This window comes from Triticum urartu, chromosome 1A (genome assembly GCF_056163025.1).
Source record: "Triticum urartu cultivar PI428250 chromosome 1A, HENAU_Tu73, whole genome shotgun sequence".
In the NCBI taxonomy this organism is placed as follows: Eukaryota; Viridiplantae; Streptophyta; class Magnoliopsida; order Poales; family Poaceae; genus Triticum; species Triticum urartu.
Window position 1 is genome coordinate 66,944,185 of NC_141873.1, and position 71,901 is coordinate 67,016,085.

At 44.7% G+C, this 71,901-nt stretch overlaps 4 protein-coding genes and 1 pseudogene across 12 annotated transcripts; all 5 read right to left on the reverse strand.

Moving 5' to 3' along the window:
- Positions 1–34,585: 34,585 nt before the first annotated feature.
- On the reverse strand, positions 34,586–42,917 carry LOC125546924 (beta-carotene isomerase D27, chloroplastic-like). 6 transcript variants are annotated; one of them, XM_048711024.2, is made up of 13 exons: positions 42,614–42,917; positions 42,442–42,534; positions 42,018–42,122; positions 41,808–41,907; positions 41,563–41,654; positions 41,400–41,480; positions 40,988–41,056; positions 40,719–40,853; positions 37,528–37,674; positions 37,388–37,429; positions 37,169–37,294; positions 34,875–37,084; positions 34,586–34,798 (listed from the first exon to the last, which is right to left on the reverse strand). In XM_048711024.2, the coding sequence occupies exons 1-13, from the start codon at positions 42,758–42,760 to the stop codon at positions 34,717–34,719; spliced, it is 3,429 nt and encodes a 1,142-aa protein (XP_048566981.2). In that variant the 5' UTR covers positions 42,761–42,917; the 3' UTR covers positions 34,586–34,716. The 6 variants fall into 6 exon arrangements, with proteins under 6 accessions (XP_048566981.2, XP_087403443.1, XP_048566974.2 ...); XM_087547317.1 differs by having other exon boundaries at positions 34,588–34,798; positions 37,388–37,453; positions 42,614–42,916; XM_048711017.2 differs by having other exon boundaries at positions 34,731–37,084; positions 37,388–37,453; positions 42,614–42,916.
- On the reverse strand, positions 38,422–40,853 carry LOC147990056 (UPF0481 protein At3g47200-like; annotated as a pseudogene). The gene is made up of 2 exons (XR_015619081.1): positions 40,719–40,853; positions 38,422–40,167 (listed from the first exon to the last, which is right to left on the reverse strand). The product of XR_015619081.1 is annotated as a UPF0481 protein At3g47200-like (transcript).
- Positions 42,918–44,837: 1,920 nt separating the features above from the next.
- On the reverse strand, positions 44,838–48,316 carry LOC125546974 (uncharacterized). Of its 3 annotated transcripts, XM_048711047.2 has the most exons (4): positions 47,706–48,316; positions 46,647–47,630; positions 45,420–45,696; positions 44,838–45,327 (listed from the first exon to the last, which is right to left on the reverse strand). In XM_048711047.2, the coding sequence occupies exons 1-3, from the start codon at positions 48,248–48,250 to the stop codon at positions 45,453–45,455; spliced, it is 1,773 nt and encodes a 590-aa protein (XP_048567004.2). In that variant the 5' UTR covers positions 48,251–48,316; the 3' UTR covers positions 44,838–45,327; positions 45,420–45,452. The 3 variants fall into 3 exon arrangements, with proteins under 3 accessions (XP_048567004.2, XP_087403465.1, XP_087403470.1); XM_087547339.1 differs by having other exon boundaries at positions 46,647–48,316; XM_087547344.1 differs by lacking the exon at positions 44,838–45,327 and having other exon boundaries at positions 45,513–45,696; positions 46,579–48,316.
- Positions 48,317–49,463: 1,147 nt separating this feature from the next.
- LOC125546963 (uncharacterized) lies at positions 49,464–52,972 on the reverse strand. Its single transcript, XM_087547333.1, has 3 exons — positions 51,545–52,972; positions 50,633–51,185; positions 49,464–50,550 (listed from the first exon to the last, which is right to left on the reverse strand). The coding sequence occupies exon 1, from the start codon at positions 52,970–52,972 to the stop codon at positions 51,653–51,655; it is 1,320 nt and encodes a 439-aa protein (XP_087403459.1). The 3' UTR covers positions 49,464–50,550; positions 50,633–51,185; positions 51,545–51,652.
- A 12-nt stretch (positions 52,973–52,984) lies between these two features.
- LOC147990057 (protein Rf1, mitochondrial-like) lies at positions 52,985–53,959 on the reverse strand. The gene has a single exon (XM_087547348.1). It carries the CDS (start codon positions 53,957–53,959, stop codon positions 52,985–52,987), a length of 975 nt encoding a protein of 324 aa, XP_087403474.1.
- Positions 53,960–71,901: the final 17,942 nt, after the last annotated feature.

The following is a 71,901-nucleotide window of genomic DNA, read 5'->3' on the forward strand; positions in this document are numbered from 1 at the left end:
AGGAACGAGTCTCGTGTCTCTTGGTTGAAGAAGGGTAGAAAGGCATGACAACGCAATAGAGAATGACCAGGTCGATCGGTTTGTTGTCCTCGCATAGGAAAAAGGTGGCTAAAGAGAACAAAAATGGGACTGTAATCCACATATGCTGCCTAGATATTTGTTGCTCTGGGAAACCATACCTCCCTCACCACTCTGCGTCCGTGGAGGTACATCGTACTGGTGCCTCCCATGCTCTTATTGCCACTTTTTTTGTTGTTAGTATAACGCCAGCAGTCAAGTCAAGCAATGCTACTGCTAAAGTGATGCCACATTTAACTAATGCCGCTCTTAGTCTAATGCCACCCATAAATTTAAGCAATGCCATTTAATGTCACTGGATTATTTCAGGGTTAGCTGTTGATTGTGGATGTATTAAAGATTTTTCAGCTTAAGGCATTCTAATGTTGTTGCACAGCCGGTATACCAACGATGAAACTTGTTACTCCCGTCAGATTTTTGCACTGTTAATGCTTATAGATTACATACCTCACTTTCATGAAATAAGTTAATTTTTTTTGTACAGTGTCACCAAAATGCCAAGGCGTTGATGTCATTTTATTTTGGTTAAACTGCACAGACAATTAAGAAGACAAGAGGAAAGGTCAAGAGTGGGCACCTCCTTCGGATGTTCTCTTGAGGAGGTCTGTATGTTTGTCTCTAATGCCTGTCGACTACATACCTGACATCATGATGTAATGTTAAGTCATTTCCTTTTGTACAGTGTCACTGAATTGTCAAGGCGGTGATGGCATTTTATTTTAGTAGAACTGCACAAAATTTGCTTAAAAGAAGAGGAAAGGTCAGGAATGGCTCACTTTTCCAGAAAAAACTATGTATGCCTTCCTCACATCAGCCGCTGTTGCTTTATTTATTCCTTCAAACAGGTGGTTAGAAACAGTCTTGCTACCTTTTCCCATTAAGAAATTGGAATGCTTATATTTGTGAGTCTATGCTTCAACTAGTGCCACTTTTAGAGTAATCACACTTTCAATATCTATGCAAACAGGGATGCTCGATTTTAGTGGAATTGCACAAAAAGTCCAACTGGTTCAACATTAGGAGCATGTTTTTTCCCAACCTTTATATCCAATTGGTGGCACTATGAGCTGTTCATTACGAAGGTACATGGTTTGCTACTATCTTGCTACTCTTTTTGTACTGTCATTAGATAGTAATACTAGTGGTTTGCATGTGAATTTATTGGCAGGGTGGACCTACATTGGAGGTGCAGGACATGATTCAATGATTGGATGCTCAATTTCGGTTGTATCGATTTCACCTCTTCCATCACTGCGAACATGGATATCCTTGGTCTGATGAAAAATAGGCACTATATTTCTGTTCTGAACCAGGAAATCAATTCAGTATGAAATTGTCCAGGGCAAAACATAACTGTATCAGATTGTCCAGTGCAGAACATGACAGATGCTAAGCGGAAGAGGCATGTTTAAACCGAAAATACAAGGTGTGGTATATGTTTACTAGCTGCTTGATATTTGTGCAGACAGAGATGTCTGCCTGTTGCTATTTGGCAAACCAACAAAGTGCCCGCAATTTTGGTTGAACTGCACAAGAGAATAGTATAGTCACTGCATGCAGTGCCATTTGAAAATAGACACAGAAAGATTGGATAGTCACTTCATGGACTGCAGAAAAGTAGTACTGTACTATTTATTGGCCAACACTAGTGCTTCATTGCTTTGGTCTGATTATACAATGGGCATCATTTTGCCTAAGTTAAAGTTTGTATTCCGAAAATAGTCTCGCCGTGTGATCGAGAGAAGACCAAATCATATTGCAGTGGACGTTCCTCCATCATGTCTGGTTCATTCTCATGGTTCCAGCTGTTGGTGAAAGCACTTACGTTTGCAAGAGGAATTGTAGACTTCACAAACAAATTTGTATTTTAGTCTGTATTGAATGTTGGCCAAGAGAAGCATCCATGTTAGTAGGAAGAACATATGTTTTTTCTAGATCTTTGCTTTTGGAGCTACATATTTGTATATGATCTGTGAGTCATTGAGATGCATTAACATGTTGATCTTATGTATGGGAATCGTACTAGTTAGTTTTAGTTGGGACGCAAGATCCGAAGTGGCTGATCTTTGTTTTTGGAGCTACATATTTGTATATGATCTGTGAATCATTGAGATGCATTAACAGTTACTTATTTCTGTTCGCTCAGTGTTTACAAGTTACTGATCAATCACTAGCTAGCCTAGAAATGCGCTCCTGGCAGTTTTATTTGCGACGCAAGATGCGAAGTGGCAGTTTTTTGAATAAAAATGCCTACCTATGAAGAAACTGACAAGCTACACTATCGACCCTACACGGATAAAAATGCCTACCTCTGAAGAAACTGACAAGCTACACTATCGATCCTACATGGATAAATAGCGGATCACGCACGTACTACCTCCTTTCCGGTTTGCAGGGCTCAAGTCAAGAAACGACCTACTCGATCCTACACGAATAAATAGCGGATCACGCACGTACTAGTACCTCCTTTCCGGTTTGCAGGGCTTAATTCAAACCTCTCACCAACCAAGGTACTCCCTTCGTCCGGGTTTATTAGTCCCGTGAGCAAAACAGCAAGACCAAGGCATGGCAATAATTAACGACATGCAGAAGTTTAAGCCTAATAAATTCCAGCGATTTAAGTGGCTGCATACGTGCCCTCGGCATGCAGAAGTTTAAGCCTAATTAATTCCAGCGATTTAAGTGGCTGCATGCTGCTTTGCGTACTACCTGCGAGCGATTCTGAGTGCCTGCATGCAGCCGGCCGTAATTAAGGCAGCTAACTGATGCGAATAAAGATATGCTTTAAATCCGTGGAATCATTATTGACAAGGAGGGAGATGATTCGAGTGCACTCGTTTGACCGCCATGCCGGCGTGCGACCCAGACGGGACGAGACGACACAGTCATAATTTCAGTTTCTCTAGTTTTCCACGGCAAGCTGGCGCGCTAAGCCATTATGCATTGAATTCCGATGACCGTCGCGCTACCTTCCGCCTATAAGTACTGTTTCCCGGCCTTCTCAGGTGCCACCGTGACCCAAATCGCCATGTCCTCATAAGCCCCCACCGGCCTGACGTCGCTCGCCACGTCCGCCATGCCCCCGCCCGTCCGCGGTAGGCGACGCCGGAGGCGGTCACCGCCGGAACTAGTGTTCGGGTTTTCACCGGAAGGCATACGGAGGGAGGAGGCATTCTATCTGTCTTTAGATGGCAATGCGGAGATCGAGGAGTTGTTGGAGCGCGACCGCATGGCGGAGGAGCAGGAGTTGTTGGAGCGCGACCGCCTGGCGGAGGAGCAGCGTCTCGCCGATTTGCGCCGCCAGCGGGACATGGAGCAGCAGCGCACCGACGCTCTGAGTCACGAGCAGAGCGCCCGCAATTGGGCCGACTACATGGAGGCCGGCGCCCGGCAAATAGCCCTGGAGGCTGTCGGGCACGCACGCGTTCGCGACGCCGATTTTTACTACCAGCTCGTCAAGTGGGTTTCCCGCTTGGAAGCCGAAGCTTCGGTGGACCACACCGGCATGGAAAGGGCCAACGCGCGCAAGCAACGCACCCTATCGCACCTCTGGCAAGTCCGAGGCGAGGCGGAGGACGCCGGTGCCGGCGTTTAGCATGGACAGCAGATGGCGGCCGGCATCGTCTAGTTAGCTAAGAGTAAGTTAGTAATTGTACGCTACTAGAGTGTTAGTGGGAGTAGATAGTTCACTTGGCTATGATGGTTGTCAACGTGGAAGTTCAGTACTCTATATGTGGATCAGACCTGTTACTTTGCTCTGAATGTTGAACTTTCTGTTTGAACGTATGGAATGGGCTGTTATTTTTCTAAATGGGTTGTATTTGTCCTCCACGGTTTAGAGGCTGACTTGTGGGCCTAGCAAGTTGACGCGTACACGACCAGGAGATGATTGTACGTGGAGAGGATGACAGCAGGGACCCGCCAAGGTCATGGCAGCGCAAGCAAGTGCCTCCTTATTTCAAGCCAATAAAAAATGGCTCCTCCTAGTGGATTTCTGACATCTGGGTCCCATGCCATTGTCAACGTAGTCAATAAATGAGAGAATTGCACAACGAGCGGCTGACACCAGGGACCCAGTGGCTCGCCCAGTTATTTTTGTTTTGGGTTAATTTGATAAATGCCACTCCAAATCTGGTGTATCCAAGAAATGCCACTGCAATTTTCAAACTTTGAAAAATGCCATTTCATGCCATTTCTAGTGGCATTTTTCGAAGTCTGGAGTGGCGTTTTTCAAAGTTCGCAAACTGCAGTGGCATTTTTCAAAGTTTGCAAAAATTGCAGTGGCATTTTTCAAAGTTTGGAAATTGCAGTGGAATTTTTATGAATCACCATAATTGGAGTGGCATTTATCTAATTTGTTTTTGAGATGGAGCAGGGTGTCAACTGGGCTGTGCGGGACACTCTGGCCTATCTAGACAGCCTTTTCTTTTATGTTTACCACAGACCAGCCCAGTAGTTTTTTTTCTTTATGAAAATGGCTAGCCCAGTTTTTTTTGTGATTTGTCAAGTAAGTCGCTTTATCACGCCCGTTGGGCTGCAAATCTTTCAAGACGAGGAGAGTGGCCTATCAGTAATGAGAAATGGGATGTACATTTTTAAAACACATCAAACCGGCAATTATTTTCAAATATCTTTTTTTCATTTCGAGATTTTAAGTTGCATCGATTTTTATGTGTGGACAATTCATTGGATTTTATATTGATATACATTTATTTTTAAAATCAGTCTGAATGTGACTCGAAATTTCGGGATTAAAAACAGTTCAGACCGCACCGACATATGCAAAATTTTGTATAATTTTTTAACCGTGGCCACAATATGGGCTGTAATGCTAACATAAAGAATATGGGCTCCAAAAAACCCGTAAGAATTAGCAAATGGGCTGTAAATTATTTGAAATAATGGCAGATGGGTTGTATGCTGTTTTCCACAGATTTGAGGCTTTCCACAGATGGCCTGTATATTGTTGGATGTCCATCCAACGGCCGTCGTGCTTCTTCAATCTCTGCTCTTCATGCTCCAGCCGCTCAAACAAGCGCCGACGGGACTGCCTGCTCCCTCCTCCCCACGGCCGGCTGTGCTGCCGCGCAGGCCTCACTGCCTCACCGTACTCCCATTGCTGGCCTAGCCATCCCTCTACTCACCCACACCTGATGTTATTCTCCGGCGACGACAGATGAACCAGTAAACCCTCGTACAGTCATACTCCCCTCCGCGTGGGAAACAAAAACAACGGCCAAGTCTTCCCTGCCTCCGTGTCGTTCCCTTCATAGGCCTCGCCGTCGTCCACCGCCCTGGTGCTCTCGGCGTGGCGTGGTCAACGACCGACATGCATCTGAAGTGGACTGTACGTGGAGAGGCTGACAGCTGGGTCCACGGCCGCACACAAGGAAATGCCTCCTTATTACGCGCAAAATAATGATTTCCTCCACCTGACATCTGGGACCCACCGAAACGGCCTCTGTATTTCACGAAAAAAACGTTACCGCCGCTGACAGCTCAGACCCACCAGCTATATCTTCGCACGCAAGGAAGTGCCTCCTTATTACACACACAAAAATGAATACTCCCCCTGCTAGCTGGGACCCAGTATAGTGGGCCTACTAAGTTGACGGGGACGAAGGGCTTTGTCAACTTAGTCAATATGCACGATTCTAGCTCAACTGACCGTACGATGTCCATCCAACGGCCGTAGTGCTTCTTCAACCTCTGGTCTTCTTGCTCCAGCCGCCCAAACCAGCGCCGGTCGTGCCGCCTGCTCCTGCCTCCCATGGCCGGCTGTGCTGCCGCGGAGGCCTCACCGCCCCCATACTACTCCCACCGCTGGCCAGGCCATCCCTCCACTCCACTCACCCACACCCCCTGTTATTCTACGGCGACGGCAGCGCAGCCGAACCAGTGAACCCTCGTACTCCTCTCCGCGTGGGCATCCACTGCCGCGTCTTCCCCGGCTCCGCGTTGTCCCCTTCCTAGGCCTCGCCATCGTCCACCGCCGTGGTGCTGTCGGCGCGCCGTGGTCAATGTGGTCAACAATCGAATTCCATCGGAAGAATACTGTACATGGAGAGGCTGACAGCTGGGTCCACGGCAGCCGCAAGGAAGTGCCTCCTTATTACAGGGAAAATAATTATTCCTCCACCTGACAGTAGGGACCCACCGGACGGGCCACCAGTATTTTGCGAAAAAAATCGTTTCCCCCTGACTGCTGGGACCCACCGGATGGGCCACCGTATTTCGTGAAAAAAACGTTCCCCCCGCTGTCAGCTCGGACCCACCGGAAGTGCCTCCTTATTACGCACAAAAAAAATGAATACTCCCCGGCTAGCTGGGACCCACCTTGGTGGGAGGCTGACTTGTGGGCCTACTAAGTTGACGGGGATGAATGGCTTTGTCAACTTAGTCAATATGAACGATTCTGGCTCCAGTGACCGTACGATGTCCATCCAACAGCCGTAGTGCTTCTTCAACCTCTGGTCTTCTTGCTCCAGCCGCCCAAAGCAGCGCCGGTCGTGCCGCATGCTCCTGCCTCCCGTGGCCGGCTGTGCTGCCGTGGAGGCCTCACCGCCCCCTACTATTCCCACCGCTGGCCAGGCCCTGCGGCAACGGCAGCCTCACACCGCAGTCGAACCAGTGAACCCTCGTACTCCACTCCGCGCGCGCAGGCTTCCATTGCCGCGGGTTCCCCGGCTCCCGGTCGTCCCCTTCCTAGGCCTCGCCGTCATCCACCGCCCTGGTGCTCTCGGCGCGGCGTGGTCAAGGAACGACTTCCATCAGATGTGGACTGTACGTGGAGAGGCTAACAGCTGGGTCCACGGCCGCAGCAAGGAAGTGCCTCCTTATTACGTGCAAAATAATTATTCCTCCACTTGACAGCGAGGACCCACCGGACGGGCCACCGTATTTCGCCCCCTGACTGCTGAGACCCACCAGCTACATCTTCGCAGACAAGGAAGTGCCTGACAGTCGGGACCCACCTGGTCGAAGCGTATGTAGCGTTGTCATTCTGGTCGCGAACGTGTACGTACATATATACTGGTGGATGTAGAGGCGCGCACGTGTTGTAGTAGAGGCGGCCAGGGTGCAAGAAAGAAAATACGGCCACGTATGTGTACATACGGGCGGGGTCTCGAACACCTACTCGCGCATACATACAGCGATGGCTCGTGTACATGGCTGGGTCGGAACGGAGAAACAGCGTCGTCGTCGTGTTCATGGGTCGGAACGGAATGCGTGGTCGTGTTCATCGGGAGGGCTTGAACGGAAGTGGCGATGGAAACGAGGCCTGGCGTACCGCACAACAGAGGAAACTGACCTCCTATGGTCGAAACGGGGGTCCTGTTGATCAGGAGGGGTGTGGCGTATCGCAAAACGGAGGAAACGGACCTCCTACGATCGAAACGGCGGTCCTGTTGATCGGGAGGGGTGTGGCGTACCGCAAAACGGAGGAAACGGACCCCCTACGGTCGAAACGGGGGTCCTGTTGATCGGGAGGGGTGTGGCGTACCGCAAAACGGAGGAAACGGACATGTGTTGGAGCGCTACGGTCGAAACGGGGGTCCTGTTCATCGGGAGGGGTGTGGCGTACCGCAAAACGGGACTCCACGGGATACTGTTCATCTCCACCGTCGACCCCCTCCAGCCTCCACGAGCTACTGTTCATCCACCGTCGACCTCCTCCAGCCTCCACGGGCTCCTGTTCATCCAGCCTCCACCGCGTGCTACTCCACCGGCTACTGTTCAACCACCCCTCCACCGTCTACTGTTCATCCAGCCCTCCACACCACGGGGTCCTGTTCAACCACCCTCCACGGGCACCCTCCAGCGTCTACTGTTCATCCTGCCCTCCACACCACGGGGTCATGTTCATCCACCCCTCCACGGGCACCCGTCCACCGTCTACTGTTCATCCAGCCCTCCACCACACCACGGGGTCCTGTTCATCCAGAGGCAATGCCACCGCTCACTTTTCATCCAACCCCCCCCCCCCCCGCAACGCTCACTGTTCATCCCATCGATCGGCTTAAGTTAGCAGCAGTAGCCAAGGAATCGCTCAATCGGGTTCAGTTAACAGCCATCGATCGATCGCTCGGGTTCAGTAACGCATAGCCTGCAGTGCAATCGCTCGGGTTCAGTTAGAGCCCAACGCCTCACTCGGGTTCAGTTAGAGCCAACGCCTCGCACACACGCGTGTACGTGTACGAGAGAAACGCGCATCGCTCGGCCCCCGACCTCCCATCGTAACCGGGAACTTCACGAAATTTTCCTTCCGCTCGCTTCTACCACGGTTTTTTCCATCATGGACGGCCCAAAGAATGTCATGCAGCTGCGTCTCCGGCCTGCCCAGGACGAAAAGCCCATTTTCTGTCATGATTTTTTGTCATAGAAGTAGGAGCCCACCACATCTATGATGATACCGGGTTTTGTCACAGTTATCGTCATAGAAGTGTCATATGTATCACAGAAAAAAATTTCGTTCGGCCCAAAATGTCACGGATGTGTCTTTTTTTTGTAGTGATAGGGGTTGGCACACGTTTTCGTCGTGATTCTTTGGTAGAAACTTTGGGGCACTCTTTGAGGTCCTTTGTGTTGGTTGAATGGATGAATCTGAGATAGTGTGATGCATATCGTATAATCATACCCACGGATACTTGAGGTGACATTGGAGTATCTAGGTGACATTAGGGTTTTGGTTGATTTGTATCTTAAGGTGTTATTATAGTACGAACTCTAGGGCTGTTTGTGACACTTATAGGAATAGCCCAACAAATTGATTGGAAAGAATAACTTTGAGGTGGTTTCGTACCCTACCATAATCTCTTCGTTTGTTCTCCACTATTAGTAACTTTGGAGTGACTCTTTGTTGCATGTTGAGGGATAGTTATGTGATCCAATTATGTTAGTATTGTTGAGGGAACTTACACTAGCGAAAGTATGAACCCTATGCCTTATTTCCCATCATTGCAATACCGTTTACGCTCACTTTTATCACTTGCTACCTTGCTCTTTTTATTATTTTAGATCACAAAAACTATTATCTACTATCCATATTGCACTTGTATCACCATCTCTTCGCCAAACTAGTGCACCTATACAATTTACCATTGTATTGGGTGTGTTGGGGACACAAGAGACTCTTTGTTATTTGGTTGCAGGGTTGCTTGAGAGAGACCATCTTCATCCTACGCCTCCTACGGATTGATAAACCTTAGGTCATCCACTTGAGGGAAATTTGCTACTGTCCTACAAACCTGTGCACTTGCAGGCCCAACAACGTCTACAAGAAGAAGGTTGTGTAGTAGACATCAAGCTCTTTTCTGGCGCCGTTGCCGGGGAGGTTAGCGCTTGAAGGTATATTTTTAGATCTTGCAATCGAGTATTTTAGTTTCTTGGTTTATCATTAGTTTAGTTTATAAAAGAAAACTATAAAAAATATGGAATTGAGTTTGTCTCATACGCTTCACCTTTTTAATATCTTTCGTGAGTATGATGGAAAGGATAATTGTGCTCAAGTGCTAGAAGAAGAAATCTATAAAATGTTTGGCACTAAATATTTGAATGATGAGCATGATTGCAATGTTGTTAGTACAAATTCTTTGAATATCCATAATACTAATGATGATTGCACTAGTTATGATGAAAATGCCTCCTATAAACATGTCAATTTTTGTGGAGTAGATTGGGTTTGCAAGTACACACCAAATAGGGAAGATAGATATTGCAAGAGGCATAAGTGTTTAGAAACTAAATTGTTGCAAGAAGAGCTAGATGAATGTGCTGAAAGATTCAATATTTTCCATGCTTCTTGTGAACTTTGCAACGAACATGGTCATTTAAAGCTCCAATGCTATTTGTTTCATGATCAAGTCGTGTCCAAATATTGTGATAATTTGATTACCCTTGAGCATCATAAAGAGCTTAGCCTTCTTTTGGGTTATGAAGAAATGAAACGTATAACTGAGGATATTCCAAAATTTGCCCTTGATAAAGTTCTTCGTTTTGATCTAGAGAATATTTATATGTATTGTGCGGTGAATTGCATTGATAATCCTTATATTGCCAACTACATAAAGAAAAGAAAACAATTAGAAGATGAAGAGAATACTAATGAAAGGGAAGAGACTTCCCAATATCCTCCTATTATTTCTTATGATGAATCAGGCAACGAGGAGGAGCCTCCTATTCAACCAATCTCATTAATAAGGAGCTCCAAAAAGAGGATTGAACCCACACATGATGTGGTGAAGAAGAAGAAAAGAAAAAGGAAGAGAGGTAAAAAGATATCTCTCCCAAATAAAGTTGCTCCTATTATTGTTGTGCCTCATGAAAATGAAGATGATACACTTTATGATGATCTCGTTATGCCTATTGCTTGTTGTGATGATTATGATTGGGAAGATAATGATACTTCTTATGATCTTGAAAATCTTTTTGGTACTTGCTTGGAAGAATATGATAATAATGTTTGCTATACTATTGGTGCTATCCATACTATTAATGATGAGAGTGATTATGCTTATGATACGAAAAGGCCTAAGCTTGGGGAAGCTATGTTTGATGAGGATGACATATTTGAGAATATATTTGCTGCAATTAATGTTTGTCCCAAGCTTGGGGATGCTATGCTTAATGAAGATTATATTTTTAGTCTACCAAATTTTGATATGCAAACTCATAATGATAATAACATGCCTCCTACTTATGATAATTATTGTGATGATACATGTGCTATAAAAAGTAGCAAGGATTATATTTATAAAACTTGTCATGATTATGGTTACCCCTTTTCTGAACATTACTCTTTTAATATGGAAACAATTTATAATATTCGAGTCTCTTATGATACTCCCACTATCCCGAATGAGAAGAATTTTGCTTATGTGGAGAGTAGTAAATTTTCTATGCTTGCAGATCATGGAAAGAATGCTTTAGGTGCTGGTTATATTGTTGAATTCATTCATGATGCTACTGAAAATTATTATGAGGGAGGAACATATGCTTGTAGGAATTGCAATTATATCAAGTTTCCTCTCTATGTGCTTAAAATCTTGAAATTATGCTTGTTTTGCTCTCCTATGCTAGTTGATTATTGTTCCCACAAGTTGTTTGCTCACAAAATCCCTATGCATAGGAAGTATGTTAGACTTAAATGTGCTAGTCATATTCTTCATGATGCTCTCTTTATGTTACAATTCTTATCTTTTATGTGGGCATCATTGAAATCATCATGCCTAGCTAGGGGCGTTAAACGATAGCGCTTGTTGGGAGGCAACCCAATTTTATTTTTGTTCCTTACTTTTTGCTCCTGTTTAGTAATAAATAATTCATCTAGCCTCTGTTTATATGTGGTTTTATGCTTTTAATTAGTGTTTGTGCCAAGTAGAACCTTTGGGAAGACTTTGGGAAAGTCTTGTTGATCATGCTGTAAAAAACAGAAACTTTAGCGCTCACGAGAATTGCTGCCATTTTTATTTGGAGAGTGATATTTAGTTAATTCTTTTTTTAGATGATTAATAGATAAATTCCTCAGGTCCAGCAATTTATTTGAGAATTTTATGAGTTCCAGAAGTATACGTTTGATCCAGATTACTACAGACTGTTCTGTTTTTGACAGATTCTGTTTTTCATGTGTTGTTTACTTATTTTGATGAATCTATGGCTAGTAAAATAGTTTATAAACCATAGAGAAGTTGGAATACAGTAGGTTTAACACCAATATAAATAAATAATGAGTTAATTAAAGTACCTTGAAGTGGTGTTTTGTTTTCTTATACTAACGGAGCTTACGAGTTTTCTACTTTAAGTTTTGTGTTGTGAAGTTTTCAAGTTTTGGGTAAGGATTCGATGGACTATGGAACAAGGAGTGGCAAGAGCCTAAGCTTGGGGGTGCCCATGGCACCCCAAGGTAATATTCAAGGACAACCAAGAGCCTAAGCTTGTGGATGCCCCGGAAGGCATCCCCTCTTTCGTCTTCGTTCATCGGTAACTTTACTTGGAGCTATATTTTTATTCACCACATGATATGTGTTTTGCTTGGAGTGTCAATTTATTTTGTTAGGATTTGCTTGCTGTTTGAATAAAATATCAAGATCTGAAATTCTTAAATGTTAGAGAGTCTTCACATAGTTGCATAATTATTCGACTACTCATTGATCTTCACTTATATCTTTCGGAGTAGTTTGTCATTTGCTCTCGTGCTTCACTTATATCTTTTAGAGCATGGTGGTAGTTTTATTTTGAAGAAATAGATGAACTCTCATGCTTCACTTATTTTGAGAGTCTTAAATAGCATGGTAATTTGCTTAAAATCCTAATATGCTAGGTATACAAGATTAATAATAAAATTCTCTTATGAGTGTGTTGAATACTATGAGAAGTTTGATACTTGATGATTGTTTTGAGATGTGAGGATGGTAATATTAGAGTCATGCTAGTCGAGTAGTTGTGAATTTGAGAGATACTTGTGTTGAAGTTTGTGATTCCCGTAGCATGCACGTATGGTGAACCGTTATGTGATGAAGTCGGAGCATGATTTATTTATTGATTGTCTTCCTTATGAGTGGCGGTCGGGGACGAGCGATGGTCTTTTCGTACCAATCTATCCCCCTAGGAGCATGCGTGTAGTACTTTGTTTCGATAACTAATAGATTTTTGCAATAAGTATGTGAGTTCTTTATGACTAATGTTGAGTCCATGGATTATACGCACTCTCACCCTTCCACCTTTGCTAGCCTCTTTAGTACCGCACAACTTTCGCCGGTACCATAAACCCACCATATACCTTCCTCAAAACAGCCACCATACCTACCTATTATGGCATTTCCATAGCCATTCCGAGACATATTGCCATGCAACTTTCCACCGTTCCGGTTATTATGACACACTCCATCATTGTCATATTGCTTAGCATGATCATGTAGTTGACATTGTATTTGTGGCAAAGCCACCGTTCATAATTCTTTCATACTTGTCACTCTTGATTCATTGCACATCCCGGTACACCGCCGGAGGCATTCATATAGAGTCATATCTTGTTCTAAGTATCGAGTTGTAATTCTTGAGTTGTAAGTAAATAAAAGTGTGATGATCATCATTATTAGAGCATTGTCCCAGTGAGGAAAGGATGATGGAGACTATAATTCCTCCACAAGTCGGGATGAGACTCCGGACGAAAATAAATAAAAGAGGCCAAAGAAGCCCAAATAAAAAAAAGAGAAAAGAGGCCATAAAAAAGAGAAGGCCCAAATAAAAAATATAAAAATAAAAAAATGAGAGAAAAAGAGAGAAGGGACAATGCTACTATCCTTTTACCACACTTGTGCTTCAAAGTAGCACCATGATCTTCATGATAGAGAGTCTACTATGTTGTCACTTTCATATACTAGTGGGGATCTTTCATTATAGAACTTGGCTTGTATATTCCAATGATGGGCTTCCTCAAAATGCCCTAGGTCTTCGTGAGCAAGCGAGTTGGATGCACACCCACTAGTTTCTTTTGTTGAGCTTTCATATACTTATAGCTCTAGTGCATCTGTTGCATGGCAATCCCTACTCACTCACATTGATATCTATTGATGGGCATCTCCATAGCCCGTTGATACGCCTAGTCGATGTGAGACTATCTTCTCCCTTTTGTCTTCTCCACAACCACCATTCTATTCCACCTATAGTGCTATGTCCATGGCTCACGCTCATGTATTGCGTGAAGATTGAAAAAGTTTGAGAACATTAAAAGTATGAAGCAATTGCTTGGCTTGTCATCGGGGTTGTGCATGATTTAAATATTTTGTGTGGTGAAGATAGAGCATAGCCAGACTATATGATTTTGTAGGGATAACTTTCTTTGGCCATGTTATTTTGAGAAGACATGATTGCTTAGTTAGTATGCTTGAAGTATTATTATTTATATGTCAAAATGAACTTTTGTATTGAATTTTTCGGATCTAAATATTCATATCACAAGTAGGAAGAATTACATTGAAATTATGCCAACTAGCATTCCACATCAAAAATTATATTTTTTATCATTTACCTACTCGAGGACGAGCCGGAATTAAGCTTGGGGATGCTTGATACGTCTCCAACGTATCTATAATTTTTGATTGCTCCATGCTATATTATCTACTGTTTTAGGCAATATTGGGCTTTATTATCCACTTTTATATTAGTTTCATGACTAACCTATTAACCGGAGGCCCAGCCCAGATTTGTTGTTTTATGCCTATTTCAGTATTTTGAAGAAAAGGAATATCAGACGGAGTCGAAACGGAATGAAATCAACTGGAGAAGTTATTTTTGGAAGGAAACACACCTGATGAACTTGGACCCCATGTCAGGGGAGACACGAGGTGCTCACGAGGGTGGGGGGCGCACCCCCCTGTCTCGTGGGACCCCCATGGCTCCTCCGACGTCCTCCCTGCACCCATATATACCCACGTGACCTAAAACTTCCAGAACGCAAGATAGATCGGGAGTTCCGCCGCCAGAAGCCTCCGTAGCCACCAAAAACCAATCTAGACCCGTTCCGGCACCCTGCCGGAGGGGGCAATCCCTCTCCGGTGGCCATCTTCATCCTCCCGGTGCTCTCCATGACAAGGAGGGAGTAGTTCTCCCTCGGGGCTGAGGGTATGTACCAGTAGCTATGTGTTTGATCTCTCTCTCTCTCTCTCGTGTTCTTGAGATGATACGATCTTGATGTATCACGAGCTTTGCTACTATATTTGGATCCTACGATGTTTCTTCACCCCTCTTCTCTCTTGTAATGAATCAAGTTTCCCCTTTGAAGTAATCTTATCGGATTGAGTCTTTAAAGATTTGAGAACACTTGATGTATGTCTTGCCGTGGATATCTGTGGTGACAATGGGATACCGCGTGCCACTTGATTTTTGTTAAGGTGACCAACTTGTGGGTTCATGAACCTATGCATAGGGGTTAGCACACGTTTTTGTCATGATTCTCCGGTAGAAACTTTGGGACACTCTTTGAGGTCCTTTGTGTTGGTTGAATGGATGAATCTGAGATAGTGTGATGCATATCGTATAATCATACCCACGGATACTTGAGGTGACATTGGAGTATCTAGGTGACATTAGGGTTTTGGTTGATTTGTATTTTAAGGTGTTATTCTAGTACGAACTCTAGGGCTGTTTGTGACACTTATAGGAATAGCCCAACGGATTGATTGGAAAGAATAACTTTGAGGTGGTTTCGTACCCTACCATAATCTCTTCGTTTGTTCTCCGCTATTAGTGACTTTGGAGTGACTCTTTGTTGCATGTTGAGGGATAGTTATGTGATCCAATTATGTTAGTATTGTTGAGGGAACTTACACTAGCGAAAGTATGAACCCTATGCCTTATTTCCCATCATTGCAATACCGTTTACGCTCACTTTTATCACTTTCTACCTTGCTCTTTTTATTATTTTAGATCACAAAAACTATTATCTACTATCCATATTGCACTTGTATCACCATCTCTTCGCCGAACTAGTGCACCTATACAATTTACCATTGTATTGGGTGTGTTGGGGACACAAGAGACTCTTTGTTATTTGGTTGCAAGGTTGCTTGAGAGAGACCATCTTCATCCTACGCCTCCTACGGATTGATAAACCTTAGGTCATCCACTTGAGGGAAATTTGCTACTGTCCTACAAAAATGTGCACTTGCAGGCCCAACAACGTCTACAAGAAGAAGGTTGTGTAGTAGACATCAGTGACCCACATGTGCCAATCATGACTATAAAAGAAATTTTGGAAAAAGAATATTTTACAATGCCCCCCTAAGGTATAGACCGATGTTTTGACCAGTCAGTCTAGAGGGCATTATAAATTAATTAAAAATTCAAAAAAATATAAAACCTTGGAAACCCACCTTTGTTTGTGCAAGAGATCATGTGTGCCAAAGTTGAGGTCATTTGGAGGTGGTCGAAAAAATGACCGCATTCCGGAGGGGGCATTTGGTCTAACTTAAGCCAGTTTTTGAACAAATGTGATTTTTCCCACCACCTCCAAATCACCCAAACTTTCTTGAACATGGTGACCCACATGTGCCAATCATGACTATGAAAGAAATTTTGGAAAAAGAATATTTTACAATGCCCCCTGAGGTATAGACCGATGTTTTGACCAGTCAGTCTAGAGGGTATTATAAATTAATTAAAAATTCAAAAAAATATAAAACCTTGGAAACCCACCTTTGTTTGTGCAAGAGATCATGTGTGCCAAAGTTGAGGTCATTTGGAGGTGGTCAAAAAAATGACCGTATTTCGGACGGGGCATTTGGTCTAACTTAAGCCAGTTTTTGAACAAATGTGATTTTTCCCACCACCTCCAAATCACCCAAACTTTCTTGAACATGGTGACCCACATGTGCCAATCATGCCTATGAAAGAAAATTTGGAAAAAGAATATTTTACAATGCCCCCATGAGGTATAGACCGATGTTTTGACCAGTCGGTCTAGAGGGCATTATAAATAAAAATTCAAAAAATATAAAACCTTGGAAACCCACCTTTGTTTGTGCAAAAACTCACGTGTGCCAAAGTTGAGGTCATTTGGAGGTGGTCGAAAAAACCCTAGAACACTGATGCGGCGTGACGCAACGTGCGTTTTGTGTCCGAATTCGTGCACACCTTGCCGGGGGGGCCACATTGGCCATGCTCACATGCTCCCAAAAGTTGGGGCCATCTCATGCATGCCCCCACATGCACCATGTACAAGCCGGACCATTCGGGTCTGCCGGAGGGCAAGTTTGAAAGAGGTTTTCCTTGTCGGACCCACCAAATGATCCCAAACTTTTTGCACACCGTACCATGAACATGGCATGCTTGTGGGAGGAGAATTCATACACCACGGCCTCATTTTTGTTGAAATCCAATTAATATCCATGTGTATTACATGTAAGTGAGCATGTGTAAAATTTATTAGATGACTTGAAGCTCAAAACATTAACTTCTCATATATGCAAAAAAATGTGTATGGAATGAAAGTGAGCATGTGTATAATTTAGTGTGTGATTTGAAGATCAATACACATGGCAATATGCCAAGAAAAGTGCCCACCTACCAGAGTAGGAGAATTCATACTCCACGGCCTGCATACGACTAGGAACCCTGCCGTGCATGGGCCAGGACGCAGGCCCGTGGTGCAGAATATCTCTGCTGCTAGTAGGCCCCACGGGGCAGAGGGGAGGAGAGTTAGGCAATGTACTGCCTGCAATTGATAGGAGCTTGGGAGGGGGGTCGCAGCCGGGTATATAAACCAGTGCCGCGCTCTCTCGCTTGGCGAGGTGGGACTAAACTCCCACCACCCAACGGTTGTGCGCTGCGATGTGTCCTGTGCGGCTCCGCCTTGGGCCGAATTCGGGCGGGCTGGCCCAGGGCAGCCTTACCCACGCGCTGATATGTTTGATATTTTCATTGTTTCTTTTCTTGTTTATATTTCTAATATTTAAAATCAAATATCTTTTTTTCTATATTATTTCTAACAGTATTTACTAAAATATAAAAAATATGCCAAATTCTGTTGTGTTTTATTTCATTTGTTCGTTCTCTTTTGTATATTGATAATATTTACGAAATATAAACTAAAATGGTGTGTTTTATTTCGATTCTTCATTCTAATATTTCTTATCTTTATTATTATTGAAATATTTTTAGTTTGTAAGATAAAATGTTCTATTTTATTTCACTTCTTCATTCTAATATTTGTTCTCTTCTTTATATTTGAAATATTTTGAAAATGTAAGATAATATGTTATCTTACATTTCACTTCTTCATTCTAATAGATCTTATCTTTTTTATATTTGAATTATTTTTTAAATGTAAGATAATATGTTGTCTTTTATTGCACTTATTCATTCAAATTTTTCTTCTGTTTTCTATATTCTCCTCTTTTCTTTGTTCTGACGGTTATAAATTTAAATAATGTATGATATAATGTTGTCTCATATTTCACTTTTCATGGTTGTCTTTCCTAATTATAAATTTTCTTTTTTGTTTCATACTTGAAATATTATTAAATCAAATCTAGTTGGGACAGTCGCATGTATGCCTCCACTTGCACCATGTACTACAAGCAGGTTCTTTTATGCACACCCTACGATGACCATAGCAAGCATGCCTGGCAACTACCGTTCATTTCTGACACTCTATGCATTTTGTAGGCGTTTTGCGGTGATAAAACCCTAGAACAGTGCCCCGACGTGACCAAGGCACACCGTACCATGACCAAGGCATGCATGTGGGAGGAGAATTCATACACCACGGCCTTATTTTTGTTGAAATCCAATTAATATCCATGTGTATTACATGTAAGTGAGCATGTGTAAAATTTATTAGATGACTTGAAGGTCAAAACATTAACTTGTCATATATGCAAAAAATGTGTATGAAATGCAAGTGAGCATGTGTATAATTTAGTGTGTGATTTGAAGATCAATACACATGGCAATATGCCCAGAAAAAGTGCCCACCTACCAGACAGGAGAATTCATACTTCACGGCCTGCATACGACTAGGAACCCTGCCGTGCATGGGCCAGGACGCAGGCTCGTGGTGCAGAATATCTCTGCTGCTAGTAGGCCCCATGGGGCAGAGGGGAGGAGAGTTAGACAATGTACTGCCTGCAATTGATAGGAGCTTGGGAGGGGAGTCGCAGCCAGGTATATAAACATGTGTCGCGCTCTCTCGCTTGGCGAGGTGGGACTAAACTCCCACCATCCAACGGCTGTGCGCTGCGATGTGCCATGCGCGGCTCCGCCTTGGGCCCAATTCGGGTGGGCTGGCCCAGTGCAGCCTTACCCGCACGCTGCTCTGTTTGATATTTTCTTTGTTTTTCACTTCTTAACTCTAAACTTTATTTTCTTGTTTATATTTATAATATTTAAAATCAAATCTATTTTTTTGTATTATTTCTAACAGTGTTTACTAAAATTTAAAAAACATGCCAAATTATGTTGTGTTTTATTTCATTTGTTCGTTCTCTTTTGTATATTGATAATATTTACGAAATATAAACTAAAATGATGTGTTTTATTTCAATTATTCATTCTAATTTTCTTATCTTTATTATTATTGAAATATTTTTAGTTTGTAAGATAAAATATTCTGTTTTATTTCACTTCTTCATTCTAATATTTGTTCTCTTCTTTATATTTGCAATATTTTGAAAATATAAGATAATATGTTATCTTTTATTTCACTTCTTCATTCTAATAGATCTAATCTTTTTTATATTTGAATTAGTTTTTAATTGTAAGATAATATGTTGTATTTTATTGCACTTATTCATTCAAATAATTCTTCTGTTTTCTATATTCTCCTCTTTTCTTTGTTCTGACAGTTATAAATTTATATAATGTATGATATAATGTTGTCTTTTATTTCACTTTTCATGGTTCTCTTTCCTAATTATAAATTTTCTTTTCTGTTTCATATTTAAAATATTATTAAATCAAATCTAGTTGGGACAATCGCATGCATGCCTCCACATGCACCATGTACTAGAAGCAGGTTTATCTTCTCGGTCTCACCAATTGAGACCAAACTGTATGCACACCTTAGTTGGGACAATCACATGCATGCCTCCACGTGCATTTTGTGTCCGAATTCGTGCACACCTTTCCTGGGCGACCACATTGGCCAAGCCCACATGGTCCCAAAAGTTGGGGTCATCTCATGCATGCTTCCACATGCACCATGTACAAGCAGGACCATTCGGGTCCGCTGGAGGGCAGGTCTGAAAGTGGTTTTCCTTGACGGTCCCACCAAATGATCCCAAACTTTATGCATACCCTAGGATTACCATGGCATGCATGCATGACAAGTATCGTTCATTTCGGACACTTGATGCATTTTCTAGGGTTTCTCCGATGACATAACCCTACAACACTGCCCCCACGTGACGCAATGTGTGTTTTGTGTCCGAATTTGTGCACACCTTGCCTGGGGGACCACATTGGCCAAGCCCACATGGTCCCAAAAGTTGGGGTCATCTCATGCATGCTTCCACATGCACCATGTACAAGCAGGACCATTCGGGTCTGCCAGAGGGCAGATATGAAAGTGGTTTTCCTTGACGGTCCCACCGAATGATCCCAAACTTTACGCATACCCTAGGATTACCATGGCATGCATGCATGACAAGTATCGTTCATTTCCGACACTCGATGCATTTTCTAGGGTTTCTCCGGCGACAGAACCCTACAACACCGCCCCCATAGACGCAACGTGCGTTTTGTGTCCGAATTCGTGCACACCTTGCCTGGGGACCACATTGGCCAAGCCCACATGGTCCCAAAAGAAAATTGTAGAAATGATAGAGATACTATAAATATTGTTGAACATATACAAGTATATAATAACTAATAGGTGTCACAAAGAGGTTTTTTTAGGGATGAACCAATGATATTTATTTTGAGGGAAGAAACAATGCAGGTAGGTGGGCCGGCCTAGACTGCAAATAAATGTCGGATCCATATTGTGGGGCCCACAATGCTGCGCTTTCCATGTACATCGATCACACGCACATCGATCACGGGAGCAGTTGCCGTTCTGTTACACAATTCTAGGATCGCGCTAATCCATATGTTCCTAATCCCTACGATTAAGGACCACGTTCAGCCTCGCTTCAACGGAGGAAAATATAGATCAAGAGATTGGCCATAGGGAAGTCACGACGACCTAGGCGTCGACCTCATATATAATCTTCTCCTCCCTACATAGGTTCGTATTGCCCACCGCTAATGTTTGCATATGTACCAGGTGAAGGAAATATGCCCTAGAGGCAATAATAAAGTTATTATTTATTTCCTTCTATCATGATAAATGTTTATTATTCATGCTAGAATTGTATTAACCGGAAACATAATACATGTGTGAATACATAGACAAACAGAGTGTCACTAGTATGCCTCTACTTGACTGGCATGTTGGTCAAAGATGGTTATGTTTCCTAGCAATAGACATGAGTTGTCATTTGATTAATGGGATCACATCATTAGGAGAATGATGTGATTGACATGACCCATTCCATTAGCTTAGCACCCGATCGTTTAGTATGTTGCTATTGCTTTCTTCATGACTTATACATGTTCCTATGACTATGAGATTATGCAACTCCCGTTTGCCGGAGGAACACTTTGTGTTCTACCAAACGTCACAACGTAATTGGGTGATTATAAAGGAGCTCTACAGGTGTCTCCAAAGGTAAATGTTGGGTTGGCGTATTTCGAGATTAGGATTTGTCACTCCGATTGTCGGAGAGGTATCTCTGGGCCCTCTCGGTAATGCACATCACACAAGCCTTGCAAGCATTGCAACTAATGAGTTAGTTGCGAGATGATGTATTACGTAACGAGTAAAGAGACTTGCCGGTAACGAGATTGAACTAGGTATTGAGATACCGACAATCGAATCTCGGGCAAGTAACATACCGATGACAAAGGGAACAACGTATGTTGTTATGCGGTCTGACCGATAAAGATCTTCGTAGAATATGTGGGAGCCAATATGAGCATCCAGGTTCCGCTATTGGTTATTGACCGGAGACATGTCTCGGTCATGTCTACATTGTTCTCGAACCCGTAGGGTCCGCACGCTTAAGGTTTCGATGACAGTTATATGAGTTTATGAGTTTTTGATGTACCGAAGTTAGTTCGGAGTCCCGGATGTGATCACGGACATGACGAGGAGTCTCAAAATAGTCGAGACATAAAGATTGATATATTGGACGGCTATATTCGGACACCGTAAGTGCTCCGGGTGATTTCGGAGAAAACCGGAGAGCCGGAGGGTTACCGGAACCCCCCCGGGAGAAGTAATGGGCCATATGGGCCTTAGTGGAGAGAGAGAGAGGGGCAGCCAGGGTGGGCCGCGCGCCTCCCCCCTGGTCCGAATTGGACTAGGAGAGGGGGGCGGCGCCCCCCTTTCCTTCTCCCTCCCCACTTCCTTTCCCCCCTCCTAGTAGGAGTCCTACTCGTACTAGGAGGAGGACTCCTCCTTGGCGCGCCTATAGGGCCGGCCGGCCTCCTCCCATTGCTCCTTTATATACAGGGGCAGGGGGCACCCCTAGACACACAAGTTGATCCACGTAATCGTTTTTTTGCCGTGTGCGGTGCCCCCTTCCACCATAATCCTCGATAATATTGTAGCGGTGCTTAGGCGAAGCCCTGCGACGGTAGAACATCAAGATCGTCACCACGCCGTCGTGCTGACGGAACTCTTCCCCGACACTTTGCTGGATCGGAGTCCGGGGATCGTCATCGAGCTGAACGTGTGCTAAAACTCGGAGGTGCCGTAGTTTCGGTGCTTGATCGGTCGGGCCGTGAAGACGTACGACTACATCAACCATGTTGTGCTAACGCTTCCGCTGTCAGTCTACAAGGGTACGTAGTCACACTCGCCCCTCTCGTTGCTATGCATCACCATGATCTTGCGTGTGCGTAGGAATTTTTTTGAAATTACTACGTTCCCCAACAGTGGTATCAGAGCCTAGGTCTTATGTGTTGATGTTATATGCACGAGTAGAACACAAGTGAGTTGTGGGCGATATAAGTCATACTACTTACCTACATGTCATACTTTGGTTCGGCGGTATTGTTGGACGAAGCGGCCCGGACCGACATTACGCGTACGCTTACGCGAGACCGGTTCTCCCGACGTGCTTTGCACAAAGGTGGCTAGCGGGTGTCAGTTTCTCCAACTTTAGTTGAACCGAGTGTGGCTACGCCCGGTCCTTGCGAAGGTTAAAATAGCACCAACTTGACAAACTATCGTTGTGGTTTTGATGCGTAGGTAAGATTGGTTCTTGCTTAAGCCCGTAGCAGCCATGTAAAACTTGCAACAACAAAGTAGAGGACGTCTAACTTGTTTTTGCAGGGCATGTTGTGATGTGATATGGTCAAGACATGATGCTAAATTTTATTGTATGAGATGATCATGTTTTGTAACCAAGTTATCAGCAACTGGCAGGAGCCATATGGTTGTCGCTTTATTGTATGCAATGCAATTGCGTTGTAATGCTTTACTTTATCACTAAGCGGTAGCGATAGTTGTGGAAGCATAAGATTGGCGAGACGACAACGATGCTACAATGGTGATCAAGGTGTCGCGCCGGTGATGATGGTGATCATGATGGTGCTTCGAAGATGGAGATCACAAGCACAAGATGGTGATGGCCATATCATATCACTTATATTGATTGCATGTGATGTTTATCTTTTATGCATCTTATCTTGCTTTGTTTGACGATAGCATTTTAAGATGATCTCTCACTAATTATCAAGAAGTGTTCTCCCTGAGTATGCACCGTTGCGAAAGTTCTTCGTGCTGAGACACCACGTGATGATCGGGTGTGATAGGCTCTACGTTCAAATACAACGGGTGCAAAACAGTTGCACACGCGGAATACTCAGGTTATACTTGACGAGCCAAGCATATACAGATATGGCCTCGGAACACGGAGACCGAAAGGTCGAGCATGAATCATATAGTAGATATGATCAACATAGTGATGTTCACCAATGAAACTGCTCCATCTCACGTGATGATCGGAAATGGTTTAGTTGATTTGGATCACGTGATCACTTAGAGGATTAGAGAGATGTCTGTCTAAGTGGGAGTTCTTAAGTAATATGATTAATTAAACATAAATTTATCATGAACTTAGTCCTGGTAGTATTTTGTAAATCATGTTGTAGATCAATAGCTCGCGTTGTTGCTTCCCTGTGTTTATTTTGATATGTTCCTAGAGAAAATTGTGTTGAAAGATGTTAGTAGCAAAGATGCGGATTGGATCCGTGATCTGAGGTTTATCCTCATTGCTGCACAGAAGAATTATGTCCTTGATGCACCGCTAGGTGACAGACCTATTGCAGGAACAGATGCAGACGTTATGAACGTTTGGCTAGCTCAATATGATGACTACTTGATAGTTTAGTGCACCATGCTTAATGGCTTAGAATCAGGACTTCAAAGACGTTTTGAACGTCATGGACCATATGAGATGTTCCAGGAGTTGAAATTAATATTTCAAGCAAATACCCGAGTTGAGAGATATGAAGTCTCCAACAAGTTCTATAGCTAAAAGATGGAGGAGAATCACTCAACTAGTGAGCATGTGCTCAGATTGTCTGAGTACTACAATCGCTTGAATCAAGTGGGAGTTAATCTTCCAGATAAAATAGTGATTCACAGAATTCTCTAGTCACCATCACCAAGTTAGTAGAACTTCGTGATGAACTATGATATGCAAGGGATAACGGAAACGATTCCCAAGCTCTTCGTAATGCTGAAATTGACGAAGGTAGAAATCGAGAAAAACATCAAGTGTTGATGGTAGACAAGACCACTAGTTTCAAGAAAAGGGCAAAGGGAAGAAGGGGAACTTCAAGAAGAACAGCAAGCAAGTTGCTGCTCAAGTGAAGAAGCCCAAGTCTGGTCCTAAGCCTGAGACTAAGTGCTTCTACTTCAAAGGGACTGGTCACTGGAAGCGGAACTACCCCAAGTGATTGGCAGATAAGAAGGATGGCAAAGTGAACATAAGTATATTTGATATACATGTTATTGATGTGTACTTTACTAGTGTTCGTAGCAACCCCTCGGTATTTGATACTGGTTCAGTTGCTAACAGTAGTAACTCGAAACGGGAGTTGCAGAATGAACAGAAACTAGTTAAGGGTAAAGTGACGATGTGTGTTGGAAGTGGTTCCAAGATTAATATGATCATCATCGCAGACTCCCTATACTTTCGGGATTAGTGTTGAACCTAATTAAGTGTTATTTGGTGTTTGCATTGAGCATGAATATGATTTGATCACGTTTATTGCAATACGGTTATTCATTTAAGTAGGAGAATAAATTGTTGTTCTGTTTACATGAATAAAACCTTATATGGTTACACACCCAATGAAAATGGTTCGTTGGATCTCGATCGTAGTGATACACATATTCATTGAAACCAAAAGATGCAAAGTTAATAATGATAGTGCAACTTATTTGTGGCACTGCCATTTAGGTCATATTGGTGTAAAGCGCATGAAGAAAATCCATACTGATGGGTTTTTGGAATCACTTGATTATGAATCAGCTGATGCTTGCGAACCATGCCTCATGGGCAAGATGACTAAGACTCCGTTCTCCGAAACAATGGAGCGAGCAACAGATTTGTTGGAAATCATACATACTGATGTATGTGGTCCGATGAATATTGAGGCTCATGGCAGGTATCATTATTTTCTGATCTTCACAGATGATTTGAGCAGATATGAGTATATCTACTTGATGAAACACAAGTCTGAAACATTTGAAAAGTTCAAAGAATTTCAGAGTGAAGTGGAGAATCATCGTAACAAAAATAAAAGTTTCTACGATATGATCGCAGAAGTAAAATATTTGAGTTACGAGTTTGGTCTTCAATTAAAACAATGTGGAATAGTTTCACAAACTCATGCCACCTGGAACACCACAGCATAATGGTGTGTCCGAACGTCATAACCGTACTTTATTGGATATAGTGCGATCTATGATGTTTCTTACCGATTTACCACTATCGTTTTGGGGTTATGCATTAGAGACAGCTGCATTCACGTTAAATAGGGCACTATCTAAATCCGTTGAGACGACACTATATGAACTGTGGTTTAACAAGAAACCAAAGTTGTCGTTTCTTAAAGTTTGGGGTTGTCATGCTTATGTGAAAAAGTTTCATCCTGATAAGCTCAAACCCAAATCGGAGAAATGTGTCTTCATAGGATACCCAAAGGAGACAGTTGGGTACACCTTCTATCACAGATCCGAAGGCAAGATATTCATTGCTGGGAATGGATCCTTTCTAGAGAAGGAGTTTCTCTCGAAAGAAGTGAGTGGGAGGAAAGTAGAACTTGATAAGGTAATTGTACCTTCTCCCTTATTGGAAAGTAGTTCATCACAGAAATCTGTTCCTATGACTACTACACCAATTAGTGAGGAAGCTAATGATGATGATCATGTAACTTCAGATCAAGTTACTACCAAACCTCGTAGGTAAACCAGAGTGAGATACGCACCAGAGTGGTACGGTAATCCTGTTCTGGAAGTCATGTTACTTGACCATGACGAGCCTACGAACTATGAGGAAGCGATGATGAGCCCAGATTCCGCAAAATGGCTTGAGGCCATGAAATCTGAGATAGGATCCATGTATGAGAACAAAGTATGGACTTTGATTGACTTGCCTGATGTTCGGCAAGTCATTGATTAAATGGATCTTCAAGAGGAAGACGGACGCTGATAGTAGTGTTACTATCTACAAAGCTAGAATTGTCGCAAAAGGTTTTCGACAAGTTCAAGGTGTTGACTACGATAAGAGTTTCTCACTCGTATCTATGCTTAAGTTTGTCCGAATCATGTTAGCAATTGCCGCATTTTATGAAATCTGGCAAATGGATAAACAAAACTGCATTCCTTAATGGATTTATTAAAGAAGAGTTGTATATGATGCAACCAGAAGGTTTTGTCAATCCTAAAGGTGTTAACAAAATGTGCAAGCTCCAGCGATCCATCTATGGACTGGTGCAAGCATCTCAGAGTTGGAATATACGCTTTGATGAGTTGATCAAAGCATATAGTTTTATACAGACTTGCGGTGAAGCCTGTATTTACAAGAAAGTGCGTGGGAGCACTACAACATTTCTGATAAGTATATGTGAATGACATATTGTTGATCGGAAATAATGTAGAATTATTCTGCAAAGCATAAAGGAGTGTTTGAAAGGAGTTTTTTCAAAGAAAGACCTCGGTGAAGCTGCTTACATATTGAGCATCAAGATCTATAGAGATAGATCAAGACGCTTCATAAGTTTTTTCAATGAGTACATACCTTGACAAGATTTTGAATTAGTTCAAAATGGAACAGTCAAAGAAAGAATTCTTACCTGTGTTACAAGGTGTGAAATTGAGTAAGACTCAAAGCCCGACCACGGCAGAAAATAGAAAGAGAATGAAAGTCATTCCCTATGTCTTGGCCATAGGTTCTATAAAGTATGCCATGTTGTGTACCAGACCTATTGTATACCCTACACTATTTTTGGCAAGGGAGTACAATAGTGATCTAGGAGTAGATCACTGGACAGCGGTCAAAATTATCCTTAGTGGAATAAGGACATCTTTCTCGATTATGGAGGTGACAAAAGGTTCGTCGTAAAAGGGTTACGTCGATACAAGTTTTGGCACTGATCCGGATGACTCTAAGTCTTCATCTGGATACATATTGAAAGTGGAAGCAATTAGCTAAAGTAGCTCCATGCAGAGCATTGTAGACATAGAAATTTGCAAAACACATACGGATCTGAATGTGGTAGACCCGTTGACTAAACTTCTCTCATAAGAAAAACATGATCACACCTTAGTACTCTTTGGGTGTTAATCACATAGCGATGTGAACTAGATTATTGACTCTAGTAAACCCTTTGAGTGTTGGTCACATAACGATGTGAACTATGGGTGTTAATCACATGATGATGTAAACTATTGGTGTTAAATCACATGGCAATGTGAACTAGATTATTGACTCTAGTGCAAGTGGGAGACTGAAGGAAATATGCCCTAGAGGCAATAATAAAGTTATTATTTATTTCCTTATATCATGATAAATGTTTATTATTCATGCTAGAATTGTATTAACTGGAAACATAATACATGTGTGAATACATAGACAAACAGAGTGTCACTAGTATGCCTCTACTTGACTAGCATGTTGGTCAAAGATGGTTATGTTTCCTAGCCATAGACATGAGTTGTCATTTGATTAACGGGATCACATCATTAGGAGAATGATGTGATTGACATGACCCATTCCATTAGCTTAGCACCCGATCGTTTAGTATGTTGCTATTGCTTTCTTCATGACTTATACATGTTCCTATGACTATGAGATTATGCAACTCCCGTTTGCCGGAGGAACACTTTGTGTGCTACCAAACGTCACAACGTAATTGGGTGATTATAAAGGAGCTCTACAGGTGTCTCCAAAGGTAAATGTTGGGTTGGCGTATTTTGAGATTAGGATTTGTCACTCCGATTGTCAGAGAGGTATCTCTGGGCCCTCTCGGTAATGCACATCACACAAGCCTTGCAAGCATTGCAACTAATGAGTTAGTTGCGAGATGATGTATTATGTAACGAGTAAAGAGACTTGCCGGTAACAAGATTGAACTAGGTATTGAGATACCGACGATCGAATCTCGGGCAAGTAACATACCGATGACAAAGGGAACAACGTATGTTGTTATGCGGTCTGACCGATAAAGATCTTCGTAGAATATGTGGGAGCCAATATGAGCATCCAGGTTCCGCTATTGGTTATTGACCGGAGACATGTCTCGGTCATGTCTACATTGTTCTCGAACCCATAGGGTCCGCATGCTTAAGGTTTCGATGACAGTTATATGAGTTTATGAGTTTTTGATGTACCGAAGTTAGTTCGGAGTCCCGGATGTGATCACGGACATGACGAGGAGTCTCAAAATAGTCGAGACATAAAGATTGATATATTGGACGGCTATATTCGGACACCGGAAGTGTTCCGGGTGATTTCGGAGAAAACCGGAGAGCCGGAGGGTTACCGGAACCCCCCCCCCCGGGAGAAGTAATGGGCCATATGGGTCTTAGTGGAGAGAGAGAGGGGCAGCCAGGGTGGGCCGCGCGCCTCCTCCCCCTGGTCCGAATTGGACTAGGAGAGGGGGGCGGCGCCCCCCTTTCCTTCTCCCTCCCCACTGTTGGGGAACGTAGCATAAATTCAAAATTTTCCTACGTGTCACCAAGATCAATCTATGGAGTCATCTAGCAACGAGAGAGGATTGGATCTACATACCCTTGTAGATCGCGCGCGGAAGCGTTCAAGAGAACGGGGTTGATGGAGTCGTACTCGTCGTGATTCAAATCACCGATGATCCTAGTGCCGAACGGACGGCACCTCCGCGTTCAACACACGTACGGAACGGAGACGTCTCCCACGCCTTGATCCAGCAAGGAGGAGGGAGAGGTTGATGGAGATCCAGCAGCACGACGGCGTGGTGGAAGTAGCGGGATTCCAACAGGGCTTCGCTAAGCGCTGCAGGAGGAGGGAGATGTGTCACGGGAGGGAGAGGGAGGCGCCAGGCCTTAGGTATGGTTGCTCCTCCTTTTCCCCACTATATATAGGGCCAAGGGAGAGGGGGGAGGCGCAGCCCTTGCCCCTTCCTCCAAGGAAGGGTGCGGCCAAGGGTGGGGAGGAGTCCATCCTCCCCAAGGCACCTCGGAGGTGCCTTCCCCTTTTAGGACTCTCCCCTTTTTCTCTTCTCTTGGCGCATGGGCCTCTTGGGGCTGGTGCCCTTGGCCCATATAGGCCAAGGCACACCCCCTACAGCCCATGTGGCCCCCCGGGGCAGGTGGCCCCACCCGGTGGACCCCCGGGACCCTTCCGGTGGTCCCGGTACAATACCGATGACCCCGAAACTTGTCCCGATGGCCGAAATAGCACTTCCTATATATAATTCTTTACCTCCGGACCATTCCGGAACTCCTCGTGACGTCCGGGATCTCATCCGGGACTCCGAACAACTTTCGGGTTACCGCATACTAATATCTCTATAACCCTAGCGTCACCGAACCTTAAGTGTGTAGACCCTACGGGTTCGAGAGACATGCAGACATGACCGAGACGTTCTCCGGTCAATAACCAACAGCGGGATCTGGATACCCATGTTGGCTCCCACATGTTCCACGATGATCTCATCGGATGAACCACGATGTCAAGGACTTAATCAATCCCGTATACAATTCCCTTTGTCTATCGGTACGATACTTGCCCGAGATTCGATCGTCGATATCCCGATACCTTGTTCAATCTCGTTACCGGCAAGTCTCTTTACTCGTTCGTAACACATCATCCCGTGATCAACTCCTTGATCACATTGTGCACATTATGATGATGTCCTACCGAGTGGGCCCAGAGATACCTCTCCGTTTACACGGAGTGACAAATCCCAGTCTCGATTCGTGCCAACCCAACAGACACTTTCGGAGATACCTGTAGTGCACCTTTATAGTCACCCAGTTACGTTGTGACGTTTGGTACACCCAAAGCATTCCTACGGTATCCGGGAGTTGCACAATCTCATGGTCTAAGGAAATGATACTTGACATTAGAAAAGCTTTAGCATACGAACTACACGATCTAGTGCTATGCTTAGGATTGGGTCTTGTCCATCACATCATTCTCCTAATGATGTGATCCCGTTATCAATGACATCCAATGTCCATGGTCAGGAAACCGTAACCATCTATTGATCAACGAGCTAGTCAACTAGAGGCTTACTAGGGACATGGTGTTGTCTATGTATCCACACATGTATCTGAGTTTCCTATCAATACAATTATAGCATGGATAATAAACGATTATCATGAACAAGGAAATATAATAATAACTAATTTATTATTGCCTCTAGGGCATATTTCCAACACCCACTTCCTTTCCCCCCTCCTAGTAGGAGTCCTACTCCTACTAGGAGGAGGACTCCTCCTTGGCGCGCCTATAGGGCCAGCCGGCCTCCTCCCCTTGCTCCTTTATATACGGGGGCAGGGGGCACCCCTAGACACACAAGTTGATCCACGTGATCGTTTTCTTAGCCGTGTGCGGTGCCCCCTTCCATCATAATCCTCGATAATATTGTAGCAGTGCTTAGGCGAAGCCCTGCGACGGTAGAACATCAAGATCGTCACCACGCCGTCGTGCTAACGGAACTCTTCCCCGACACTTTGCTGGATCGGAGTCCGGGGATCGTCATCGAGCTGAACGTGTGCTAAAACTCGGAGGTGCCGTAGTTTCGGTGCTTGATTGGTCGGGCCGTGAAGACGTACGACTATATCAACCGTGTTGTGCTAACGCTTCCGCTGTCGGTCTACAAGGGTACGTAGATCACACTCTCCCCTCTCGTTGCTATGCATCACCATGATCTTGCGTGTGCGTAGGAAATTTTTTGAAATTACTATGTTCCCCAACACCAGGAACTCTTGTGGCCTTTTTGTCACGGAATGTCTAGAACATTGGGACGGGGACCGAATCACCCGCGATTTTACACAGGTATGATGTTATTTACGTTTGTAGACTAGCTACTATGGTGGTGTAGCAACTTCGGTTCATGTAACCTTTATGTCATTTTTTGCAGGCCACCGTTGACGCAAGGAGAAGATGTTTCGTCGCAGAGTTGCTTATGTCACCTTCGAACTCGATGGAGTGTGTGAAGAACAAAATTCACGAAATCGCAAGGAAAAGGCGCGCCTGAAGAATTCATGCGGCATGCAAGATTGAAGTTTTAGTGGTTTGGATTTAGTCCGGTCGAAGGTTTCGACGGCATGATTATCTTAGGGGTTCTATCATTTTTATGTAATAAACATGGCATCTCGAATATTGTGACACATGCATGTGTATGTGTCTGTCAGACAATTCGCTCGTACAAGACAATTCGGTCATAAAATTTGCTCGGAGAAGACAATTTGATCGTACCAATAAAGTTTTGGCTTTACTTATCAATTGTTCTTGCTTAATATTTTTCTCGTTTCCAATTTTTTATAATTGTATTTTTCACGGCTTCACTTATCAAGTGTTCTTGCTTAATATTTTTCTCGTTCTCCATTTTTTTATAATAGTCTATTTTTCTCTTCAACTACTCTCGTAAGTTTCATATTAAAATTTTCACAATCTTAACTTTTTTTAAAACTCTACCAAGCTTAGCCTTCTGCCTTAGCTATTTGCATGTCATCATCTTGCATAATCTCCTAGTAATTCCCCCTCATCACATGATTATGAAAATTACTCATGGTAGATAAGTAAATATATCGAGCCAAAATGTAATATTACACTGATCAAAACTAGTCATGTCAGCTCGTTGGCTCTATCGTGTGTTATCAGGCATCATGTTTTTCTATTTTGTTTTACAAACCCGTCGTTTTTTATTATATGTATAATTAACTTTTTCTGTACTCACCATAATGCCACGCACGACCCATCTAACCACGTGAGGGGCCCCACAGGCGGGCTATCTTCCCGGCAGCGCTACACCAGCCCATTTTGCCAGGTTCACATCGATCTTTCCCCTTTTCTCGTTTCCCTTTCCAAATCCCTAGCCCTCCCTCTCTATTTGCGCCTCCAAATCTCGACGGCGAAATCATGACAGCGAGCTGGGCGTCGGGCGGCGGCGGCTGCGGCGAGAAGAGCGGTGGCGACCGCAAGTTAGGTCGAACCCTGGGTCCTGCAAGCAGGTGGGCGGATTCAGTGGCACAAGAGGCAGCAGCGGCGGATCTAGTGGAACAGGGGATGGGGGTTACGTGGGCGGCGGCGGGCCGGGAGAACCCACGGCTAGGGTTTCTTCAGTGCTACACTTTGGTGGCAAAAAGGTAAGTTCTTTACCGTTGTTCTTTACATCCCAGCATTATAGCCCATAATTCATCACATGTGGCCACGACAAGCTCCATCTATGTGGTCATCAGGAAACTCCTAGTGGCCGTGTCTGCGTAGATCCAGACAATTTTGGCAGCGCACTCGGGGGATGTGTGTTCGAGGTTAGTCTACTGAGCATGATCTTCAAACTAGTACTGCTATTGCGGTCAAGCTGCAAAAAAGTTCAATGTTTAACGCTTGCAGCGACAAGTTCAATTATAAAATGACTTGAATTGCTCATGATTTATTTAGGATGATATCACTTCTGAGTATGTTGAATGGGTTGATGGGGAGTGGGATAGCAAAGAAAAGTCAGTCATTAAGTATCTTGCCATGAAGAACAAGAAACTGGAGACTAAGATTACAGAATATGAAGCTGAAATTAAAAGGAATGAGAAAGAAAAAAGGGCAATGGTTAAGATGCACAAGAAGATATTGCTCTATAGGGATAGGATTTTAGGATTTGGAGGTCTTCTGTATCTTGGCCTGCTTGCCATTATGATTGATGTCATAGTTAGCAAGTAGATTGTTCATAAAGTTATTGACATCATTGTAATTGACATGATGAAATGCTGCTGAATTATTTGCTATTCAGTTTATGGGCAAAGTGTAACAGAGATTGCAGCATAAATAACATGGGGCCATCATGATTGGTAGACAATGCACTTTTGGCATGTTCTATATTTGGCAGACAATGCACTTTTGGCATGTCCTATATTTGACAGACAATGCACTTTTGGCATGTTCTATATTTGGTATGTGATGCACATGGGCACATCACCTAGCAACACTACTGATTTATGCAGCAGCCCAGTTCATTGTCTTGTTGCAACATAGGAGCAACATCTAGCAGCTTCCATACAATACTGAAGCAAAGCAATAATACATATTCAATATTCTGAAATTTAACCGAACTTGACACTTAGGGTGACCAGTAGATATTCATTTCTTCAGCCACAAAGAACCCGACCAAACCGTACCGATTGCATAACTTATATGCTTACATATAAAAGCATACCTAACCAACATCAAACCCAAAATAATGTTAACTTATATGCTGAAACATATAACAGCATACCTAACTTAAGATAACCAGCAGCTTCCTCCTCCTTCAGCAACTGTGCCCATCTTCACTTCTTCAGAAATTTGAGGCGGCGTGACCAGCGCACCACACACGGAGAAGCCTTCTTCATGACCGCCGTTCTGTTCGACAGCTGCGCCACCTGATCCTGAGCCACCTCCTCTTCTTCCACATTCACTATGTCAGGGAGGAGGGGAAGGAGCTCGACGTCGATGGGCATTGTCTTGCCACCCTCGACGGCGACCGGCGCTACCATCTGCACAGCGTCCTCCTCGCCCTCCTCATGGTCATCAGGGATGACCAGTACCTCCTGCATGTCGTCCTCCACGACGTCAGAGCCCAACGGCAGCACTGGCTTCGACACGTGGCGGACCTGGTAGTCCGGGCTGACGGGCGCAGGAAGAGCGAGATCGACGTCGACGCGGTCCGTCCTCGACGCGACGCGTGCTGAATCTGGCCGCAGCGTCATGGTGGTGGAGCGGTACATCCACCACCTTGCGCGCTAAACAGGGGAGTCGCTCAGCGTGGCCTCTCGCATTGCCCACACGAGTAGGACAGGCGGCGGGACGCCGCGGCCGTAGGGGAAGGCGCGTTTCCTCTCGGCGTCGGTGAGGACTTTGACGAGGCCACGCGCGTGGTGACCAACATCTCCGTGCTGGGGAACCAGCCGCACACCTCCGTCAACTGCGCGCGCCACCCCTCGTCATCGTCGGCGAGGTCCATCATTGCTCTCTGCCAGCCGAGGCTTCTCTCCATGGAGGCGGCTGCAGCGGTCGCCGGCGAGGGTATTCTCGATCTATTGTAGGTGGGGATAAGAGGGGAGTTCGAACCGGCGCCCGTGGGAGGTGGGTGAGTGTGTGGTGGGGAGGAGAGTGGTACAGTTACTTATTTAATGGCATTTAGAACGTGGGCAGGGGAAATGTACAATATTCTTTCTACCTCCCGCCCCGGTCATTACACAGTAAAGAATTTTTTTGATTTTTGTTTAGAGGGAAACATCTTACTTTATTTAAACAAAGACTGGGATCTCGTCTGCTAATACACTAAGGATACAATCAGGGGGCGAAAACCTCCAAACCAAAGAAACACAAGCGCCTACAGCTACCTTAGCCAAAGTATGAGCCGGCCGATTAACACAGTAAATAATTGAAGCAAGTGTTCTACTCTTGTTCCCTCTCTAGTTCTGCACATGATAGAAGACAAGCTAAGTTAATGAATGGTACAAAATTTAATAATCCACAATGCATACAAACACTTACTTCTGATTTAGTTTGCATTTCTTGCTATGTCTAGTGTGCCCAACCAAGTTGCAAGCGCCGCACCGGGTTTTCAACTCATCAATAGAGAGTGGTCTACCATTTTTCGAGACAGGGCGGCTCTCATCTACCTTTGTTGCACCTTTGCTTGACACTTTCATAGGATCTTTAACCTCAATCATGTTGCCTTCATCATCGTCCACATATTCAACTGCACACTTACTGATGTCATTTGTTTGCTTCAACAAATTTTCCTGTAGCAGATCATACTCATGACTCTTAGCTATCACATCCTTCAAACTCTCCTGTAACTGATCCCACAAAGCAGGGTGTTTGCATGCCGCATGTATAGCTTCAGACGCTAACACACTGACCTGGCTATATTTCATTCTTTCCCGGGCCCCAGTCCAACCAAATCCCAACAGATCGCTTGTGCACCTCGCGGGCAGTCCCAACCTTGCTTCTTTTGTGAACCGAATAAGAACTAAACACTTTGGTATTTCAGATATGTTCAAGTGCTTCAATACATGGAATATGTGCTTGCAAGGTAGACCCTTTCGAATCATTCTTCTGCAGCTGCACCTTATAGTTTCTGCGGAATTTACTGGTGTATACTCCACCCAAAAACGGCGCTTCCGGTTATTCTTCCAGGCCATGATGTACTGCTGTGATTCATCTCCCAGCTTTATTTCTATAATCTCCATGCCATCAATTTTTTTAAGATCATCTTGCAACATATAGAAGTTTGCTGGAGTGAAGACGTGAGAAGCAGCTATCTCAAGTTCCCTCGAGCTAGTAACTGCCACCGGTAAACTCTGTGAGGCCGTGCAGTCATCTCGCGCCTCGTTTTCACGGATACGCACAACGACGTTCTCATAGTGCAAAATCATATCCACCAGGGTCATTTCACCGTCTAGGTGGAGGTGAAGGCATGAGTTCAGGCTTTCACTCTGCTGGTTGCTTTTCATGCCAAGCCAAAACCCCTCTGTTAGATATGCCGCGGCCCACGGTCTCCTCTTTTTATACATCCGCCTCAACCATGTTACAGTTTTTTCCGACTGCCATCTTTTGGAAAATGCGTGCCATCTCTCCTCAAACGTTACTGTGGACGTGCTGTAGTACAGAAGAGTTCGGAACTCCTTCAAGGACTTGTGACTGAGGTGAATCTTCATATTTTTCTCTATGTGCCACGTACATATACGGTGCCACACGTCTGGCAAGACTTCGCGAATTGCCTTGATCATCGCAGCGTCGGCGTCTGTGATAACACTCTTAGGCATCTTTTGACACATGGACCTCAAAAAAATCTGCAGAAGCCACACGTATGTCTCCTCGGTCTCATCCGAAACTATGGCACAACCAAAAACAGTGGTCTTCCGGTGATTGTTAAGACCAACAAAAGGTATGAATGGCATACCATAGCGGTTCATCTTGTACGTGCTGTCAAATACAAGCACGTCGCCGAAGTCCTCATAGTCATGACGAGACTGGGAGTCGCACCAGAACATCCTATTCAAATGTCCTTCCTTATCTAGCATGTACTCGAAAAAGAAGCTAGGATCCCTTTGTTTCCTACTAGACATGATGCCTATGGCTGTGGCAGCATCACCTTTTGAAAGCAACTTCCTCTTCTCCTTGGCGCAAAGGTTGTATATTTCACGCCTGGTAAAATCAACGCCGCTGTACCATACATGTTTGCTGATGAAGCAATCCATCATGTCGTGAATTCTAATCCCTGCAGCTCCTATGGACATTATCTCATGCTTCTGGTACTCTTTGATTTTTCTGTGGGACCAAAGAAAAGGTACCTCGTCCGGTCCTGCCAACATATGGCTATGCTTATCCTCAAAACTTTCAACATACCAAACCCCACGCTTTTGGTCAAGCTTGACGGTCAGGTGCGCTTCACAAAAGCAGCGTGTCTTGGCTCTGAGCCTACGGCTGTGTCCTTCCTCGGTTAGCAACTTGCTGTCACGTTTCCCTTGTCTTGAACAAACAAACCGCCTATAACGCATATGACGTGACTCTGTTTTGCTATACCTGACCTTATTCTTTCTAATGTTGAAACCATTATCTTTAGCATAGCTGTTGTAGAAATCATACGCAGCATCGTGAGACGTAAAGGTCATTTCCATTATCTGCATGAACATATCCCTCTTATCATCTGCACTGGCAGTACCTTGGACATTCTTTGCCCCATCATCTTGTATCACCTACACAATCAAACCACAGCCATGAAAACAGATTTCTATGGTTTAACATTACTTACTTCCATAGAACATTGATTACACACATACCTCACTCATGATGACCGACGACTCGGACTGCCCAGAACCAGGTGCATCTAATGATTCGTCGTTAAGGCCTGTCTCCACGTCAGATTCACCGTAATAGTCGTACGCATTATGACATTCGAAAATGAACTGAAAAATACAACACAAATACATAATTACTTATCATATAATATTCCAAAAGAAATTCAATTTGCATGCCAACAAACTTTTTCACTTACGTACCTGACTAATGTAATCTTCATTCGAGAGCTCCGAGTTGTTTTCCTGATCATTATCAAGCTCATCGATCTATAAATTTTCAACACAAATATTTAATGTTGTCGGATGCCACCAAAAAATTACAACATGACAATGCCACTCACATTAAGATCGTTCCATTCGTTCCCATTCTCTGACCGATCTTCACGATCTGAATTTTCATCATCTGACCAATCTTCTATCCAGTCTTTCATCAGTTCTCCAAACTCCATGTCTACCATGATATTGGTTAACTCCTCATCCACCATTTCCTACAACCAATAATATGTATCATCACATGTGCAAACATTATCAATGATGAAATATAAAACACATAGCACACGATCACGGATGTTATGTAAACAACCGCAACCGGGGCTGTTCAAATCTGCCAAACTTAGTAAGGAAGATGGCCACGGTACCCGTCATGATCACTTTCAATCGCGAGGAACTGCACGATCTCAAAACCTAGCTAGATCTGTGATTACCTCTGCCGCCGGATACCTAGGTTAGCCGCCACATCAAATAACGATACTGGTGGTGCGCACAGCCGACGGCAACCGACGCTACGTGGACCCAAATCACGAGGAGCAGCACTACCGGAACAAGATACACGATCGCATGCGCCGCCGGGTAGCTAGGTTACCCGCTCCGCTAGGTTAACCAGTGCCACTGGCGCGGCGGCAGTTCGTTCGATGTTGCCGCGAGCAAGACTAGAGGGGGGACGCGGGATGCGGTACCTGTGCGCGATCGTTGGAGATTCACGACGTTGTCGCGCCCGCTGTCCGACGAGATAGCCGCTGGTGATCTACTACGTGACTTATGGAGCTGCGTCAATGCTCGCGAGATTGATGGAGCTGCTCGCGTGAATGATTGGATTCGGCAGGTCTTACGTGGACGTGGGGTCGTGTGATGTTTTTTTTCGGACCAGGGTACTATACGTATACGGTCTGGGTTATACAGGGCTAGACAGGGCTTGGATCTGGGCTGCGGCGGGCCAGGAAAAAAACAAATTTGCGGGGACAAAAATACCCCTCCGAAATTAGGTTAGGGGGGAGCACCGGAGCAGGCCTCAGTTTCAAAATAGGGTAGAACCTAAGATGACATCAGATTTTTTTCCCCCCTCTAATGCAAGCAAGTATGTGCATGTGAAGAGAAGGTTGAAGAAACTAGATCTATGGGCTACATAGTCCTATGGGCTACATGGGCATGCAGTTCATAGTTGGTAGGAGGCCCAGAAGAATAGATGATCAATGGTACTTGAAGGCTGCGTAGGTCTGGAGTATGGTTGAGACACCGGAGACGAAGGTGACCAAGGCCACGAACTCGGCGAGGAAGGTGTAGTAGTTGCGATCCGCGTAGGTCCAGCTCCGGCTCCGCTCCCTCAGCTTCTCCACCAGCACGCACAGGTAGCTCGACGTCAGCAGCTCGCCGCCAGCCGCCAACTCGCTCGCGGCGCCCACCATCCGGACGAACCTCACCACCTCCTCTATGCTCTGGTTGCCCGCGCTGCCGTCCTGCTGCACCACCTCTGCCGCCAGCACCAAGCCCGCGTCCTCCGCCGTCTGTACGAGCTTCGTCATGAAACACATGTACGCCGACACGTCGGACAACGTCTTCGCTGACGCCAACGCTGACCGCTCGAACGCCATCAGGTTCAGCAGGAGTGGCGCCGTCCGGAACTCGAGCCGCAACTGCGGCAGCACAAGATAGTCCCCGTCCGTTAGCTCCACGACCAAAGGGACCGGGCCCATCACCGACGCGATGGCCGCCACGCTCGCCGTTATGCCCCTGACGCGCGCCTTCTTGAACTCCAGCCGCATCCGCTTCATGTCGCTTGCCGACGGCACGTCCTCCCGCACATGCCCCCTGCGGCCCTCGGGGGCAATCCAGCGCAGCAGAGGCGCCAATACCAGAGACGGTAGACCGCGCACCAGCCGCCTTACCGCCTGCTCCCAGCCACCGTCCAGGATGTGAGGTATCGGACGCCACCAGCTGGTCCGCGCCGCGGTGACCATCTCGTGGAGCAGGTGCAGACGTGGGAGACCCCCTCGGCGGCCAGCAGCTCCTCGCTCATGCTGCGGCCCTTCTCGCCGGCGAAGTTGTACAGCACGAGCTTCATGAGCAGCACCGGCGCGGGGTAGCCCATGCACTCGAACTCCGGCAGCTTGGTGCTGGCGATGAGATCAACGAGCACGAAGAAGGGCATCTGGTTCTCTGCGAGGATGAGGTCGACGGAGAGCTGCGTTGGGCCGAAGGGCGTGGCGTGCAGCGACGGCTCGTCCCGGGCCGTGGCGACGTTCACGAGGTGCTCGATGATGAAGCAGCCGTCAAGCACCATCATCAGGATGAAGTCCTCAGTGGCAATGTCGACGACCTCCTCGCTGGCGTACATGGCCCGGGCCTCCTGCTCACGACCGGCGACGATGCGAACGTACTCCTGGATGACGGCGAGGTGGTGCGTTGGGTCTGGGTGACCATGGGAGATGAGGCTGTTGAGGTAGGCCACCTTGAGCCGTTCGGCGGGGCGGAGGCGCCGATCCTCACGGTTGTGAAGCGGGCCAATGGCAACGAACCACGGCGTGTAGGCGTCGGGGTTGCTGTCACGGTGACGGGCAGGGACACGGGACACCCGGCGTCTGCTCACCATGGTCCGGTGTTGCTCCTCCGCCGCCACGTCCTCCTGCTTCTGCATCAGGCTGCGCGCCAGATGTTCGATGTGCACCGCGACGTCGCCGCTGCCGGTCATGCCTCCACCTCGCTCTCTAGCCATCATTCGTGATGATGGTGGATGATCACTTTAAACATATGCAGGGCTACATATAGAGGGGCAGAATGGAATCTAACGCAGAATGTAGTATGCTTATATACAAATATATCCGTAGCTTCCGTCAGCGATAAAGATGGCATGGGGGAAAAGTGTGTGCTAATTCTTTTCTTTACTTGTACATGCAGATCATACGAGATTCATTCATCGTCTTTGTGTAAGCAGTGCCCAACCTTGTTATTCGACAAATCCTTCAACTTTATCATACGAGGATTTGAGGGACTAAAACATATACGAGGATTTTTTGAAAACTCAAAGCTCATCAACTTTGACCAAGTTTGTGGAGAAAAATATTTACATCTAGAATGCGAAACATATATCATTAGATTCATCATAAGACGTAGTTTCATATTTTATATATTTGGTACTGTAAATGTAAATAGTTTTCTCTACAAACTTGATTACAATGTTTGACTTTCCAAAAAATCTATAGACACTACATTATGGAATGGAGGGAGCATACATACTTCGGGAAACAGCAGATCAAACCTGGGGGCATAGACCATCTGGGCCACCGCTGCTGCCAAACTCTCTGCGCCGTCTCGCGTTTGTGCATATGTCCAAGCATGGTTCCTTCAGGGCCTTGTCGGTGTCGATAGGTGGGGGTGGAACTCCAAAGTTGAACTACAACGAGCAACAATTGTTATTGGAGAGTGCTTCTTTGGTGGCACTTGGTTGCAGAAAGGGATAAAAACGAGCATAGCTGTGAGCTTTTGCTTTAGCATAGCAAGATTACATGATTCCTGAATTCTCTTTACCTGGCAGCTATAGTCTTCAAAATTTGGCTCCATATACAAATCGACGCCCATGTGATCCTTGAAGAAGGTCTGAAAGATAGGAGTAAAGATAGACATCAGTTTTTAATAAAAGCCGCTAAATAAACTTCTAGGCGAAGGAAGTATTTTTCTTTTCTGAAGCGTGCGGGATTGAAACTTAACCATTCAAGGAGCATTTCTTGCTGGATCTGGTACAATTTTGGGTGAGAAATAAGTTTTCAAGATCTATTCACAATTAGGAAACATCGACGTTCTCAAGCGGTTTCAGTAAGCAGATTATACAATTCCAGTTTGCTAAATTGATATCACATGCCTTTGGGTTTGGGAGACGAAGTTATTGCAGAAAAAAGGCTGCGGACAAGTACAAATCTAGAAATACAACCCATAGACACACCTGGGTTGGCAGTTTGCACGTGTTGATACAAATGCCAAGACATTTGCTCTCTTCCAAATATTTACACTTCTCGACAAACACCTGGCAATTTCCATAATGACATATTAACAATTCGAAAGTCTTCGTGAACGAAATGTAAATAGAAGACAGAAGAGATCAATACCCCACTTGACAACGACTTCCCATTGGGCAGTGCCACAGAATTCACTGAACATGTGCCCATCAGCCATTGGCAAGAAAGCGCTGTTGCTCTAGCTTCAGGAGTCAAACGGATTGAAAGTAAGAAAAATAAGACCACCGATCACGCTAAGTTACGGTAATTTAATTCTGCAGTTGATCGCTACAGAGAATTGAGTCCTGAAAGTATTACATGCACAGCCTAAAATGTCTGACTTGCAATGAACTCACCTACCATCATGGATGCAAGTTGGCCATTAGCAATTGGTGCTAAAAGTGCTTTGAAAAGGACTAGCAACAGAGGGGGGAATAGTGCCTGGAGTACTCGGACCTGAAATTTGTAGAAAGAGATACAGAAAAGGATAGATAACTGATATTAGCTTTTTAAATCCTGTAAATATGGCAGAAGAGGATTACAGATGAATAATAGAAGTGGCATACAGCTGATTGCTCAGTCTCCGAAGCATTCTTCCCCTTGATCATAAGGCGATTCGCAACTTCAATCAGCCCGTCGTATCCAGGCTTTTGAGAATCCCACCCAACCTCCTACAGCTTTGTGTACAGAGAATGAGAGAAATTAACAGATTTTACAGATGTAACAAGCACAACAGCAGTGGTTCAGTCTCGTTTTATTATTTCATCATGTTCAGTCCAAATAACAGCAAGAATTGAAATGTGTTGCATGTGAGTCGAGAACTGAGGTTCAGATTAGCCAAATCTGTATCATGTCATAATTTCTGCAGTCAACCCCATGAATCGGGGAATCGCTTCATATCGGCACTGAACAAAAATCACTTGCATGGCGGAGAGGAGATAAGTAGCCAAGTAGAGAGATGAAGGGGACGGGTGGATCGACGGCGCTCACCTCCACCATCTTGGCCCGGAAGAAGGCGAGGAGGAAGTCGTCGGCGAAGGAGGGCCGGTACTCGCCGCCCTTGCCGGACGGCGGCGCTTCCACCTGAAACATCACCACGAATCAAGAAACTGCGGTGTCCCTTCCAGGGCATCGAGGCTAGCTAGAATACCTAATTACGTACCGGCGGCGAGGAGCAGTAGAGCCGGGAGGCAAGCCGACGGCTGGGTCCCCGAGCTGATGGGGCTGAGGAGGACGGAGCGCGAGGTGGGCAGGATGGGAGGGCGGGGAGGAGGTGGACGTGGAGACGGCTCGTGGTCGGAGTCGCCATGTGCGTGGACTGGACAAGCGCCGGCGAGCGAGCTCCGGCTGTTGGCCTGTGACAAACCGTAGGAATCAACCAGTCAGTGCGTGGTGGTGGTGGATAGCCGGCGGAGGCCCACACGTCAGCGACCTCCCCTCATTCCTTTTATTTTTTTTGATGTTTAATTCTCCGGGCTGCAATGCGGTCCAGACTACCGACCGACTCTCTGCCAGGCCCCTGTATCCCTTTTGGCCCAAGAAATCGATCCGCCAGGCCAACTCCGCGACCCTATCTTGTCCGTCCCGGTTCGTTTGAAGTAAAATGAACAAATGAACGTGCGCAAACGGATTTTTGTCCGCTTTGTGTCCGCTTTCGACCCATCCCCGGCCCAAGTTTGCGTCGGTTTTGGAGTGAAACGGACAGCGCGTGGACAGGCGGGACGCGCGCGCTTGTCCTCCCCTGGCCTGCCTGTCGGTGGGAGAAATCAACCCCCCACCCCCCCACGCCCATTTGACGCCATTTTCCACAAACCCTCCCACGTCCCTCCCTCCCACCCCCTCTCTCCCTCGTCCATGGCCAACGCCCCGCCGAATTCCGGCGGCCTGGCCGTCGCCCTGCCCACAATGGTGAAGAAGAAGGCGGCCAAGGCGCCAAGGAAGCCGCGGTCAGAGTGCATGCCGGAGGAGATCGCCAAGTTGGACGCGGAATTCAACAAGAGTGGCATCGGCTCGATTCAAAAGAGATGGTTGTTCATCCAACAAGAGTGCAACAAGTATTGCGCCGCATTTGAGAGCGTTGAAGCACGGCCCGTGAGTGGTCTCGGCGTTGGGGACATGGTATGCTCTCCTCTTCCTAGCCCTTTCCTTACTACGGCCATGACACTTCGGTCGTGTATATGTTTGCATGTTCACTTGTTGTTGATCATGTGGTTTAGGCATTTCAATCTTTGGAGGCATTCAAGGCCCGGCACAATGACAAGCCATTCACTCTTACGCATTGTTGGACGATTATCAACAATTGCCCTAAGTTCAAGGACCAATACCGTGAACTACAAAGGAAGAGAGGACTAAAGACGGCCAAGTACGCCGGAGGTGGAGATGGCGAGGCCTTGAAGAGGCCGAGGGGCAAGACCAACTCCAAGGTTGATGACATACGTGATGCCTCATCCATGGCATTGCATGACACTTTGCATGGCATGATGTCCCAAAAGGATGTGAGGGACGAGAAGAAGCGGCAAAGCAAGGAGGAGCAAATGAAGCAATACCTAGACCTTCAAACAAAGAAGCTTGAGATGGAGGAGGCGGCCAAGAGGAGGAAGATCGACATGAAGGAGGCGGCCCGGCAAAGGCAGATCGACATCGAGGCCGACAACGTCAAGGCCAAGCAGAGGCAACTCGACATCGAGGCCATGAACGCCGCCACCAAAGCGAAGGAGGTGGCCCTTGCGATCATGAGCGTGGACTTGTCGAAGATGAGCGACAAGACGAGGGCCTGGTTTGAGGCCAAGCAGAAGGAGATGCTCGAAGCCGAAGGTCTGAATTAGGTCGTCCGATCGGCCATGGCCGTTCTTTTTGGAGGCTGGCATGGGTGCCGCCCGCCCGCTGGGCTGCTGGCTGTGTGCCGGCGAGAAAACATTCATTTTGATGGCCGGCTGTGTTGTCGGCGAGGACAACTATTCATTTTTGGAGGCTAGCTGTGTTGCCGGCCGCTGGCTGATGCCGGCGATGGACGTGTAGGCCGCTGGCTCTGTTGTCGGCGTGATGAACCGGGGCCGCTGGCCTGAACTAGGGCTTGGCATTTGAAACGTTGCTTCTGCTTTTTTAAATAGACGCGGACAGGATGGGACAAATGGATGCGGCCGCGCGCTGGGCGCACGGCCACCGCATCCCAGGACACGTCCGGACATGACCCCAAATCGCTACCCAAACGGACGTCCGTTTGGGGTCGCGCGGTGGAGTTGGCCTGACAAACTCAAAAAAAAAAAAAACTCAAGAGACGACAGAGACTACCACCAAATTGTCCAAAAGTTTCGCAAAAAAAAAGTCCAAAAGCACAGACTTACTAATTCCTCCTAGTGGAAAAGAACAGAGCCTACAAAAATCTCTTAAGCAAAGAATATTTTACTAAAATCTGCAATCCATGTACTACTACACAAGACATACAAGAGTTTTACACAAAAGAGGGGCCAGCTTAACTAGCTAGAATACAAAGTTTCAGCTACCATATATGTAGGGATTGTGTCTTATCTTAATTTCCAGGGAGCTAGTCTTGACAGGAATGGTTCTAGTTCATGTCCCCAGATGATTGAGAAAAGCCCGAGCAAAGACTCGACAGCATTCTTGGTGGAGTATAACAAGGAAAACAAAAATGTCTACACAGAATCTTTGTGATGCATGTGAAGAGTAAATCAAAGGAGTATTAACAGTCACTCCAGTTGGTATCAAATAAAGCCTGAAACAATTCTCGGAATTTCGCAAACCAGATTAAGATCATCAGTGAACTGTAACAAACAGTCAAACACAAACTTGTCCAGAACATCTTCACAGAGCTCGAGCAGAGTGTTGCCAACCCCATTGATGCCAGTCCAGCAAGATCTGAAGAGATAATAAAAATTCTTCTCAGTGTGGATCAACTTGACAAAACGAATAAAGTTAAGGAATATAACGTTTGAGTGTCAGGTTATTACATCATGTTTTGTGCTGCTCCTGTGTCTTTGCTCTCACTCTGATCCCCAGGCTATGTTGTAAAACAACTGACTTTCAAGTTGTAAAAGAGAAAGTAAAAGTCGCAGCAGTGGAGCATTTAGGGCACCAAAACCAGACAGGACTGTACATGTGCGTGAGAGCAAGAATTTCTCGTCAAGCAAATGCTTTAGTTCCTTCTCCTCTGTCACCAAAATGGTGTTGGTGCCTTGTGGACTTAAGCGAAAACTCGCACCGGTGAATTCTTGGCTATACATTTCCCTACATTACGAGGAGCAGGAAATTTGTTAAATCTTCAATGAAGTGTGCTCTCAATAACAGAAAGATAGCATACTGGCAATACTTTTATTACCTGTATTCAACAATCTCTTTTTTCTCAAACATGCAGGAGATATGTGTATCATTATATTAAGAAGAAGAAATGGGACAAGAACCCATACAGCAGCCATTCAAACACGCTACGCACGCCACACTATTGTTCTTAGACTACATTCACGCCTGTTTATCATTAAAAAAACGATCAGACAGGACTACGACCAAACAACTAAGCTCCAAGGGCTAGGGCAGTCAAGGAAGAGAGGCCCCGTCAGCCTGCAATCTTCTAAAGACATCACTCATCGCCGGCAGTGTATTCAAAAATCTCCATCAGTGCTACTGACATCATATCCACTAAATGAACATAGCATCAGCAATCTCAAAAATCCCTTCATTAGGGACCCGTTTTCCCTGACATATATCACAAATTCCCCACACTTAAAGTAAATCTACCCTTGCAGGCATAGCTGAGAATGATATCTGCTAAAAATGCATTCATATCAAGGAAAGTGACTGTTTTAGAGATATTATAAAATCCTGGGTGGTTGGAACAAACCATGCTAGAAAAGCTAGAATTGGTGTTCATTGTGCTTCTTATGGAAAGAGCACATATATATACCTTCCCTGTCCAACCAGAAGCCATTATCCCTAAAAATGCAACCAGTTCTGCTAGACTATGTGGCCCACCTTTCCATGCCCAAAAAAGCTTAATAGATACACAGATATGAACTGAATGGAAAAATGAAGGACCGATTTTCTACAAGCAACTAATTTGCATTTATTATACCAGCAGGAGACCCAGATGGCAATGGAATAAATAAACTGTACCTTCCAAGGAGTTATACACATCCAATGAATCAACTACTCAACTGTGTCTGACTCCAAAAAATTGATACCTTTCAGGGAGTGATTTTATTTGCTCATGATATTTTCCTTCCGTTGAAAATAGATGCCTCATCAACAAACCAGTTGAAGCTTCAAGTGAGATGCTCTTCCCATCAACTTTAGACAAATAATTTCCAGCCTTGACTATCTCACCTTTTTCTAGCAACATTCTAATGATATCATTTAACAGAACAGAGCTGGGAGCATAACCACTCGTCTCCATTGATGAGAACATATGATCAGCTTCTTCCATTGATCCTTCTTTTAAAAGATTTGTTATCATTATTCTGTAAGTAGAAGCATTAGGTACCAATCCATTGGCAGATATTGCAGCAAACAAAATGTTAGCTTCTTCTCTTCTTCGAACCCTGTACATTGCATCAATCATGGTATTGAATATTGTAATATCGAACTTCACATCCACTGCACCTAATTTGTGGAACAGTACGATTGCTTCCTCGGTGCAATCATTCCTACAAAGTTCTCCAAGAATTATACCGTATGTGGAAATGCTCACTGTTGTTCCATTTTCAATTATCTGATGGGCAATCTCCGCAGCTTCCTTGCTTCTTCCATGGTTGCAAAGGGAGGACACGAACGAGTTGCGAGTAACATCATCTAGTATAAGACCCCGGCTTGTCGTTTCTCTGAATATTTTTACTGCCTCTTCCCACCAGCCCAAAGAGGAATATCCCTGGATGATACACTTATATGTCACGTTGTTGGGTCGAACATCATTATCAACCATATGCCGAAGGAACGACTCTGCCTTGTCCATTGCTCTTGCCTTGCACAGCGCATCAATCACTGAGGTGTATGTCACCACATTAGGCTTAACTCCTTGCTGCACCATTTCATTGAACAGCTCGCATGCCTTGCTTACTTTGCCTTCCTTGCAGAAGCCGTGGATGACAGTGCTATACGCCACCACATTAGGGGCGCAGCCACCTCCTTCTTTCCACATCATCTGGAGCAGGCCGAGCGCTCGCTGGCTCCTGCCATCGTCACACAAGACCTTCAGAACAACGGAGTATGATAAAGCATCAGGTACACGGCCGAGTTCAGGCAACCTATGGAGCAGCACGCTGACAGCCTCGTCTGTCCGTTTTGCGAGGCAGAAGCACTTGATGAGGGCGTATGCGTCGACGCCGTCTGTCCTCAGGCCCGTCCTGAGGAGGCGGCCGAAGAAGGCAAGCCCCAGGCCAGGGCGGCGCGCGCGGCAGCAGCAGCGCATGAGGATGCCGTAGGTGTGGGCTGTAAGAGGCGACGCATGTCCATGTGGGCTGGCTTCTCGGCACAGGCGGTTGAAGATAGAGACGGCGAGGGAGGGGCTGTCTCTGCAGGCGGCGGAGGCTGGAGCACGGGCAAGGGCCGCGAGGAAGCCGTTCAGGGCTGGACCAGGGACCGGGGTTGGCCGCTGCAACAATTCGTCGAACAGGTGGTGTGCGTCTGCCGGGCTGAGCGTCCCGGCGCGGACGCGCTCCGTGGCCGCGGTGAGGGCGGCGCTGGGATCCCAGCAGCGTGGGGGCGCCGAGGTGGAGGCGGAGGTGGAGGAGAGGCGGCGGAGGAGGCGGGGAGTGGGCGTGGTGGAGTGGAAGCGAGGCATCACTGCCATGGACACCGTGTTTGGTGCTTGCGGAGTGGCCGAGCGTTTTCCATTTTGGACTTAGAGCATCTGCAGCCACATATGACAAATACGACCCTCAAACACCCGCGGGCAGTGATCGAATATGCCTTAAATTTTACTTATTGCATCCGAACATCTCATACTAAATTCTTAAATTCATACAAGGACATGCAAACTAAAATAAACCTACGTACTACGTCGATCAACTAGCTACTCGAGTACTCGTCGTCAGAGATGTCAACGATCTCCATACCCGGCTCCGGCAGCATGGGCGCCAGCTGCATCTCCGCCTCCTCCGCGCCTTCAGCTGCTCCGCTCCGGCCTCCTCCGCGTCGAGCTCGTCGAGGAGCGCGTCGATCTCCGCCTGCTGCCGCCGGAGGAATGTCCGGTTGGCCTCCACATAGGCCTCATATCGGATGGCATGCTGCTTGGTCATCTCGTCGGACTAGGCGGCGACGAACTCCACCTCCGCCTGCTCCATGTTGAAGGCCGACACCTGCTGGTTCGGCTCCTCCACCTCCTCCTCGTCCTCCACCTCCATCGGAACCATCTCCTCCTCCTCCTCCTCCTCCTCCTCCGGCTCCGGCGAGTTCGGAGGCAGCCCGGCAGCAATGCGGGCGGCGCGCGCCCGCCCGGATTTGCTATTGGATCTCGTAGTGGCGCTCCGGCGTCAGCATGGCATAGTACGTGCCCTTGCTCTGGACCATGGTGGAGTGCCGGAGCGTGGACAGAGCGCTGGAGCGGGAGAGGGAGGAGGTGGATGGACTCAGACTGGCGGCACGGAGAGAGGGAGGGGGTTGGGTTAGGGTTGCGGGACGCCGGCCGGCTTAAATAGCCGAATTTCGTCTTAGGCGGCGAATCGGAGCGGCGCCACGCGGTGTTCACACTGCAGCAACGGACGCGGTGTTCGTTGGACCGCCCGGTTTCCGATCATTTCCGTGTGGGATCACGCCGTCAAGCCGACGTGACGGGCGTACCCAGACACCCTCATATCTACCCCATATTTGGGCTGGATATGAGGGATGCCGGTCAGTCTGGGCATTTAAGGACCGTTTGAGAGGCCCCTCCGGGTCACTGTAAAATTCTTGTATGGGGCGTAGTGTTTTCACGGAATCTTCAACAAAATCAAAGGGCGGGCCGCAAACCAAACCATCACACCTAAATCAAGGGTGGATTATGTAGCACTAGAGAATGGGCCTACGCTTGGTTAAGTTTCTGCAACACAAACAATTCAACTAGTACTGTCAAAAAATAAATTCAACTCACGAGGAGCCAGCAAGGTTTCTAATTTGAAAAATCAGCACATGTAGTGGAAGTTGTGGCCTCCTCCTTTGTTAGTGGTCTTCAGGTTGCACCAACAACTTTTTCGAGGAAACATATTGGATTAGAATCCCTCGACGCATGAATATTGCGACTGAACATTTTTTTTCTTTGTTTACCATCTGCCCCGAACAATCTTCATACAGCCCCCACAAAAAAGTAAAGAACAATCTCTCATACAGCCCCCACAAAAAAGTAAAGAACAATCTTCTTACAGGGAAATGATCCTCCCTAGGACACCTGCCTTCTCAAATTGAAATGTTCATCAACACCACAGGATCATCCTCATATAAATGGTTTATGCCAAGAGCAGTAGCACACTAGTGAACGCCATCAATGGATCTAACTGTATTCACCTAATTAATAAACACGGACAGGCCCTCAGCATAGATGATAGCTATGGAGATAACGGTTTTAGCATCATACCTTTGATGAAGCTCCACTCTACACAGTCTTACGCGTTGTTCATATCAAGCTTGACCCCAGCCAACAATTATTTTCCCTTCCTCTTACCCCTAATATGCTGTGTAAACTCAAAAGACAGGAGGATGTTGTTTGTCATCAATCTTCCCCATCTTCCTGATAAGAAGGCACTCTGAATTAGTTCAGGTAAAACTAATTCCGGGAGATTCACCAAAACCTTGGAGATAATTTTATAAGGAACGATAAATGAGATTATGGGCTGAACTCTCTTTTAATCTCATCGGATTTTTGACTATCGGGGTGAGGGTCACCATTGCCTCCCCATACGGATAACGTATCTGTTTTCAGAAAATTCAGTACCACATCCTTAACTCGCTGCCCAAAAAGATCCCGTAATGTCTTGTAAAAAATAGCTGACAGCATTCCATGATACAATTAAGAGCATCTTCTATTTGTTCCTCGCTATTAGCATGCCAGCAGCATGTGTTTCATCTCATGTGTTATCCTTGGCTCAATAGCATTTGGCAGCTCTAGCTATCTGGAACCTGCATGGGAAGTGAAATGGCCTTTCTAGTAGTTACTACCAAGAGATTTTAACTACAAGAGAAATGACCATTTTAACATCACCTTTCAGCTTTTCAAAATTTGTTAGTTTTCATCCTCTCTGAAAAACAGGAAAGAAGTATGAAATACTCCGATTTCCTTGTACAGCAAATCATTGGGAGCATACTGTTTCCAGTACAGGTTATGCTGATCCTTAGGTCTCTCCAACTTGTACTTTAGTAGTTGTTTACGAGAGCTTAGCAATGTTGTGCGCGTATTCTTCTTTAGCACTTTCCTGGCATAGAACATGCACATAGAGCATAGAGGCAACATCAATGTGAACCTCCATTCCTCCAAAACCACAGACCAAAAATACATGAGCTAGGAACACAAGACTTTTTATCAGGGTGCATCATCTATTCTGGAAGTGATACCTACAATTAATATTTGAGGTTGGTACATCATAACCCTTCGTGATGGTGTTACCCAAATAAAAATACTCTATGGCAGTACGAGATTACAACAATATTACTTGGAGGAAACTTCAGACATTGGATGGAATTGTGCAGGCATATGTCTAGTACTCCGTATTTCATTTCAGATGCATCAGGCTATTAACAATGATGCAAATCCCATCCTAAAACATGAAAAACAATAACAATTAGTATTCATCACATTTTATATCGTAAACACTCACTGCTTACTCATCATGTAAAGTGCACTATGTAAATGGTACTAGAATTACAATTGTAGTGGGTTTAGCCTAGCATAGTCATGTAGTTAGTTATTTCGATAATCATAATGCACATGTTGGATACTTGTATATCATGTAATGTGGTGCCTAATTTGCAAGGGAAACAGAAGTTTAAGAAAGAATTACACAGTTTATGGTTTGCAGTTGAATAACAAATTAAGAAATTGGATGATTGAACAACTCTATTAATTAATACTATATAACAAGAAAACAAAAATGGACTGAATGAAGGAATGACTGACCGATTTTCTACAAGCAAGTAATCGGAATTCCTTAACCCAACAAGAGGGCCTGATGGCACACAATAACTGAACTGAGCCTTCTGAGGAGTTATGCCCAAACACAATGCACTACTCAACTGTAGCTCCACCAAAAAATTGATACTTTACAGGGAGCAATTTTATTTTCTCCCTATATTTTCCTTCCCTTGAAAAGAGACGTATCAGCAGCGAAGTAGTTGAAGCTTCAAGTGAGATGCTCTTGCCATCAACTCTAGACATATAATTTCCAGCCTTGACGACCTCACCTTGTTCCAATAATATTCTGATGGTATCATTAATAAGACGAGAGTCTGGAGCACAACAGCTCTTCTCCATTGATGAGAGCATGTTTTCAGCTTCTTCCACTAATCCTTCTTTTAGAAGATTTGTTATCATTGTGCGGTAGGTAGAAGCATTAGGTACCAATCCACTGGCCGATATTGAAGCAAACAAATCATTAGCTTCTTCTCTTCTTTGAACCTTAAACATTGCATTGATCATGGTATTGAGTATTGCAACATCCAATTTTATATTCATTGCACGTACTTTCTGGAACAGCGTGATTGCTTCATCAGTGCAATTATTTCTACGAAGTCCTTCAAGAATTATAGCGTATATTGAAAGGCTCACTGTTGTTCCACTTTCAATCATCTCATGGATCATTTTCTTCGCAGAAGCAGTTCTCCCAGCACGAAACAACCCATTTAGTAAGGTGCCATATGTAGCAGTTGTAGGTTTAATTTTTTTATGCATCATTTCGCTGAATAGTGTCAACCCATCATCAATCCTTCCGTTTCTAGAATAGCCATCAAGAAGGGTAGTATATGTATAAACATCAGGCTCAATGCCAGCTGATACCATGGCATCAAGTACTTTGAATGCTTTATCCATCTTGCCAACTAAACAATATCCGTCAATCAGTGAAGTAAATGTAATAACGTCAGGCCTCTCACCAATGTTTATAGCCAAGTCGAAGATACTGTGTGCATCTGTAACTCTTCCTTCTTTGCATAGACTGTTTATTACTGAGCTGAAGAACACAATGTTTGGACGAGGCATACCTTTGTTCATCATTTCAGAAACCAGCTCCTTCACTTTCCCCAAATCACCATGTGTACAGAAGCCCTGAATTAGGGATGTATAAATAGCCACGTCCGGTTGTAATCCCGTAGCAATCATCTCATTTAATTTGCCCATTGCATCAGACAGCCTACCCATTCTGCAAAGTGCAGCTATTACAGTTGCATAGGTGCATACATTCGGACTCACTCCTTGTTCCCGCATTTTGGTAAATATGAGCATAGCTTCATGCATCATTCCACATTTAGCATATGCATCAATTAATATGTTGAAAACATTGCAGTCAGCTACAATACCATTGCCTTCCATTGAATTAAAGAGATTAATCATATCAGCTAAGCATCATTCGCTAGCATACCCGTGAAGAAGAGTAGAGTACACGACGATATTAGGTTTAAGGCCCTTGGAGGTCATGGAGTCAAAAAATTCTGCAGCTTCTTTGCTTCTTCCATTCTTGCAAAGGGAGTACATGAATGAGTTCCATGTATACATATTTGGTCGAACACCATTATCAACCATCTGCTGAAGGACCAACTTTGCCTTGTCCATTGCCCTGACCTTGCACAAGGCATCAATAATCGAGCTATATGTCACCACATTAGGCACAATCCCTTGCTGCATCATCTCATGGAATAGATCACATGCCTTGCTTGCTTCCCCTTCCTTAAAGAAAGCATGAATCACTGTGCTATATGCCACCACATTGAGGGAGCCGGCACCTCCTTCTTTCCTCACCATCTGGAGCAGGTCGAACGCTTGCTGGCTCCTGCTATCGTCACATAAGCTCTTAAGTACTATAGAGTATGAGATGACATTAGGCACACATCCGAACTCAGACATCCTATGAAGCAGCACGTTGATAGCCTCATCTGTCCGTCTTGCGTGGCAGAGGCACTTGAGGAGGTTGTTGGCGACGATCTGGTCTGCCTTGAGGCCCATCCTGAGGAAGCGGCCGAAGAAGGCAAGGCCTAGGTCCGGACGGCGTGCACGGCAGCAGCTGTCCATGAGGATGTTGTATGTGCAGACTGTGGGCGGCACCACCCGCGGTCCTGCTTCTTCTCGGCAGACGCGGTTGAAGAGGCCGAGAGCAAGGGAGGGTCCATCTCTGAGAGCAGCGGAGGACGGAGCGCGGGCGAGCGCGGCAAGGAAGCCGTTGAGGGAGCGCTCGGGGACGGGGTTGGCCTGTAGTAGCAATTCGTCGAACAGGTGGTGTGCGTCTTCAGGGCTGAGCGTCCCGGCGCGGACGCGCTCCGTGGCTGAGGCAAAGGCCCCGCGGGGATCCCAGCGGCGTGAAGGCAGGGGGAGGAGGCGGAGCATGGGCGTGGTGGGGTAGAGGCGAGGCATGGGATGGGCACGGCCGGGAGAATATCCTTATATACTCCCGGTGCTCCATGTTTAAAAATATATCTTAAATATTTCCAAAAATTTCGGAATAAAATGTGAATGTTCGCAAGGAATGTGGCTACAACTCCTAAACATTTCAGGTCCAAACTCGAAATGTACATTGAGAAACAAAAATGTGAAATCCAGATGTGAATAGTGCCAGTGTTGGTTCTGTCTTTTTCTTTACACTATTCATGCAAGATTTCACATTTTTGTTTCTTAATGTGCACTTCGAGTTTGGATCTGAATTTTTTATGGGTTGTAGTTACATTCCTTGCGATCATTCATATATTTTTTTCTGATTTTTTTAAACATTTATGAGTCATTTTTTTAAACTTGGAGCACCAGGAGTATCCCAAGGATGGGAGTACCTGATATTTTTCCGGGCACGGCCTTCGCGTTCGCGCTGGTGGAATGGTGAGGAGAGGTGCGTGACTGAGAGGAGTCTCCGTTGTAACAAATCGGAAACGGGTACAATGGTCTCCTCGTGTGATTTTTTTATTTCTCATACAGTGAAATCCGTCTTTTATAAAATTAAACAAAAAGATTAGCAAATAAACATACTCCTATGCTTATGTGGGTGCCTAATCACTCATCGAACATTTCTTTTACATGTCACCCCAAATGAGTTTCTACTGTCGACATTGCCGATAAAGTGTTTATCTACACATCGTAAATCGTAATATGAATATCGTCATTGATGTCTGTTTTGAGCACTCAAAATTTTAAATTAGCATAACATGTACTTATCATTTATGATTGAACTAAAAAAATAACATGAACATTTAAAAATACTTTTCATGTGAGAGATGTCTAAGTGCAACTATGATTATCTATCCGTTGTAGTTATTGCAATGTTTAGGCATGGCTATGTAGATCAAACTGATGTGATCTGTTTAGATAATAAACGGATGTAATAATGTGATTAGTGTAAGTATATTTTGCGTGTTTAATGATTAAGATCTATTATTATTATATACTAAAGCACAATCTAGAGAGAGAAAAAATAGAGAGGTTGGCTAGAAAATACCACAAAGAGTAAAACATATGGGTGTAGTTCATGTGGACCGTTAACTGTAAAACGACAATCAAGGGGTTAGATCTAACTCATAAGAGGAAATGCATTGCTAGCATGATTTGGACATTACGTAGATTTAACATGTATAATCAGTTATACTTCCTCCGTCTTAAAATAAGTGTCTCAACTTTGTACTAATTTTAATACAAAGTTGTACTAAACTTAAGACACTTATTTTAGGACGGAGAGAGTATATAATAATGTAGATCTAAAGATTATGGAATTATTAGACACAATTAAGAGAATCTATAGAATGTGATTATGTAGATCTAACAAGTACAACCGATTTAGGTGAGGTTACGCAGATCTAGCAATTGTGATCTACTAATAGAGAGATGATCGATCGGCATGTGTTTTTGTTTATGGGAATTTCTAGCACATCTCTGTACTTTTTTTTACCGTACTATGGTTTTAGTATTTAATAATAGATAGATAAATTATTAAAACCTATTGACCATATTTATTAATCACATTGAGGTTCATCGGACAGATGGTTACATGTTTTACCTTTTTTTGGTCTGGAAAGTGGAGTGTCGTAGTTTTACGTGATATTAAATCAATATGAAATTATGTACCATTTGAATATATTACATTCATACCGGGATAATTTTTTTAGTTGCAAGCTGTCGTCGGAGCTGGTTGTAGTTTTATGTGATATGATTTATTTTTTACTTTTTTTAGAGTGAAAAACGTCATGGAAAACCCCTATTGCACCATTTTCATTTTTTTTTATAAAAGTAGGGCATTGTATGAAAACAATACATAATAATATACTCCCTCCGTTCCATAATATAAGACGCTTTTGCAAGCTAACATATCTTGCAAAAACGTCTTACATTATGGGACGGAAGGAGTATTAAATTTGTTCAATAAAAATGGTACTCCCTCCGTTTTTATTTACTCTGCATATTAGAGTTGACTGAAATCAAACTTCGTAAAGTTTGACCAAGTTTATAGAAAACAATATAGACATTTATCATAATAAATCTATACGATGTGAAAGTACATTTAATAATAAATCTAATGTTGTTGATTTGTTATTGTATATCTTAATATTTTTATATATAAACTTGGTCAAAGTTTGTAAAGCTTGACTTTGACCAAAACTAATATGCGAACTAAATAAAAACGGAGGGAGTATAATGGATCGACCAAATGAAAACTTTAGTCACAAGCTATAGTTACAGTTAGATGTTTTTTTTGTGCAAAGACGACGTGTTGTAGTTTTATGTGAATGTGATATGAGTATTAAATAGGAAATTATGTTCCGCTCAAAATACATTCATGATGTCAAAAGAATATTTTGTTGCAAGTTGTCGAATGTAGCCGTGTGTCATTTTATGTGGAATGAAACTAATACTAAATATATTATGATACATAATATAATTGAGAAAAAGTGTTTCGCCCCGCTTTAGATTATAAAGCAACATCCAACCGATACAACCAGCTGGCTGGGGCCGCAACACAAACAAGCCCAAAATAAAAAGGAGAGAAAGAAAAAGGAAACAAATGCCGACGCCGGCATCTCAACTAAGCAAAGATGGCCGACATTCGCTGCACCCTTCGGAGAAGTACCACCGCCCGCCAAGCACTCCGAAGCCTCGTGTACCAAGCAATATCTTCATGAAGAAAGCGACGACGACGACGCCGTTGCCCGGACAAGTCCTAGGGTTTCCCTCGGTATGCGGATGGCAGTGGGGAAGGGGTATCACCGACGCCCCTCAGGAGGGTCCGGCAACGCCCACGGGCGTAGCCGTGCCGGTGGCGAACGAGCCGCCAGAGATTTCTCCCGCCCCGGAACCACCGCCGCCACCCCAGACAAACGGAAGCGCACCGCCCAACATGCCGCCCACCAGCCTGTGACCACGGATACCGCACCATCTTCACCGTCTCACTGAGGCCACCAACACGAGACCTGGAGGTAGGACGAGAGGACACCGGGCTCGGCGGCAACCGCAACGCATCCGACAGGACATAGCGACAGGGACTTGCCAAGCCACCACTGGCCCGGCCGGACCCCAACGGGTCCGGACAGTCCCTGCAACCACGCTGCAGCACGTCGGCCGCCGAAGCCATCACCACCGCAACCACGGCCGCCTCGCCTCACCACCAGGAAGCTACGCCGTCGCGCCCCGGACCACAGGCCCGACCCAGCCCAGATGGGGCCCAAAAGGGCCCAGATATGGGCCGAGCGGGTGCCGGCGGCCAGCCGCCCACCGCGCTGAAGGAAATATGCCCTAGAGGCAATAATAAAGTTATTATTTATTTCCTTATATCATGATAAATGTTATTATTCATGCTAAAATTGTATTAACCGGAAACATAATACATGTGTGAATACATAGACAAACAGAGTGTCACTAGTATGTCTCTACTTGACTAGCTCGTTGATCAAAGATGATTATGTTTCCTAACCATAGACATGAGTTGTCATTTGATTAACGGGGTCACATCATTAGGAGAATGATGTGATTGACTTGACCCATTCCGTTAGCATAGCACTTGATCGTTTAGTTTATTGCTATTGCTTTCTTCATGACTTATACATGTTCCTATGACTATGAGATTCTGCAACTTCCGTTTACCGGAGGAACACTTTGTGTGCTACCAAACGTCACAACGTAACTGGGTGATTATAAAGGTGCTCTACAGGTGTCTCCGAAGGTACTTGTTGGGTTGGCGTATTTCGAGATTAGGATTTGTCACTCCGATTGTCGGAGAGGTATCTCTGGGCCCACTCGGTAATGCACATCACTATAAGCCTTGCAAGCATTGCAACTAATGAGTTAGTTGCGGGATGATGTATTATGGAACGAGTAAAGAGACTTGCCGGTAACGAGATTGAACTAGGTATTGAGATACCGACGATCGAATCTCGGGCAAGTAACATACCGATGACAAAGGGAACAACGTATGTTGTTATGCAGTTTGACCGATAAAGATCTTCGTAGAATATGTAGGAGCCAATATGAGCATCCAGGTTCCGCTATTGGTTATTGACCGGAGACGTGTCTCGGTCATGTCTACATAGTTCTCGAACCCGTAGGGTCCGCACGCTTAAAGTTCAATGACGGTTATATTATGAGTTTATGTGTTTTGATGTACCGAAGGAGTTCGGAGTCCCGGATGAGATCGGGGACATGATGAGGAGTCTCGAAATGGTCGAGACATAAAGATCGATATATTGGACGACTATATTCGGACATCGGAAAGGTTCCGCGTGATTCGGGTATTTTCGGGAGTACCGGGGAGTTACGGGAATTCGTATTGGGCCTTAATGGGCCATACGGGAAAGGAGAGAAATGCCTCAAAGGATGGCCGCACCCCTCCCCATGGGCTGGTCCGAATTGGACTAGGGAGGGGGGCGCCCCCTTCCTTCCTTCTCCTTTTCCCTTCCCTTTCCTTCCCTCCTCCTACTACTTGGAAGGGCTCCTAGTTCTACTAGGAAAGGGGGAATCCTACTCCCGGTGGGAGTAGGACTCCCCTAGGGCGCGCCATAGAGAGGGCCGGCCCTCCCCCTCCTCCACTCCTTTATATATGGGGGCAGGGGGCACCCCAAAGACACAACAATTGATCTCTTGATCTCTTAGTCGTGTGCGGTGCCCCCCTCCACCATAATCCACCTCGGTCATATCGTAGCAGTGCTTAGGCGAAGCCCTGCGTCGGTAGAACATAATCATCGTCACCACGCAGTCGTGCTGACGAAACTCTCCCTCAACACTCGGCTGGATCGGAGTTCGAGGGACGTCATCGAGTTGAACGTGTGCAGAACTCGGAGGTGCCGTGCGTTCGGTACTTGATCGGTCGGATTGTGAAGACGTACGACTACATCAACCGCGTTGTGCTAACGCTTCCGCTTTCGGTCTACGAGGGTACGTAGACAACACTCTCCCCTCTCGTTGCTATGCATCACCATGATCTTGAGTGTGCGTAGGAAAATTTTGAAATTACTATGTTCCCCAACAGTGGCATCCGAGCCAGGTTTTATGCGTAGATGTCATATGCACGAGTAGAACACAAGTGAGTTGTGGGCAATATAAGTCATACTGCTTACCAGCATGTCACACTTTGGTTCGGCGGTATTGTTGGATGAAGCGGCCCAGACCGACATTACGCGTACGCTTACGCGAGACTGGTTTTACCGCCGTGCTATGCACACAGGTGACTAGCGGGTGTCAGTTTCTTCAACTTTAGTTGAACCGAGTGTGGCTACGCCCGGTCCTTGCGAAGGTTAAAACAGCACCAACTTGGCAAACTATCGTTGTGGTTTTGATGCGTAGGTAAGAACGGTTCTTGCTCAACCCATAGCAGCCACGTAAAACTTGCAACTACAAAGTAGAGGACGTCTAACTTGTCTTTGCAGGGCATGTTGTGATGTGATATGGTCAAGACGTGATGAGATATAAGTTGTTGTATGAGATGATCATGTTTTGTTGAAGTTATCGGCAACTGGCAAAAGCCTTATGGTTATCTCTCTATTGCATAAGATGCAAGCGCCAAATAATTGCTTTACTTTATCGCTATGCGATAGCAATAGTTGCAAGAGCAATTGTTGGCGAGACGATCATGTGACGACACATTGATATAGATCAAGATGATGGAGATCATGGTGTCATGCCGGTGACGATGGAGATCATGACGATGCTTTGGAGATGGAGATCAAAGGCACAAGATGATGATGGCCATATCATGTCACATATTTTGATTGCATGTGATGTTTATCTTTTATACATCTTATTTTCCTTAGTTCGACGGTAGCTTTATAAGATGATCTCTCACTAATTATCAAGGTACAAGTGTTCTCCCTGAGTATGCACCGTTGCGAAAGTTCTTCGTGCTGAGACACCATGTGATGATCGGGTGTGATAGGCTCTACGTTCAAATACAACGGGTGCAAAACAGTTGCACACGCGGAATACTCAGGCTAAACTTGACGAGCCTAGCATATAACAGATATGGCCTCGGAACACGGAGACCGAAAGGTCGAGCGTGAATCATACAGTAGATATGATCAACATAGTGATGTTCACCATTGAAACTACTCCATCTCACGTGATGATCGGACATGGTTTAGTTGATATGGATCACGTGATCACTTAGAAGATTAGAGGGATGTCTGTCTAAGTGGGAGTTCTTAAGTAATATGATTAATTGAACTTTAATTTATCATGAACTTAGTCCTGGTAGTATTAGCATATCTATGTTGTAGATCAATAGCTCGCGTTTAGCTCCCCTGTTTTATTTTTGATATGTTCCTAGAGAAAATTAAGTTGAAAGATGTTAGTAGCAATGATGCGGATTGGATCCGTGATCTGAGGATTATCCTCAGTACTGCATAGAAGAATTATGTCCTTAATGCACCGCTAGATGACAGACCTATTGCAGGAGCAGATGCAGACGTTATGAACGTTTGGCTAGCTCAATATGATGACTACTTGATAGTTTAGTGCATCATGCTTAAACGGCTTAGAATCGGGACTTCAAAGACGTTTTGAACGTCATGGACCATATGAGATGTTCCGGGAGTTGAAGTTAATATTTCAAGCAAATACCCGAGTTGAGAGATATGAGGTCTCCAACAAGTTCTATAGCTAAAAGATGGAGGAGAATAGCTCAAGCAGTGAGCATGTGCTCAGATTGTCTGGGTACTACAATCGCTTGAATCAAGTGGGAGTTAATCTTCCAGATAAGATAGTGATTGACAGAATTCTCTAGTCACCATCACCAAGTTAGTAGAACTTCATGATGAACTATGATATGCAAGGAATAACAGAAACGATTCCCAAGCTCTTCATAATGCTGAAATCAACGAAGGTAGAAATCAAGAAAAATATCAAGTGTTGATGGTAGACAAGACCACTAGTTTCAAGAAAAGGGCAAAGGGAAGAAGGGGAACTTCAAGAAGAACGGCAAGCAAGTTGCTGCTCAAGTGAAGGAGCCCAAGTCTGGTCCTAAGCCTGAGACTAAGTGCTTCTACTGCAAAGGAACTGGTCACTGGAAGCGGAACTGCCCCAAGTATTTGGCGGGTAAGAAGGATGGCAAAGTGAACAAAGGTATATTTGATATACGGATTATTGATGTGTATTTTACTAGTCTTCGTAGCAACCCCCCGGTATTTGATACTGGTTCAGTTGCTAAGAGTAGTAACTCGAAACGGGAGTTGCAGAATGAACAGAGACTAGTTAAGGGTGAAGTGACGATGTGTGTTGGAAGTGGTTCCAAGATTGATATGATCATCATCGCAGACTCCCTATACTTTCGGGATTAGTGTTGAACCTAAATAAGTGTTATTTGGTGTTTGCATTGAGCATGTATATGATTTGATCATGTTTATTGCAATACTGTTATTCATTTAAGTAAGAGAATAAATTGTTATTCTGTTTACATATATGGTTACACATCCAATGAAAATGGTTCGTTGGATCTCGATCGTAGTGATACACATATTCATAATATTGAAACCAAAAGATGCAAAGTTAATAATGATAGTGCAACTTATTTGTGGCACTGCCGTTTAGGTCATATTGGTGTAAAGCGCATGAAGAAAATCCATGCTGATGGGCTTTTGGAATCACTTGATTATGAATCAGTTGATGCTTGCGAACCATGCCTCATGGGCAAGATGACTAAGACTCCGTTCTCCGAAACAATGGAGCAAGCAACAGATTTGTTGGAAATCATACATATTGATGTATGTGGTCCGATGAATATTGAGGCTCGCGGCAGGTATCATTATTTTCTGATCTTCAGAGACGATTTGAGCAGATATGAGTATATCTACTTGATGAAACACAAGTCTGAAACATTTAAAAAGTTCAAAGAATTTCAAAGTGAAGTAGAGAATCATCGTAACAAAATAAAAGTTTCTACGATATGATCGCAGAAGTAAAATATTTGAGTTACGAGTTTGGCCTTCAGTTAAAAACAATGTGAAATAGTTTCACTACTCACGCCACCTGGAACACCACAGTGTAATGGTGTGTCCGAACATCATAACCATACTTTATTAGATATGGTGCGATCTATGATGTCTCGTACCGATCTACCACTATCGTTTTGGGGTTATGCATTAAAGACAGCTGCATTCACGTTAAATAGGGCACCATCTAAATCCGTTGAGACGACACCGTATGAACTATGGTTTGGCAAGAAACCTAAGCTGTTGTTTCTTAAAGTTTGAGGTTGCAATGCTTAGGTAAAAAAGTTTCAACCTGATAAGCTCAAACCCAAATCGGAGAAGTGCGTCTTCATAGGATACCCAAAAGAAAATGTTGGGTACACCTTCTATCACAGATCCGAAGGCAAGTTATTCGTTGCTGAGAATGGATCCTTTCTAGAGAAGGAGTTTCTCTCGAAAGAAGTGAGTGGGAGGAAAGTAGAACTTGATGAGGTAACTGTACTTGCTCCCTTATTGGAAAGTAATTCATCATTGAAATCTGTTCCTGTGATTACTACACCAATTAGTGAGGAAGCTAATGATGATGATCATGTAACTTCAGATCAAGTTACTACCGAACCTCGTAGGTAAACCAGAGTGAGATCCGCACCAGAGTGGTACGGTAATCCTGTTTTGGGGGTCATGTTACTTGACCATGACGAGCCTACGAACTATGAGGAAGCGATGATGAGCCCAGATTCCGCGAAATGGCTTGAGGCCATGAAATCTGAGATGAGATCCATGTATGAGAACAAAGTATGGACTTTGATTGACTTGCCCATTGATCGACGAGCCATTGATATTAAATGGATCTTCAAGAGGAAGACGGACGCTGATAGTAGTGTCACTATCTACAAAAGCTAGAATTGTCACAAAAAAAGTTTTCGACAAGTTTAAGGTGTTGACTACGATGAGAGTTTCTCACTCGTATCTATGCTTAAGTCTGTCCGAATCATGTTAGCAATTGCCGCATTTTATGAAATCTGGCAAGTGGATAAACAAAACTGCATTCCTTAATAGATTTATTAAAGAAGAGTTGTATATGATGCAACAAGAAAGTTTTGTCAATCCTAAAGGTGCTAACAAAATATGCAAGCTCCAGCGATCCATCTTTGGACTGGTGCAAGCATCTCGGAGTTGGAATATACGCTTTGATAAGTTGATCAAAGCATATAGTTTTATACAGACTTGCAGTGAAGCCTGTATTTACAAGAAAGTGAGTGGGAGCACTACAACATTTCTGATAAGTATATGTGAATAACATATTGTTGATCGGAGATAATGTAGAATTATTCTGCAAATCATAAAGGAGTGTTTGAAAGGAGTTTTTCAAAGAAAGACCTCGGTGAAGCTGCTTACATATTGAGCATCAAGATCTATAGAGATAGATCAAGACGCTTGATAAGTTTTTCAATGAGTACATACCTTGACAAGATTTTGAAGTAGTTCAAAATGGAACAGTCAAAGAAAGAGTTCTTGCCTGTGTTACAAGGTGTGAAGTTGAGTAAGACTCAAAACCCGACCACGGCAGAAGATAGAGAGAGAATGAAAGTCATTCCCTATGCCTTGGCCATAGGTTCTATAAAATATGCCATGCTGTGTACCAGATCTATTGTATACCCTACACTGTTTTTGGCAAGGGAGTACAATAGTGATCTAGGAGTAGATCACTGGACAGCGGTCAAATTATCCTTAGTGGAATAAGGATATTTTTCTCGATTATGGAGGTGACAAAAAGGTTCATCGTAAAGGGTTACGTCGATGCAAATTTTGACACTGGTCCAGATGACTCTAAATCTCAATCTGGATACATATTGAAAGTGGGAGCAATTAGCTAGAATAGCTCCGTGCAGAGCATTGTTGACATAGAAATTTGCAAAATACTTACGGATCTGAATGTGGCAGACCCGTTGACTAAACTTCTATCACAAGCAAAACATGATCACACCTTAGTACTCTTTGGGTGTTAATCACATAGCGATGTGAACTAGATTATTAACTCTAGTAAACCCTTTGGGTGTTGGTCACATGACGATGTGAACTATGGGTGTTAATCACATGGTGATGTGAACTATTGGTGTTAAATCACATGGTGATGTGAACTAGATTATTGACTCTAGTGCAAGTGGGAGACTGAAGGAAATATGCCCTAGAGGCAATAATAAAGTTATTATTTATTTCCTTATATCATGATAAATGTTTATTATTCATGCTAGAATTGTATTAACCGGAAACATAATACATGTGTGAATACATAGACAAACAGAGTATCACTAGTATGCCTCTACTTGACTAGCTCGTTGATCAAAGATGGTTATGTTTCCTAACCATAGACATGAGTTGTCATTTGATTAACGGGATCACATCATTAGGAGAATGATGTGATTGACTTGACCCATTCCGTTAGCATAGCACTTGATCGTTTAGTTTATTGCTATTGCTTTCTTCATGAGTTATACATGTTCCTATGACTATGAGATTATGCAACTCCCGTTTACTGGAGGAACACTTTGTGTGCTACCAAACGTCACAACATAACTGGGTGATTATAAAGGTGCTCTACAGGTGTTTCCGAAGGTACTTGTTGGGTTGGCGTATTTCGAGATTAGGATTTGTCACTCCGATTGTCGGAGAGGTATCTCTGGGCCCACTCGGTAATGCACATCACTATAAGCCTTGCAAGCATTGCAACTAATGAGTTAGTTGCGGGATGATGTATTACGGAACGAGTAAAGAGACTTGTCGGTAACGAGATTGAACTAGGTATTGAGATACCGACGATCGAATCTCGGGCAAGTAACATACCGATGACAAAGGGAACAACGTATGTTGTTATGCGGTTTGACCGATAAAGATCTTCGTAGAATATGTAGGAGCCAATATGAGCATCCAGGTTCCGCTAGTGGTTATTGACCGGAGACGTGTCTCGGTCATGTCTACATAGTTCTCGAACCCGTAGGGTCCGCACGCTTAAAGTTCAATGACGGTTATATTATGAGTTTATGTGTTTTGATGTACCGAAGGAGTTACGGAGTCCCGGATGAGATCGGGCACATGATGAGGAGTCTCAAAATGGTCGAGACGTAAAGATCGATATATTGGACGACTATATTCGGACATCGGAAAGGTTCCGAGTGATTCGGGTATTTTCGGGAGTACCGGGGAGTTACGAGAATTCGTATTGGGCCTTAATGGGCCATACGGGAAAGGAGAGAAAGGCCTCAAAGGGTGGCCGCACCCCTCCCCATGGGCTGGTCCGAATTGGACTAGGGAGGGGGGGCGCCCCCTTCCTTCCTTCTCCTTTTCCCTTCCCTTTCCTTCCCTCCTACTCCTACTACTTGTAAGGGCTCCTAGTTCTACTAGAAAAGGGGGAATCCTATTCCCGGTGGGAGTAGGACTCCCCTAGGGCGCGCCATAGAGAGGGCCGGCCCTCCCCCTCCTCCACTCCTTTATATACGGGGGCAGGGGGCACCCCAAAGACACAACAATTGATCTCTTGATCTCTTAGCCGTGTGCGGTGCCCCCTCCAACATAATCCACCTCGGTCATATCGTAGCGGTGCTTAGGCGAAGCCCTGCGTTGGTAGAACATCATCATCGTCACCACGCCGTCGTGCTGACGAAACTCTCCCTCAACACTCGGCTGGATCGGAGTTCGAGGGACGTCATCGAGTTGAACGTGTGCAGAACTCGGAGGTGCCGTGCGTTCGGTACTTGATCGGTTGGATCGTGAAGACGTACGACTACATCAACCGCGTTGTGCTAACGCTTCCGCTTTCGGTCTACGAGGGTACGTAGACAACACTCTCCCCTCTGGTTGCTATGCATCACCATGATCTTGAGTGTGCGTAGGAAAATTTTGAAATTACTATGTTCCCCAACACACACCGCCTCGCAGCCAACGGCCACGTCGCCGCATCGAGAGCACCCGAGGCCCGCAGAACACCGCCGTCGGGTCCCACTGACGCCAGCCGAACATCACCGCCACCGGGCAGGGGAGCCCCGACTCCTCCACCAGGCGCGAGGGGAAGGGACGTCCGTCGCCGCCGGCGCCACCCGGGCACGCCGGAGGCCGCTGCCGGCGGCGGCGAAGGGAGATGGAGGAGGAGGGGGTCGGGACGGGGAGGCGGGCAGGGGGGCGCTCTGCCGCCTTGGGGGGGGGGGGCGACGGGAGCGCCGGGGGAGGGGGAAGGGGAGGGAGGAGAGGGAGGAAGGCGGGGAGGCGCGCACCCCGGCGGCCGGCGGCGGCGGGAGGAGGCAAGGGAGGCCGGCGGCGGCGGGGGAGCAGGGGAGGAACCCTAGCTCGGGGTCGCTCGGGAATGATACATAATATAATTGACGGGCAGAAAAAAAAAGGTCGCATGCTATAGCTAGTTGGTTGCCAAAGTTATTTTACATGAAATGCTAGAGCATGAAGGATTAACGTTGACTATACTGTGATGGCGTGAGAAAGTATTAGATGCCGAGATAAATACATGAAAATGTCCTGAGTTTTCATATATGACAATGATTTCTAGTTCGTTTATGATCGAGTAATAGATATTTGTAGATCAAGGATGGGAGACATTTATAACTAATTATGAATATCTAAGAACTATATGAGGCTTATATACAGTTATGGAGTAAGATATATTGGTCATATTTTGTAACTAGAAGAGGATCAACCGGATATATGGCTAGATGTTTTGATTTTTTTTTTCTGGGAGGCAACCTGTTATAGTTTTATTTGATGTCAAATCAATAAGAAATTATAAATGTAATAAAATATACTACATTGATGGTCAGAAAACATTTTGGGTTGCACGTTGTTGAGGCCACAGTTGTTAATTTATGTGATATTAAAAAGGTCCAGAATTATATGTTAGATCAATGGATAGAATATATTTCTAGCAGAATAGAATTTAAAACTTATTTGTTGTTGGAAAATTATTTTTATACTTGATAAATCATTGCTCACATGCCTTTTTTGTTGGAATATGTAGCATTTGATTAGATTAATTTAGTCCTACATTTATTTCAAATATTAAAAAAAGGCTCACAAGGTGAACACTATGGGTGCATTATTTACATTACTTACGGTGATCACTAATTATTTTGTTGTTGTGAACTTAATAATAAATCATAGAGAACATGCATTTTTTATTGGAATATGTAGCATTTGATTGTGTTAATGGTCCATTTGCAAATTTTAAAAGAGTCTCGCAAGGTGAAATATTGGTGCATTATTTACATTACTTATGGTGATCCCTTTTTTTCCACGCCACGTGAATAGTCTTGGACCAAACAGAATTTCTTGCCATGTCCTAATCATTGTTTCTTTTTACCATGCCATGTGTCTTGGACCAAACGGAATATTTTGTCATCTCCGTAGCTATGAGGCATGTTATAATAGTGCTATCTTAGGAATGCCACATGGGACAAATGATGAGATGGAGGTGGGAGAATTCATAAGAAAAATGCTTGTCTTCCCTTATTTAAGAGATGATCTCTTAGCATAATATGTCACCATGCTTTTAGAATTAACTACTTATTGTAGATAAGGCTAAAAGATAATCCATTATAGACATGCTTTTATAGTCATCTTTAAATTACATGTAAGACTTAAGATAAGACTATTTTATCCATCACTGTACATGTCCTTAGCCTTTCCAATTATGTGGGTTGTACCCGTGGAACTAAGCTTGATTATCCAAAACTCTTCGTTGTCGTGTGCATCTCAGTATTAGCTATTAGAGCATCCACAGCCGCATACCCCAGATCTGGTCCCTTAAATGCCCATGGACGAGCTCGACACTGACCGAGCATCCCTCATTTGGGTGTGTCCACAGCCGTGTACCCTATATCGAGCTCCTCATATCCATACAAATCAAGCAACATGCAAAATTAACCTACTTATAGATCAATGAACTAGCAATAAACAAAGTTAAATCAGCCATAATTCATAGATAAGTCGGTCATCAAACAACTAAAATAAGCAGTTTGCATCGCCGGACAGTACTTCCTCGCCAGCCCCTTCCATTGCAGTTGGCGGTGCTGCTTTGGCCCTCGGTGTAGGTGTCAGCTGCCGGAGGGTCGTTGTCATCAGAACTTGATCTGTCACTAACGTTCGAGGCGTCTTCCGACTAGATCTGCTCGGCCAGACTTTAGAGCGAGCACTCCTACTTGTCAGCGTGCCGTTGCGCCTTCGCCTTCGCAGCCACCTGCATGAAGGAAATATGCTCTAGAGGCAATAATAAAGTTATTATTTATTTCCTTATATCATGATAAATGTTTATTATTCATGCTAGAATTGTATTAACCAGAAACTTAGTACATGTGTGAATACATAGACAAACAGAGTGTCACTAGTATGACTCTACTTGACTAGCTCGTTGAATCAAAGATGGTTAAGTTTCCTAGCCATAGACATGAGTTGGGATCACATCATTATAGAATGATGTGATTGACTTGACCCATTCCGTTAGCTTAGCAATTGATCGTTTAGTTTTCTGCTATTGCTTTCTTCATGACTTATACATGTTCCTATGACTATGAGTTTATGCAACTCCCGATTACCGGAGGAACACTTTGTGTGCTACCAAACGTCACAACATAACTGGGTGATTATAAAGGTGCTCTACAGGTGTCTCAGATGGTACTTGTTGAGTTGGCATAAATCAAGATTAGGATTTGTCACTCCGATTGTCGGAGAGGTATCTCTGGGCCCACTCGGTAATGCACATCACTATAAGCCTTGCAAGCATTGTAACTAATGAGTTAGTTGCAAGATGATGTATTATGGAACGAGTAAAGAGACTTGCCGGTAACGATATTGAACTAGGTATTGAGATACCGACGATCGAATCTCTGGCAAGTAACATACCGATGAAAAAGGGAACAACGTATGTTGTTATGCAGTTTGACCGATAAAGATCTTCGTAGAATATGTGGGAGCCAATATGAACATCCAGGTTCCGCTATTGGTTATTGACCGGAGATGTGTCTCGATCATGTCTACATAGTTCTCGAACCCATAGGGTCCGCACGCTTAAAGTTTGGTGACGATCGGTATTATGAGTTTTTGTGTTTTGATGTACCGAAGGTAGTTCGGAGTCCCAGATATGATCACGGACATGACGAGGAGTCTCGAAATGGCCAAGAAGTAAATATCGATATATTGGACCACTATATTCGGACACCGGAAGTGTTCCGGGTGGTTTAGGAGAAAACCGGAATGCCGGAGGGTTACCGGAACCCCCCGGGAGAAATAGTGGGCCTTATGGGCCTTAGTGGAGAGAGAGAGAGAGGGATGGCCTAGGGCAGGCCGCGCGCCCCTCCCCCTCTGGTCCGAATTGGACTAGGAGAGGGGGGTGGCGCCCCCCTTTCCTTCTCCCTCTCTCCCTTCCTTTCCCCCTCCTAGTAGGAGGGAATCCTACTCCTACTAGGAGGAGGATTCCTCCTCCTGGCGCGCCCTCTAGGGCCGGTCGGCCTCCCCCTTGCTCCTTTATATACGGGGGCAGGGGGCACCTCTAGACACACAAGTTGATCTATTGATCTATTCCAGCCGTGTGCAGTGCCCCCCTCCATCATAATCCACCTCGATTATATCATAGCTCTGCTTAGGTGAAGCCCTGCGTCAGTAGCATCATCATCATTGTCATCATGCCGTCGTGCTGACGAAACTCTCCCGTGAAGCTCTGCTGGATCGGAGTTTGTGGGACGTCATCGAGATGAACGTGTGCTGAACTCAGAGGTGTCGTGCGTTCGGTACTTGGATCGGTCGGATCGTAAAGACGTATGACTACATCAATCGCATTGTGCTAAAGCTTCCGCTTTCGGTCTACGAGGGTACGTGGACACACTCTCCCCTCTCGTTGTTATGCATCACCATGATCCTGTGTGTGCGTAGGAATTTTTTTGAAATTACTACGTTCCCCAACAGTGGCATCCGAGCCAGGTTTATGTGTAGATGTTATATGCACGAGTAGAACACAAGTGAGTTGTGGACGATACAGGTTATACTGCTTACCAGCATGTCACACTTTGGTTCGACGGTATTGTTGGATGAAGCGGCCCGGACCGACATTACATGTACGCTTACGCGAGACTGGTTCTATCGACGTGCTTTGCACACAGGTGGCTGGCGGGTGTCAGTTTCTCCAACTTTAGTTGAACCAAGTATGGCTAGGCCCGGTCCTTGAGAAGGTTAAAACAACACTAACTTGACAAACTATCATTGTGGTTTTGATGCGTAGGTAAGAACGATTCTTGCTCGACCCGTAGCAGCCATGTAAAACTTGAAACAACAAAGTAGAGGACGTCTAACTTGTTTTTGCAGGGCATGTTGTGATGTGATATGGTCAAGACATGATGCTATATTTTGTTGTATTAGATGATCATGTTTTGTAACCGAGTTATCGGCAACTGGCAGGAGCCATATGGTTGTCGCTTTATTGTATGCAATGCAATCGCCCTGTAATTGCTTTACTTTATCACTAAGCGGTAGCGATAGTCGTAGAAGCAATAGTTGGCGAGACGACAGCGATGCTACGATGGAGATCAAGGTGTCGCGCCGGTGACAATGGTGATCATGACGGTGCTTCGGAGATGAAGATCACAAGCACAAGATGATGATGGCCATATCATATCACTTATATTGATTGCATGTGATGTTTATCTTTTATGCATCTTATTTTGCTTAGATCGATGGTAGCACTATAAGACGATCTCTCACTAAATTTTAAGGTACAAGTGTTCTCCCTGAGTATGCACCGTTGTGAAAGTTCGTCGTGCCGAGACACCGCATGATGATCGGGTGTGATAAGCTCTACGTTCACATACAATGGGTGCAAGCCAGTTTTCCACATGCAGAATACTCGGGTTAAACTTGACGAGCCTAGCATATGCAGATATGGCCTCGGAACACTGAAGACCAAAAGGTCAAGCGTGAATCATATAGTAGATATGATCAACATAATGATGTTCACAATTAAAAACTACTCCATCTCACGTGACGATCAGACATGGTTTAGTTGATCTGGATCACGTGATCATTTAGACGACTAGAGGGATGTTTATCTAAGTGGGAGTTCTTAAGTAATATGATTAATTGAACTTAAATTTATCATGAACATAGTCCTAATAGTATTTGCATATCTACGTTGTAGATCAATAGCTCGCACATAGCTTCCCTGTTTATTTTTGATATGTTCCTAGAGAAAAATAAATTGAAAGATGTTAGTGGCAATGATGCGGATTGGATCCGTGATCTGAGGATTATCCTCATTGCTGCACAGAAGAATTATGTCCTTGATGCACCGCTAGGTGACAGACCTATTGCAGGACCATATGCAGACGTTATGAATGTTTGGCAAAGCTCGGTATGATGACTACTTGATAGTTTAGTGCACCATGCTTTACGGCTTAGAACCGGGACTTCAAAAATGTTTTGAACGCCACGGAGCATTAAGATGTTCCATGAGTTGAAATTAGTATTTCAGACTCATGCCCATGTTGAAAGGTATGAGACCTTTGACAAGTACTCTGCCTACAAAATGGAGGAGAATAGCTCAACTAGTGAGCATGTGCTCAGAATGTCTGAGTGCTACAATCACTTGAATCAAGTGGGAGTTAATCTTCCAGATAAGATAGTGTTGACAGAATTCTCTAGTCACTATCACCAAGTTACTAGAACTTCGTGATGAACTATAATATGCAAGGGATAACGGAAACGATTCCCAAGCTCTTCGTGATACGGAAATCGACGAAGGTAGAAATCAAGAAAAGCATCAAGTGTTGATGGTTGACAAGACCACTAGTTTCAAGAAAATGGCAAAGGGAAGAAAGGGAACTTCGAGAAGAATGGCAAGAAAGTTGTTGCTCA

Coding starts and splice junctions, on each gene's coding strand:
- LOC125546963 (XM_087547333.1), bottom strand. CDS start 52,972: ATGATTAATCTCTTTAATTCAATGGAAGGCAATGGTATTGTAGCTGAC.
- LOC147990057 (XM_087547348.1), bottom strand. CDS start 53,959: ATGCTCCGCCTCCTCCCCCTGCCTTCACGCCGCTGGGATCCCCGCGGG.
- LOC125546924 (XM_087547317.1), bottom strand. CDS start 42,760: ATGGCGACTCCGACCACGAGCCGTCTCCACGTCCACCTCCTCCCCGCC. Junction 41,481..41,562: donor GGAAGTCGTTGTCAAGTGGG/GTATTGATCTCT, acceptor GGAAATTGCCAG/GTGTTTGTCGAGAAGTGTAA. Junction 37,085..37,168: donor CGTCGGTCATCATGAGTGAG/GTATGTGTGTAA, acceptor TTGATTGTGTAG/GTGATACAAGATGATGGGGC.
- LOC125546974 (XM_087547339.1), bottom strand. CDS start 48,250: ATGGCAGTGATGCCTCGCTTCCACTCCACCACGCCCACTCCCCGCCTC. Junction 45,697..46,646: donor ATAAAATCACTCCCTGAAAG/GTATCAATTTTT, acceptor CTCGTAATGTAG/GGAAATGTATAGCCAAGAAT.